This window comes from Diadema setosum, chromosome 1, assembly GCF_964275005.1.
Source record: "Diadema setosum chromosome 1, eeDiaSeto1, whole genome shotgun sequence".
NCBI lineage: Eukaryota > Metazoa > Echinodermata > Echinoidea > Diadematoida > Diadematidae > Diadema > Diadema setosum.
The window spans coordinates 30374041-30446129 of record NC_092685.1 but is presented as its reverse complement, the minus strand read 5'-3'; the positions used below and the strand labels follow the sequence as shown (position 1 = coordinate 30446129).

Genomic DNA, 72089 nt, shown 5'->3' with positions numbered 1-72089 from the left:
GAAAACGAAGGCAACGTTACCTAGCAACACCTACGAGCTTTACTCTTGATGACAGCTCAACTTCGGCAATCTTCGTATCAATTCCAACGGTGATCGGCAATATCATCAAGAGCGCCCTCTACACTACCGGGACTATGCGCCTTTAAGATTCTTGAAAAAATGCTCACTGCCTTTTGCTTTGGCAGCCTTCAAAGCAGCCAGGGTGATTTCGGGTCGAATTTCCAGCTGGCACACCAAGACCTTTGCTGACGACATCTGGGATATGGCTTGCTCTACTTCTGTTTCAGTCACCAAGAAGTTGGCTCCACTTACAATTACTATCGAGTTCTGTCCTGATAAAATAATATTATCAACATATATATTCATATTATATACATATATATATATATATATATATATATATATATAACAACAACAATAATAATAATAATAATAATAATAACAATAACAATAATAATACATATTATATATACATTATATATATATATATATATATATATATATAGAGAGAGAGAGAGAGAGAGAGAGAGAGAGAGAGAGAGAGAAAGAGAGAGAGGTGGGAGTTTTGTGTGATAAACCATCATTGACTTTTCACAAAAGTTTTAAATAACAATGCAAATGTTTATTGTTTTGCTTTGATTAGTATAAGATTTATTCTTCTGGTAACACTAATATACTTGCTGTGTAAATGAACATACATGTACATCATTTCAAAAACATACTGCAGTGTTCTCCAGGCATAATTCATGGTAGGTTAACTATTGGCAATGTATGGTATTGTTAACAATAGAACAAAATTGAATGTTTTCTGAGTTGGAATGTTCAGTGCTAAAGAAGAAGTATCATAGAATAAGCTTCATGTTGAACTCTACAGATTCAAATGTTTGTTGCTCCATCAATTTCCCAATATTTAGTCTGTAGAAGAAGAAAAAGAAGAAGTCTGAAAACAAAATATCCTTGATTACCTCCCTCCTTGTTCCTCTTTTTAACATTCATTGTATAATAATCTCCAAAGCTTCCTCAATCTTTTCTACAATATTTTGCTGGTCCTATCATCATGACAGTTTTCAAAGTGATCACTACCTTGTGGCATAGGGAATGGCAAGAAATTGGTTTAATACCAATTTTCATATCACTTTAAATCCTCCTATCATGCATCAGTGGGTAAGAGCACAAGTCTAGCGATCTAGAGATCTTGGGTTTGAATCTTGTTGGATTCCCATTTTCTTTGCTCATTTTTCATTTACATTATCTTTCTAGTTAGTTTCCCTTTGTTTGCATTCATTAAACTTTCAAAAAGCTGCATCACTTCGGTGATCCCATACATTCATCTCAAAGTTGACTTCTATTCTTGGGGGTTCATTTCAGGGTCTCGTAAGCTTCAGACCACGAGAAGATTAATAATCAAAGGACAAGTCCACCTTCATAGACATCTGATTTGAGTGGATGCAGCAATACTAGTAGAACACATCAGTAAGGGTTTGAGGAAAATTGGATAACCCGTTCAAAAGTTATGAATTTTTAAAGTTTCTGCTCAGTCACTGCTGGATGAGAAGACTACTAGAGCTTGTGATGTCATATGTGTACAACAGTATATAGAAAACATATAGGAAATTCAACATATTTTCCTTTCTCTCGCATAATAATAGATCCCTTGACTTGCCTCTTTCAGAAGGCAAGGGGAATAATATTACCCTTAACATACATCAGTGACAAGTCAAGGAAATATGCACTTTTCTCAAAAAATAAAAATTTGTAAAATTCTCTTTATACTTTCCTTATATCGTTGTACGCATGTGACAGCATACACTGTAGTAGTCTTCCCATCTAGCAGTGACTGCGCAGACACTTTGAAAATTCATAACTTGTGAATGGATTGTCTGATTTTCCCCAAACTGTCACTGATTTGTTCTAATAATATTGCTGCATTCACTCATTCCACATGTATATGAAGGTGGACTTGTCCTTTAAGGGATTTCTTGGATGAACACCACACTACATGGCTTTCCATAGCTCAGCGAGTAGGAGCACCAGTCCAGCAATCCTGATGTCTCATGTTCGAATCCTCATGAAATCCCATTTTCTTTGCTCATCTACTTCATGTTAGATTGTATAATTGCATCAATTAAGCAATGTCTAGTTTTAATACAAAATGTCCTTGGTTGTATTCCTCCCTGTACATCTCTTAAACACCAAATATTCACACATCTACACTTTATATATTATCAGGGGTCGCACTTAACTTTTTTTTTTAACTAGCCAGGCGGACTACTTAGAATCAATTTTGACACTAAAGCAATATTTTGGCTAGCCAGACGGACTAGTAACTTCAGAATTTTTTTATTTTTAGCTAGTCCAACGTGATTTTGGGTGGCCAATGGCCAGCGGACCATCGCCAATTTCGAACCCTGATTATTCACACACACATATATGTGAAGGGTGAATACCACGGAATTTGACATGGCACAGCCACATACTAATATTTTCACTCCATATCTTTAAATAAACATGCAATGATATCATCACCAATAACTAATCAATGACACACTGAAAATTAGAAATTTGCCAAGGAGTCAAAACTGTCCCCTAATCTCAATATATTCTAGAAACTGGCAAAAGGTTAGTGTCCATACATTACTTTCATTCATTCTGGTCAAATGAGAAAACACATAGCTAAGTTGGTACCAGAGAGCATATTACGTGGTAGGGCTTTCAGGGGACACAAGTATAAGACCAAGAACCCAATGCACTTTGAGGCAATATACATTTGCTAGCAATATAAAGATATTTTTTCCCTAAATACATCCAACATGTTAAACTTCCAAGCTGTGGACCACAACTGTATATTTGTAGGCATGATGGAAAATTCCAGGCCAATTAAAGGTTAGCCTGATGAGAAAGAGTAAAATTTCAAAAAGGACAACATTGACTCAGTAATGCCCAGTCTCAAACCCTCTATCTGACAGATCATTAACCTATTCAGCCAGGAATAATATGTTCTACACTGTATAGCACAAATTGTTTTTTTTTTCAGTTTTTTTTTTTTCACTACCGATGGAAAATTGTGAGGTGATGACATCATCACATCACTCATTTGTATATTCATATCATCTGTTAAAGAACTGCTTTGCAAAAATTAGCATAACATCATAACATCATAAATTCATAAATTCCCTCATCCTAACTGATTTCATCAAATTTTCACTATGCTTATGAACTTTTTTTTTTTTTGTTTTCACACATTGAATATCTATTGATCCAGAGTTCCCCTTTAAATAGCTTTGTTGTTATTGATTTTTTTTCAAACAATATAAATTGTGATGGATAAAATGCAGGACAGGATACATACATGTATGTATGTATGTAATCTTTCATCCCCCTGTTACTATAGTACAAGGATCAACTGTCAATTTAGATGAACCCCACCAACTTGATGAGATTGACAATTCCAAAATTGGGAACTCACTTCCATGTGCCACAAATGTCAGAAAGTATTTTTTTCTACACATTTCTAAGTAAAAGTAATTACAGATGATCATAGGAATGATTTCAGCACAAAAAAAAAAAAAAAGAATTGATGGGACCTGCCATCATTTGAATCCATCCAATGATACAGTTTAATTTAAGTGACAGAGATTGGCAATTCTAAAATAAGGAACTCACTTGCAAATGCGACAAATATCACAGAAATTTTTTTATTCATTGAATCATCCATAATTACAACTTGTGTACATGTGAAAATACTAACAATCATATGAATGGTTACAATTAAAAACAAACAAAAAAAAGATAGATGCTCCCCCTCCCCCCACTAAAACCTATCTAATGATCGAGTTTAATGTAAGTGACTGAGATTGACAATTCCAAAATTAGGAACTCCTGCAACAAATGTCACAGAAGCTTTTTATCTTTATGTTTTATTTGGATCATCCTATTATCAATTGAGAATAATAAGGACGTTAAGGTGCCTCAAATATGATGGCTTTAGTGGCAAACTTAACGGCCTTATCATTCTCAAGTAATGATATGTAACTACTTCCGGTAATGATTATAAGAAAGATTAAAGTTCAAAATATGTAATGAAAAAAGCAACAATGAAAAGAAAGTAAAAGAGAATTGATGAGCAGCGCTTATACCAAAAGATGATAAAACGAAAAACAACTGCCTCAAATAATACATCTCAGAAAGGGTTCCAAATAAATACAGGCCTGAAATCACCCTAAAATTTCAGTATTGAACAACCTGATCACAAAAACAAGAATCCCATCCAGCCCAAGAGACCCATGAAGGGAGTAGTATATATCCCTGTAAAAAAAAAAGTACAAACCTGAGCCAAGTAATCATACATTGCACATATAAAATTTAAGCAACTTACACTCCCATTCAGACACTCAGCCACAAAACACATACAGTACACACATACAAATGTACTAATAGTGCACACCACAGTAATGGGAGAATGAAACCTGCCCCATCGGATCTCAGACCAGATGAAACAACTACCCAATCAGCCAGCACATGCATACCAACCAAAAATAAATAACACCGAAAAGAATTTGTTGGATGTACTTATCAAGTGTCATGATTTTGGATTCATTAATAAGCAGTGGTGTTGTGTTGTGTTCTGTTAAGCACATGTAGATCACTGGAGGCGTCATAAAACTTTATTGACTGACAGGATTTGAGACAAAAACTTACCATTGTCTGCTACAGTTATGGGCGCTACTCCAGTGGCTGAATCAGGTGCAACTTTCAAATAATCTGAAACAAAATTTTCAGAAAATTAGAAAAAAAAGTAGACATTTAACATGATTCTACATTGTGTCATATTCATCAGCTGCTTTTCATTTCTTCCTCAGAGACTGTGTTAATTGTCAGCCTTGACAGTCTGAGCAATGTAATAGTTTAGAACTGTAAACCAAATGCAGCATTAGTAGAACTGGATCTCAGCCATGTACACACTCTGGTATTAAACTGTTCGAATGCCTGTTGTGGAATGCCTATTCTCCAGCTGTGACAATGTAAATCCTGACTGTGGTGCCACCATTGTGGCTGCCTTCTTGACCACCAGTAACGACATAGTGCATGCTTGACCACGGTGCCACCATTGTGGCTGCCTTCTTGACCACCAGTAATGACATAAGAGGTGTAGTGCATGCTTGACCATGGTGCCACCACTGTGGCTGCCTTCTTGACCACCAGTAACAACATAGTGCATGCTTGACCATGGTGCCACCATTGTGGCTGCCTTCTTGACCACCAGTAATGACATAGTGCATGCTTGACCATGGTGCCACCATTGTGGCTGCCTCCTTGACCACCAGTAACGACATAGTGCATGCTTGACCATGGTGCCACCATTGTGGCTGCCTTTTTGACCACCAGTTACGACATAGTGCATGCTTGACCATGGTGCCACCATTGTGGCTGCCTACTTGACCACCAGGAACGACATAATGCATGCTTGACCATAGTGCCACCATTGTGGTGTGGCTGCCTTCTTGACCACCAGTAACGACATAGTGCATACTTGACCATGGTACCACCATTGTCAATGCCTTCTTGACCACCAGTAACGGAATAGTGCATGCTTGACCATAGTGCCACCATTGTGGTGTGGCTGCCTTCTTGACCACCAGCAATGACATACTGTACGAGCTGAAATTTTCGCGTACAGATATTTTCGCGAATTGCTACTTAGAGGAATTTTCGCGCGCTGTTAATTTCGCGGTTGCGAGGGTCTAACTGAATTTAGTTATTTGCGCGTTGTTATTTTCGCGTGTTGTTATTTTCGCGGTTCAAAGGCGATTCGCGAAATTCGCAAAAATAAAACCACTGCGAAAATTTCAGCTCGTACAGTAGTGCATACTTGACCATGGTGCCACCATTGTCACTGCCTTCTTGACCACCAGTAATGGAATAGTGCATGCTTCCACCTCTGGACAAACCACCAAAATGGAGATGGTCTAGTTGAGTCCCTCAACTGCTGCTGCCTGCTGTCCTTCCTCAAGTTTTTACAGTGATTTGACTATATTGATGCCACCATAATAACTGGCAGACTGCATTTCTAGGTGAGCTTTTATTGGTTCCACAGGAAACCAGTAGAAACCAACAGAAACCAATAGGACCAAAAGAACACCCTGTTGGCTCCAATTTGCATGGGTTCCCTGAAACTAACAAAAACCAACAAACCAACAGGACCAATATGACCAATTAGACACCCTGCTGGTTTGAAGTCTTTGGGTATCTATTGGATTTCTGATAGTGTTTATAGGTAAGAAATTAACTGCATACATACTTCTGGATGGAGTTTCTACTTTGTCTAACATGAAACCAAAAAGAACCAACAAAGCCAATAGAAACCAGTACGAGCTTCTTGTGGGAGTCTTTAAGATTTTTGACCTGGGAAGGACAGGGTTTTACAGCTGCTCAAGTGTTATGAGGAGCCAATGTTGAAGGATATCATATGATCTGACGGAAGCAGCATAATAAACAAATCAGAAGTAAAGTCTTGAAAGCCACCAGAGGATGTGCCTTGAGTAAAAAGATTTCAATGTTTGCCATGATAACTCTGCACAACATGATTCAGGACTGAGACAAAACTGTTTGCAGCTTTGGCGTCCATCTTCATAGTCAGGATAATATTGTCAAGTGCATCATCAAGTGCTTCCATTAGTCTTTTTACAAGGTCTCACTGGCTTGGTTTATATCCAACAATATCACATGACTAAAATGAGACTGATCAAGATACTCTTGTTAAACACTTAGGCCTGCAGGTGGAGATAGCCACTGGACCCTTGCGGTGTTGGTTTGGATTTCTTAATATAACCTTTGTTTCTGATGCAAATTCTCTACCAAGGTGGTAGTGGCCAATTTGTAATTGAACCAGTCCTATGATTATAGCCTAGTATGCAAATTTCACGCAAACAAACTTTTTTTTTTCTTCAAAATGGTGGCTTCTTCCAGTGCTCTAACTGCAAATTACACAGAAGATATTTTTCTCAAGTTTTAGTTGCCATTTTCTCTGAACCCTTGATTACTGAACCTGATGGAGAGAACCGCGCACTATCCATTCAGAATGTGCCACAGCAAAGGATCAGGCGCCATGCCACAGATTGCCCATCTTACCCCACAACTGACAAACCTGACATTACTTCACCTTCTTGACAACACAGCACCTATCTACTTCATGCTAATCTGCTTGGCACAGTCACCCACTCTCTTGTCAGGTCTTTGCAGAGCCACAAGACGTCACCACTGAAGTGTGCACCATTTTCTCTGTTGACATTGCTTCTGATGTACAGTGCCTCAAGTCTGTCACATGGACCCATCAGGTTTGTACCACCACAGCTACTGATGACAACATGAGTACCCTTATCAACACCACCGAGTCTGGTCACCCCGATTCTCACCATGCCTTCCCTGCAGCCCTTCACTGTTGATGGTGTAGCCCTCTACAAAGACCACAGAGTTATATCCCCAATCACCAACCTCCGCATGTGGTGTAGTCTATGGAATCGCCTTAAACCTTCAAATCCCAACATGCCATCAACCATATCTCTCATCATCATCCTACCTATTCCAGTGCCTCTGTGTGGATTTTCTTTGCTGCAAGGTTGTGGTTTATCTTTATTTCAACTAGCCTATCACTGAGAGGCCACTAATGGCACTGAGGAACTCATCAATTGCCCAAGATGGTGGTGTTTCTCAACAATTTGCCTCGAGACCTCTATAAGTTTTTAGTTTTCTCTGCACATCAAAAATACATTTAATCCTGTTCCTTGCAAAAGTCTTGGATTAGTGAGAGGATTCTAATAACTCTTCTGCTGCATTTCCTTTCTTCCTCAGAAACTGCATACATTGTCAGCTCTGTCAGCCATTAATTGAGGATTATCAGCTGGAAGCAATATACTCTTGAACTTGATCACTGATCTGCATTAACTCAACACCCTAGAAAGGGGTGTCTATGCAGTGATATCTGTAAGTGTTTATTGATACTCTTTTTATTAACTCATTCCTGCTGTAGTTCTCTGAGATCCTTCAAGGCCCCAAAACAAGATTATTTTTTTTTTCACAACGACAAAGAATCAACAGGTTGGCAATCTGCCTGTGCATATCCAGTCAAGCAGTAAATGTACATCTTCTTTTTACGGTCAACTGCATGTGGCATCGAGCAATGGGAAATATAGATCGGATGTGAGATTATGAATAGAGTATGTGCTGATGGGCTCGTAAACTCTTTTCTTACACACCATAAAGACACCCCGAATGGGGTCAGCGAAAGTCAAAATCTTGTGAGCTCAGCCTCATTTGCTACGGACATCTTAATACTAATTCTATAGCAAATCAAGTGCACTTCTATGTTAGAAAAGGTAAATTAGACTAAAATACACATAGTTTTCATACAGAAAAAGAACAGATATCGATAGCAAAAACTCTCATCTTTTAATTAAAGTCATTTTGTCAGAACAAAATAAGTCATTTAAGGGTCATTCTTAGCTAAGTGTATATATTTGGCCTTACAAATTATTGAAAGTATATTTTTGGCCTACAAATTATTGAAAGAAAAAATGTCTCAGAAATGGAAAATCTTTCATAAAGTGAGAAAATCAGAATGAATGTTGACTTCATTTAATACTGGCGCAATCTTTATGGGGTGTTTCCTCATTTAAAATAACTTTCAATTTTTAGTGTTGCAGTAAAAAATATATGCAAAATGTGACGTGACGGAGATGACGTGACAGAGATGACATCTAATATGGCATAAACAAATTTAAGGATAGATATTTAATCCAACTGAACAAAAAAAAAATAGCAGTGGTTAAACGTCTTCCAATATGATTAACACTAGATACATTTTTAATACCACTTCATTGTTATTTTGTAATAAAGAAAAAAATTCCCTCAACGTCATCTCCATCACTTTTCGTGACGGAGATGACATGACGGAGATGACGGGTCCAACAATTAATGGCCTCATATCATCTTCCTAATCCATTCACCTGCGGTAAGAACTGTGTGTACTGGTAGAAAGTATGAACTTCTCTCCCATTATGCCACCAAAATTATAAGTTAATTTGATTTGGTATGTAATCTTGCGTGTTCAGAGATGACGCTGAATAAAGGTACAACCTGGCTTTTGTCACAAATTTCAAAAAAAATTGTAACTTTCTTGATTAAAATAGTGGAAAAACCAGGTGAGTTCTTCAACTTCAGCATGTAACTGTCATGTAGCACTAAAATCGATACTTGGGTACCCGACATTTTTCGTTAATGGTGCCCTAAATGTTTGTGATGGAGATGACGCAAAATGGCGGGACACACAATTTAGAATTATTAATTTCATTTTTTCTAAAATCGTTTGATATTAGTATATCTTATGCTAATATTTTAAAAGTACGCTCTGAAATGCAATAAACAAGCATTTAAAAACGTTTCAACATGCTTCCATCTTGAAATGCAACACAAGGATATTTATTTGTAGTACCATCGGGACATGGGGTTTTCAGTGGTACGGATACGGGAAAATTAAAATAATAGGTCAGGATAAACAATTCATCCCCTTTTTGTATGTTATCTTAATTATATGAATGTAAGTCATTGTAAACAGAACAGAAAGTAATGAAATGACCTTTTATTTTTGTACATATTACCTTTAATCTAGTGGGACACAGAAATATACACTTAGCGAAGAATTACCCATAAACATGAGTTAAGACCCCGAATGCAGACACTCCGATCTGTCTACATTTTGGGAACCTTGTATAACCAGGTTCCCATAAGAACAGGTTCACTATTCATGTGTATAATGCCATTTCAAGGAAAAAATGCACCTAGGCAAATATTCAGACATGCATGCATCACACTGTACTTGAGTTCACACACAATATGGCAAGTTTTAGCAATACACGCGTGAACCAACACAGAATCTAAGATGCAGATCAAGCCTTTCCTGTTACACTTACCTGTGATTACTGCATTATCCTTGAAGTTTTGTAATGTATCTCTGCCAAACGAGTCATCTCCAACCTCAGACACGGCATAAGAAAAAGCACGAAATTCTTTTTAAATTCAAATTCAGGTTAAACATCAAAATGATTTGCACATCACTCAAAGTGGTACTTTGTATATATCATCATCATTGATTTAAAGGGATGGTACAGTATTGGTGGAGATGAGAATTGGGCTTTTAACTTTTTGCAAAATACCAAGAAAGCACTTATGATATAGTACAGAGCATACCATTTTAAGAGGAATTCAAAGTTTATTTGATGAAAATCGGGTTTGGAATGACTGAAACATCCAAAAACAAAGTAAAACAAAGCGATCGTAATAAGTGTGGGTCCCACATTTTATTAGAATCGCTCTTTTTTAGATATCTCAGCCATTTCAAAACCAATTTTCATCAAATAAACATTAAATTCCTCATAGTATTCCATGCTCTTTCATATTTCATAAGAGGTTTCTCATTATCTCACCAAAAAATGTTAGAAACCTGAAATTAGGTCTCAAACAAAACTATACGATCCCTTTAAGAAACATAACAGTGGATTATCATGAAATACAAACCCTATCAATAACTAAAAAAAAAAAGATAGGCAGATAGATGAGAATGGTGCTTGATTGTAAACAAATGTAATGTACTGGCAAATCTCTCAACCTCATAGTTATTGCACTTTCAACAAATAGAGCTCTATAAAACAGAATGCTTTTAGTTATGTTCAGACAACAAGCCCTATAACCTCGAGGTTAGGAAACCTCGAGGTTTAGCTCTTGCCCCCTAACTTCGACGTGTGTCCACACGACCAATCTTAACCTCGAGGTTACGAAACCTCGAGGTGTACATTCCTTCCCCTTTGAGTGCGTTGATTTTTGTGTCCACACGGTGCTTAACTATAAGTGGGGACCCCCTGCGGCTCGTGGTTAGAGCGCTAACTATAAGATTTCTCGTGGCTCTTAACATCGAGCTAACCTCGAGGTTAGCTAACTACAAGTGCGTCTTCACGGTCCCTAACTACAAGCTCAAACCTTGAGGTTTCCTAACCTCGAGGTTAAGGCTTGTCGTCTGAACGTATCTTATAAAATCAGGATCAAACCTAATTGATATTCAGTTCAGCAAAATGTTTTCTGGGAGTGATTATTAGTACTCAAGAGCATTTTCTGGTATTTTTTTCATCTCACCAGGAGGTTTTCTATCCAAAACCAGATGGTACATTGATTTTCATCCTGTGGTCATCTTCCGGTCACTGCTTAGAGATACAAAGTTCACACATTTATGGTGCTTTTCATTCTTCAGTCGACACAATGCCATTTGAGACCAATTATTGTAAAGTAAGAAATATTAATGGCATGAAATTCTTGCAAATTGGAGCTAACAACGTTTTTTGCAGCATAAAATTTGTGTGAATTGCCACTGGCGTCCAATGCATTATGGTGTAGACATGAACTTTTGCGTGCATTTTAATTCCACAAATCTTGGCTCTCGCAAATTTCACAAAATCAAAATGCATGCACAAATTTCTGGTTTTACAGTATATAAGCTAAGAGCAAACACTTCGATCCAAAACCAATTGTATGACATGACAACACTAACGGCAAACTAGTTCCAAAGACACAGAAATACTAACCATGTACGGTTTTGTTCAAAATCTTTGTAACTTAATTTACAAGTAATTCTTTGAAAGGGTCATTAATACACACTGGGCACATAACCTCCAAATATCTGAATTTTGGTAGAAAATCACAAATCAATATAAGGTAAACTTGATAGTTTCAATCATTTACTATAAAGCATTTTAACAAAATTCTGAAAATGGTACCATTTAACAGTTTGAAATACTTACTGTATATTTTCAAATGTTCTCAAAAGCAAGTGAATTCATCATCATGATTGAAATAAAACTGGTGCTCAAAACATCTTTTCCAAAGTGAATTACCTCTGGTAAGCGTAAACATTTTAATAGATAGTACCCTGTACACATATACTCTGTACAATGACACAAGAGATGTCTACATAGGGAGAAAAAAATAAATGCAACCTTTCTCATATTTACTCAGTTCAAAGTCACAACACTCGTGAGTCATACAGCCCATGAGTCGAAGGCCCATAAGCTCAACACTAGGCAAATAAGGCCCACGAGTTTGACGCTCCACAAACTAGGCCCACGAGTCCAATACTCATTACATCACAGGGCTTAAAGTATGCAATGTTGGTCTTGGGGCCTTTTTGTCTAGTGTTGGACTTGTGGGCCTTGTTTGCCTATTGTTAGACTCATGGGCTTTATTTGCCTAGTGTCAAGCTCATGGGAAGTCTGACTCATGGGCTCTACAACTCATGGACCTTTCTTCCCTGTTGAGTTTGAGATGACTCCATCTTGTCTAATCAGGCTCTCACTACAAGCCAAAGACCCTGGTTTTAACATTTTGGCCCGAATTCACGAAGGTGGTACAAATGAAACCATGGTTTAAACCATGGACAAAAACCATGATGCGCCAAGTGTCGCACAGAATATTTCGTTACGAAATTGGTCATTTCGTCGACAAAATGACCGTTTCGTTAACGAAATTATCATTTCGTGGACGAAATGTTCATTTGGTTACAAAACATTGTCATTTCGTTACAAAATAATCATTTCACCGATGAAATTACTGATTTCGTAACGAAATATTCCATGCCACAGTTGGCGCTCCATGGTTTTTGTCCATGGTTTAAACCATGGTTTTATTTGTACCACCTTCGTGAATTCGGGCCATTATGTGCAAACCCATACCTGACTGCACACAGGGCTATTTAAAAACAGAGAGATTAGGGAAAGGCAGATCTCTGCATACCAAGCATTTTTTGAGTGGGGAAGGTAACATACTTGCCAACTCTAATGCTTTGGGCGGTAGACTACCGCTTTTTAGAGGTTTTGACCTGCTACCGATTTTCTCTTCTGATCTACTGATTTTGTAGCAAACCTACCATAAAATGAAATGGAAGTCATATTTTCCCTTCATTGTGCGTTGATTCCCTAAAATAAGCTAGTAAATAGAATAATAATAATAATTTTAAGGAACTCGTTCCTCAAAAACGCCATACTGGTATTCAGCCTTCTAATATGCACACATGTATGCACACTGCAGTGGGGCACTAGTCTCTATCATATCTACGTGCGTGCAGGACTTACTGTACACGTGTACGTGTAGCTAGAACCACACGTAATAGTAATGTTTTGGTAGCTCACGTTCTGCAAGAGTGAATGCTACGAATGGAAACCCTCCCAAACACTGCAGAAGAGAGCAAAATCTGCCACGTACGGGAATCTCACAGCCAGGTCATCTGCTGATTAATTTAGATTTGGTGAGGACAACATTATGTCTTATTCATCAAACTAGCTCCACAATAGAAAGTACACTGTAAGAGGATAAATTATTTGCCAATATGTTTGATTACTTTTTCACATATGCTTAGCCTACCAAAATTTATTTACTAATATGTCTGATTTTATTTTTATATGCATAGTCTACAAAATAGTTCATAGATTTACAATGTAAATCTATGAACTAACATGGATTATATGTTTTTTTATCAATACCAAGAACCCTTTAAAAAGGTTAAAAAAACATGCACCAAATCTCCTATTTTGATATTGAAAAACAAAAAAAGTCCACACTGTGGGAAGGGGGGACACCCCCCTCCCACACCCTTCCCCCCCCCCCCCCCTCGCGCGCAAGTGTGCTCGGGCTTGGTCGCTTCGCTCCCTCGCAAAATCTACCTCTTCAGGATTTCAAAATGTTGGCAAGTATGAGGTCACCCCAGCGAAACCAGCAAAAATTCTTCAGTCCCACCAATTCTCAGTAGCGGCAATACCCAGGTGCTGTACGGCAAGCAGCGTTGTCAGATGCATTATGGGATAGCTCGGGGGACAAAGTTGCATTAGTTTTAGCTTCAAATGCATTCAGGTCATGTTCCATCTTAATCCAGGGCTATTTTTGTTGAAGATTTCTTTGCTTTCCATCATGTGACCATCACACGGAAGCCTCACAGTAGCAAATCATGACTCTAGTGAACGCAAATCAGTAAAATTTAGAAGTTTTTTAAAGTCTTTTTAGTTTTAGTCTGAAAGAAGAAAAATAGCAGCAACAAAAGAAAAGCAGATGAAACACACAAGACAACAGGAAGCGACAATGCTCTAAAGGAATCCCACAGTGCATTTGTGATAGGGCTCTGCAGCATGTTCTGAAGTTTTCTGCACATTGGCGATACCGAGAATTGCTTTCTACTCCAGCATGACCACAGCAATATTAACACATTAAACGATTATAATTTCATTGCACCTTAAAAGCAGAGTTCCCACCACAGGGCTTACTGATATTTGGTTGTTTACTGCATTATTCCAAATTTGAAACCTTTAGAATATTATTGCACGTCACAGCAAATTTACAGATCCAAAATCTAATTAGCAACTACATCATTAACAGGGTACCACGAATAATAACACTGCAGCCAACAGCGTGGGTGGCCATGAAGGCTTGTTGACACAAATCACAAATATCACACACACACATCAACAACAACAAAAAACTAAACTGAAGCAATCATTATTAAAGGACAAGTTCACCTTCATGGACATGTGGATTGAGTAAATACAGCAATATTAGTAGAACACATCAGCGAGAGTTTGAAGAAAATCGAATAATCTGTTCAAAATTATGAATTTTTGAAGTTTCTGCTCAGTCACTGCTGGATGAGAAGAGTACTACAGCTTGTGATGTCACATGTGTACAATGATGATATAAAAAGAAAATTCACCATATTTTCACTTTTCTCGCATAATAAAACACTTGACTTCCCTCTTTCAGAAGGCAGGTGGAATGATACTACCCTTAACGTACGTCAGTGACAAGTCGAGGAAATGCAAAATAAAGAAAATTCAACATATTTTTACTCTTCTCACATAATAAAAGAACACTGACCTCCCTCTTTCAGAAGGCAGGTGGTATAATATTACTCTTAACATACATCAGTGACAAGTCAAGGAAATGTAAACTTTTTTTCCAAAAGTAAAATTTTTGAAATTATCTTTATATTTTCTTTATATTGTTCTATGCATGTGACATCATACACTGTAGTAGTCTTCTCATCCAGCAGTGACTGCGCAGATACCTTACAAATTTACAATATTTGAACGGATTGTCCATTTCTCCCCAAACTTGCACTGATGTGTTCTCATAATATTGCTGCATTCACTCAATCCACATGTATATGAAGGTGGACCTGCCCTTTAAATGCCTTTCATTTTAATACAATCATGCATGCAAACACCACTCTTCCATTGTAAGTAGGATATTAGCTCTGAAGCCTCTTTCACACAGGAGTATATGAGCAAAAACTTATTGGAATTTAGTTTTTGACAGTAATGATCCACCTGTCATTTTATGACTTTTTTTTCTCTCTGCTGCACAGGATACTGACAGATGCTCCATATTTCCAAAAATATAGGTACTGGCCTGATTTTATCGTCAGCTTCAGTGCATCTAAAAATGCCACTGAAAGTTAAAATACACTTGCAATGATTTTTTTTTTTAACTTATCACTATCTATGTCATATCCTCAACTTTATTGCTTTTTCATCTTCACCTTCTTTCCTTCTCTTCTTTTTCAGCGCTCCTATCTGATTTTTTAAAAATTCTTCTGACTCCTTTTTAAACAGTGTAAGCATCAAAAAAAAAAAAGGAAAAGGAAAAGGAAACGAGAAAGAAGAGTGGGTGAGAAATACAATGAGAGGAACAGAAGATGCAGGAAAAAAGTGAAAACAGAAGAAAAGGAAGTAGCAAACACAGGAGACCCAAGTAAATATGAAGAACAAATTGATGATGATAATACAAAAATGATGAAGAAAATGAGGGCAGCAAATAAAACATAAAAAAGTCGCACAAACATGCACAGAGAATGAAAGAAATATCAATGACTGATCTAGTACTCTCCAGACTTCAGACAATTCACTTTCAATGAACTGCAGTTGGAGCTACTGCACAGTTGGAACAACAATGGGCATTCTCAAAGGAAAACTTGCAGAATATTGGCAAAAGATTCCCATAAATTTCACAACCTGATTCCATTATTTCTACGGTCCAGAAAAATACTGTAGGAATACACATTTTTTTTTCTCAGACTTATAGTCCCTATAGACACAGGTAGGAGATGTATGGTTTGCATTAGAAAATTAAATATGTCCTTCAAAAAAATATGCTTTCTATACCCTGTCTACGTGAAATCTACTTTTATATGTAACAATATATTCCATCATGCACTTAGTTCTGCAGTCTTTATCAGCAGTGGAATGAATGATATTAATTCATTGGCAGTTTCTCTTTGAACATCTACCTGCATTACTGAGCAAAGGGAGCAATCTACTGAATGTGACATTCAATTAACAAAGACTGATAATAACTGACAGATTACAAGAGACCAAGCAGGTCTAGTACTGACCTCTGATGAATTGCAAGTTCATCTTCAACACCTACTTGCAGAGTGTTACCTAAGAAAAACATGTTGGGGCCTCCATAGGGGCAATGGGTCCATTTGTATCTAACTAGTGACAATAGTTGCCAAGTTTCAAGAAAATCTGACCATGATGCATTTTCAAAAAGATGATCAAAACGTTAAGCCCCAAATTTCATCCTGGCCCTAGGGGAAGGCATTGCTTGGATCTGAAATAAAACCCCAAAAATGAAAACAAAAAAATGAAATAAAATAAAAAATTTAAAGTGCACTCACCAATGTATTTACTCACACACAGCACTTGATAATTTCTGGTTCTAATGACAGGTATGTCTTTAAAAAAAAAAAAAAAAAAAAAAAAAAAATCTAATTCTGGTATTTTGGTGCGACCAACCTGGGGCCCCCAGGTGCTCATGGTGCCTGTTTGAATTATCACCTGCCCAGTTTGGTGAAAACTTGATTATCATTTTTACAAGATGATGAAAGTGTAAGAAATTGGACCCTAATATGGTACTGGCACCAAGGGGGCCACCTCTGGATCTGCCACAGACAAACTTGAAAATACACTCACTAAAATTTGGGTGCTCTGGTGGAGGACATGGCACCCATTTGTTCAATGTTCTATCACCCTGGTGATAACACCTGTCAAGTTTACTGACAAATTTGACAATCTGCTTTCAAGAAAATCAAAATGTGAAAAGTGGCCTCTTCTTTGTCCCCCCTCCACTTCACCCCATGAGGGGCATAATTCAACATGAACAACCTTGAAACTGCGCAAACAAACATATTTACTTATAGCATTTTAGCTCTATCATTTGTGGTTTTGTAGAATATATATATATATAGAATAGCAATGGATGCCGGCCAAGTTTGGTTAAAATTCAACTGTGCATTATTAAGAAGATGACAATTTGACAAGATGGCCTTTAAACTGCTACCCCCACCCCTTTATATATAATACACACACAGGACCTTGAGGGGGACACCCCTGGATTTGACATGAACAAACTTGAAAGTGAAACTACATTAAACAATATTAAATGGGTTAGTCAAATACCGGTTAGTGATTGGCTAAACACAGTCACGTCATGGAGGCACATTCGTTATGTTCACCCATGGGCGAACATTTTTGTAATGTTCTCCCATGGGAAAACATTTTCATGTAACAAATGACAGAAGGCCTAGGACCACGCGTGCGCGCACAGAGAATTTGGCTCTGCAACATGAGAGCGAGCGATCGATATCGAGTGCATTGTGCTGGTGGTTGACGTTGACGTATTTGACGTATTTGACGAACCCATATAATATAACAGATGATGACTTTTGTTGTCAGGAACATGTACCAAACGTTCCACCCTCATGGTTTGAAATGCTATTTCGGGAGGCTATAAGTCCTCGACTTCGGTATATTCCCTCCCCCGCCAGTCATCATCTATAATGTACTTGATATTTTTAACATAAAATTACCTCTGTCACATTTGGTTCCAGTGAAGATTTGTAAAGATCCCTCAATTTTCAGGGATTTGGGGCTCGCTGGGGGCCCCAGGGGAGCTTTGTGCCAATTTGAACAAATTGTGATCCTACCACCCCAAGGGATGCTACCTGCCAAGTTTAGTGAAAATGTGTTGTGGGGTGCTCTAAAGAAGAAAAATGGTACAAATTGAAGGGGGGTGGGGCAAAAAAGAAATTGCACAAGATGCCAGGTGTCAGAACCAGGCATGCTGGACAGCCAGCACATGGAGTGTGTCGATCCTGCTCCGACGAGCCCCGATTGGAGGAGGAGGAGGAGAAGAGGGAAGGCATCCCAGGGTTTGGACTCACCTTGCCAACCATTGCCGTCCGGGCTCCTAGGCGTGCAGCCATCACACACTGATTTGCCCCTTTGCCTCCAAACCCAGTACTGAATCTATGGCCATGGATGGTCTCTCCTGCCCTCGGAAACCGTGATACATAGCTGTACAATGGATAGAGACAGAAAGAAATATATTCAAAGTAACAAGGAAAAGTAGAAATTACGCGGTGCATAAAATATGTCCCCGCCGGAAGTAGCATTTAGTAGCAAAATGTACAATATCGGTAAAAAATCAAGGTCAAAGGTCAAAGAAGTCAAAGGTCAAAATTCTGTGTAGAAGTTTTGAAGCCCTCTCCTAGTGCCATCACAAAAAGCACACAGAATCAAAAAGCGGGTTAGAAATGGCAAAGGAGTAGCATTTTGTAGCCAATGTACAATATAGGTCAAAAATCAAGGTCAAAGAAGTCAAGGGTCAAAATTCTGTGTAGAAGTTTTGAAGCCCTCACCTAGTGCCATCACATAAAGCAAACGGAAGTGAAATTGGGTTAGAAATGGCAAAGGAGTAGCATTTTGTAGCAAAATGTACACTGCAGGTCAAAAATCAAGGTCAAAGGTCAAAGAAGTCAAAGGTCAAAATTCTGTGTAGAAGTTTTGAAGCCCTCACCTAGTGCCATCACATAAAGCAAAACGGAATCGAAATCGGGTTAGAAATGGCGAAGGAGTAGCATATTGTAGCAAAATGTACAATATAGACCTGTCAAAAATCAAGGTCAAAGGTCAAAGAAGTCAAAGGTCAAAATTCTGTGTAAAAGTTTTGAAGCCCTCACCTAGTGCCGTCACACAAAGCAAACGGAATCGAAATCGGGTTAGAAATGGCGAAGGAGTAGCATTTTGTAGCCAATGTAGCGTAGGTAAAAAATCAAGGTCAAAGGTCAAAGAAGTCAAAGGTCAAAATTCTGTGTACAAGTTTTGAAGCCCTCACCTAGTGCCATCACATAAAGCAAACGGAATCGAAATCTGGTTAGAAATGGCGAAGGAGTAGCATTTTGAAGCAAAATGTACAATATAGGTCAAAGGTCAAGGTCAAAGGTCACAACTGAAATTCTGTGTAGAAGTTTCAAAGCTCCCATGTAGTGCTATCATATAAAGCAAACAGAATCAAAATTGGCTCATAAATGACAGAGAAGTAGCAAATTGAACATTTTGATCACAAACAGACGCACAGACGGACGGACGGACAGACGGACGGACACACGGACACACACACGTACGGAGCCCATTTCATAGTCCCCTGCTCGAACTCGTTCGGCGGGACAAAAAATAGAATGATGGAGATACATAAATAGATAGAAAGATATATAAATAGATATATGAGAGATACAGAGAAAGATATACAAATAGATATAATATGAGAGACAGAGAGAGATAAGTCTATACAAATTTCAGTCTTTTTGAGACATGTTTTGACAAACAATGGGGTTTATAATACATGTAACACTAGGAACCACTCAGTGGTGCAATTTAACCCTCAGATGTTTTGCACACTACCAGTAGCTTTCCGGAAAATGGATATATTTGCATTTGTTAATTTCTCCCTATACATCTTGGTCTATTTCAATAATTTCCACAAGGAATGGTTGGGCAATTCACTTGCTCTTGGTGGGGTGGATATGATACAAATTTTCCCAAGATACCAATGCCAAAACACAATGTCAGAAAACATGCTGGAAAAACATACTTGTTACATGAAGATCACTATCCTTTTTCTTTCTCTGCCTCACCAGAGGCAAAAGTCCTTTAATTTCCTGTCCAACAACTCCTATTTTCTGCTTGGACGCTTAATTTGAAATGAAAAATAGTGTAGAAGCATTGGATCTGGGATGTGTGTAAAGTATAAACACAAAAACATTCCGTGTTTAAAGTATAAACACAAAAACATTCCATTGAGAATGTCTGCATAGCATGCAACCCTCATGCATGCAAACAGTTTTTGTGCAAAGATGTCACTGACCTGGTGATAGCAGATAGCAGATTGTGGGTGTGAGAACAGTACATGTACATGTGTATACTTTTGTGTGTGATCATACTGAAAAAAAAAGCTGGTTACAAATGCAACTTGTATGACTTGTTGTTGTTGTGTTTTTAAAGAAAAAAGAGACAGGAAAAAATGGGGCCCTATTGAAAAAAAAAACCCATAATTTGTCCCAGACAATACTGGCATAAATCAAGCATAATAAATCTTAAAGGTATCAGACATGAATATTAGATGAACCATATAATGCCTCCACAATGGAGCTCATATTGGAAGTCTCCACAAGGGAGCTCATTAAGTCTCCACGAGGGAGCTCGTAAAGTCTCCACGAGGGAGCTCATATGCATATTGGAAGTCTCCGCAAGGGAGTTCATATGAAATAACTCCACAAAGGAGCTTATGCAAAGTTTAATTATTACAATAATATTATGACTTGGTAGTCACACTTTGTTTTGCAAACTATTTGCAAGGGTACATACAGACCTATGTACATATATCCAGTGGAATTATGCACTCATAATTGAGGTGAATTATATGTTGCAAATACTCTCAGCTAATAATCTGGACCAAACTATTCTTGCGCACTATTACCTAAGGGGGGTGGGGGGGGGGGGGGGTGGAGGGGAGCTCCAGGAGGCATGTGTCCAAGAATTCTATCACACTGGCCATGATACTTGCTACTTTTGTATCTAAAAAAAAAAAAAAAAAAAAAAAATGACCAAGCGTTTTTAATAGGAAGATCAAAGTGTAAATTTCCAGATCACTTTATGTCATTACAGCTAAACTCATACTTGCCAATATTTTCATTTGAGAAATTAAAAGTGGAAGAATCCAGGCTTCCTGCACAAGCAGCGCTAGCTTTACATCTCTCAAAAGCGGAAGTCTACCGCCAAAAGCGGTAGAGTTGGTAAGTAGGTAAACCTATTTGGCCTACTCCACATTCCTGATCCAAGCGAGCATGGTATGACACTATCATGCATTAATCATCACACGATAACTCGTTAAGTATGTATGACTATGAGGCATGTATGATCTCTAGAAAGTCCCATAGATTAAAAAATAACCTCACACCAGCTGATGATTCCCTACACCCCCCCCCCCCCCCCTTTTCCAAGAATCTGCCCCTCATAACTCAGGAGAGTATCTGCAAAATCTGCTAATTTTAATAATGGAGTATTGACGTGATCAGGGACGCCTCCTAATTTTCATAATGGATAGTGAATTGATCAGGGACCAGGGTCCCGTTGCATAAAACTTTTATAGCAACCTTAAAAAATTCAGGTTGGGATTTGCCCAACCTGAATTTTTTAAGGTTGCCAACATAAGAATGTAAAATCCGTTGCATAAAAACTCTGGTTGGGAGCTTCCAACCAGAATTTTGTGATTTCAACCGGAAAAAAATCCGGTTGGAGTTTTATGCAACGGGCCCCTGACTCCCTTTTCACTGTACAAGTGACTTATCCATGTTGCTGAACATGCACTTCATCAGTCACTTCAGCCAAAACAACCCCATAAAACAGGCAAGCAAAAACATACTTAACAGGTGGATCATCCTTATCCCTTTTCTACCTTCGCTTCTGTACCAGAGGCAAAAGTGCAACCACTATTATTGATGTCCAACTACCCTTATATGCTGTTTGAATGCTAACTGCAAGGGAAAGAATATCCAATGTAAAAGCACTGGATCTAGAATGTATCTTTTTTTTTGAATTAAAGGAGAAGTTCACCTTAAAGGGATCGTATACACGTGTAGTTGTGGTTGAGATCTAACTTTGGATTTCTAACATTTTTTAGTGAGATAATGAAAAACCTCTTGTGAAATATGAAAGAGAATGCACCCGTAGCAACATCAGCTCATGTATAATATTTGGGGGAAAAAAATACATCTTGAATCAACTTCTATGCAAGAAAACTGCACAGAAAAGATACTTTGTGTAGCAGTGGTAGAGAAAAATGCATCGCATATTGGGATGCGATACCAGGAAAATTACTAGTATTCCCTACTCATATAATTGGGTGAATCAATCTTTGAGTCTAGAAACTCTGTCCCTGAAGAATTATGGGGAGTGGGGGGGGGGGGGGGGAACTATGGTATATAACTTGATGATGGGTGCAACCGTGCATGCAATGGAAATTTGTAAGAAGGGATTCAAGCCCAATATGATGCATGCAGCAGAAACCTGCTAACATGTGGCTATGCACACAGCTGCATGTGCTCCAATCAAACCAAGGTGCCATGACTCCAGATAAAGGGAACATGTGGATGCCGATGGAAAATGGCTCAGACATGGGCAATGGTGTACACTAAATTACTATGAAGTTACCCAGTGTGACCTTTATCACATGTAGGATCAACAACAACAAGTCCTATAAAAGGTCCCATTATATCATACACAGTGCTGTCGCGAAGTGAGAGGCGATCACTTCGCACAACGTTTGTTTGGATCAAACTGAGGTCCTGCATGAAGCTAGCTCGACCAGTAACTGCGGCTACCCCCATCACGCTCCCACAGTATAACTGTGCACAAGGAGCGCCCCGGGGTTAGCTCGACCTGATGCTGTGCGACACTTGTGTACAGCAACAGGGCTGTGTATAGCATGAAGCAAGCCCAGACTCCCAGCCAGGGCCCATACGGTATATGACTCTTCTTGGTATATTCAATGCCATGAGGTAATGTTGAGTACCATATGATGCCAAATGAACAAAGGTGGGTTTGTATCTGGCTGTCGGGGAAATGTTCCGCGGAGACTGCGTCTGGCTTCACGGATCCCCTCCTTAGGAGAGCGATAACATCAAAAAAATAAGACTCCTCCGGACAGACGGATCTTTCTGTCTAGTGACTACATGGCATTATTTTGGGAATATGAAACAAAAAGAGGGCAAGGTTTACCAACTAGACGTCTACAGCTAACCATTACTAATGGCATTAGAATACGCATTGTGTACAGCGTGTTTACTCTACTAGTATTCTTGATCTAGATTAGGTACATTCATAGACAATACCACTTAAACACTTTATTCTACTCAATCTAGTACGTACCAGGTAATATTTGTATGGTAAATTTACACCTGCAGATGTTGGTGGAACTGGGGTGGGAAGTGGAGTGGGATTTTAAAGAAATGCAAACAAAGCTAAAATTATAAAGCCATGAAATAAAGCCATGTGCTGTGCTGGAGTGCTCTGTATGTTGAAATTGCACACCAGGATGGAAGAACGCACGATTACGAGAGAGACACACCCCCTCGCCTCGGCCTCAATTGAAATGGCTAGATTTGTCTTACTCTTAAAACCACAACAAAATAAACATGATAGTACGAGAAAACTTATTCTCTAGTTACCTAATAAGGTCTGTGTTACAAGATCCTACGACAAGGACATCTACTTGACCTTGGCAGTTCTGGGGATCCATGCTTATTTGGATCAAATCCCTGCGGACAATCCACCACCGAACATGTGTATTGTACGGGGTCTGTGCGCAGCAAAAGTCTCCCAGCGGCTGGCCAAGAGCTACCAACGGAAAACGTTCCCGAGGTTTTCAACTGACAGCTCGCATTGAAGCCGCGATAGACGGCCGTACGCACACGGAGAACCACGCACACATGGGGCCCAGCAGAGAGAGTTTATAACAACCTCTCCACCAAAAATAACAACTGTCGATGTACAGGTCTATTGTTATTGTTGCAGTCGTTGTTGTTAACAGACATCAACCACGCTCGTGGTTCCATGATCAGTCTTTAGTAGGCAGTGTGGTGTGTACAGGTCAAAATGAATATTTTTTTTTTGTCATTAAAGCTGCATTATTGCAGTCGTTGGTTCACGTCACACAGTGACCACGTCTACTAAAATGGTACCATCACTTTTACTATTCAGTACCGGCGGAAGGGGGGGGGGGGAGTTTCTGTGAAGGCTTTGTTGTTGTTGTTGTTATTGTCGTTGTTGTTGTCGTTGTTGTTGTTGTTGTTGTTAGCTGATGAAACCCGGAAGTGGCAGAAGTGGCAGAGAGTGGGAGATCTCCCGTGGAATCAACTCTTACTTTTTGGGATCGTATGTTGAAAAAGTAATGTAGCACGAGAGAGCATCTGGAACCCTAGAGCTTGACCCCGGCCGCAAGGAACTTATTGCTTCGCGCTCGTGATGTGCATCAACTTGGAGTCTCCCGTTTTAGACGGGAGAATCTCCAGATCAGAATTTACGTGCTTGGGGTTGGAGTCTCTGAAGTGGCACCAGAAATACTGGGCCCCCATTTTTAAAAACATGTGGCGACGGCTATGGTCGGTCCTACTATTACAAAGTATGCATTTTCTTCTTGTTTCCTAGACAAATTCGAATATCTAATAAAAGTATGTCTAAGAAAAATAGGGTCAAAGGTCCAAAGCTTGTTGCAAAGTTGCATCTTTATAGATACGTGCTCATTGGTCTGAAAGGTGAAACGTTTCTGCAACACAAGGTGCAAATTTGAACCTATTTTTCTAAGAGCGTGTAACGTACCCACCTCCTCCCCCCCCCCATATACCAAACTATGATGGATATATGCCGTTGGGAGTAGTTTATCTTCAATTAACATAAAAATCAGCTTTGATCGACACGCCTTCTCGCTAAGGGATGATAGACGTTTCGAAGCCCCCCCCCCCCCCATCGCATTGTTACGGACCTGAATAATATTTGTTTATATAAACGGACATAAAAAGGCCTCTATTACAGTCGTTTATTTGTTAATAGTTAATTTCTTCAATACCTTCACTTTTTCGACGCCTGACGTAGTCCATGGGCAGGGCGTGCTCCACGTTTTCGAAAGTGTGTGGGGGCACTTCCGGGTTTCATCAGCTGCAAGCAAAAAAAAAAAAACAACAACAACAACAACAACAACAAAAACACACACACACACACAAATAAAACAAAAAGAACAACAAAAAAGAGGTCTTCAGCGCATAGAACAACTCAAATGCTTTATTCTATTTTCTTCTAGTGCCACTTCCGTGGTAAGGCTCCCCGCCCCCCCCCCGTTCCGCCGGTCCTGTAGTCTGTCTGTTTCCCAACGTAGGCCTATGTCTGAGACTTGACACGAGCAGCGGTTTCGTGTGTGTGCGTGTGTGTGTGTGTTTTTTTTTTCCTTGGAACGACCTCTGCGATAAAAAAAAAACACCTTTATCTTGTACTATCTGCTGAATTTAAAGCAGTTTGTTCATTGTTCATACTGTATAGGCATAAAATATTATACATAATCCCTATTATCTTCCAACCTTCCATAATACTATAACATCAGTGTTATTCCACTTACAAGCCTTTTTCTTTTTCATTCCCAATCAAAATCCTGGAATGCATGAGAATGTTTGAGACTATAACGCTTTACTCGGACAGCAGCAGTTTTTGTGTGATTTTTGTTACTGCAGGGTGAATGACCTCGAACCGCGCTTTCGTGTCGCTACTATAGGAATAGTTAAAACCCCTTAGGCCCTACATTTGAGAAGTAGGCCTATACAAGTAGAGGTTATCAAGACATATCCCTCTTGCATCGTAGTACATGTAATATTATTCGCAAGAGACCTAGTTTGCAAATATGCATGGATATTCATTGAGTTTTCGTATGTCATTAATTAGTTCTTGGGTTGAAAGGCATGAAGGGAAAGATGTTATTGTATTAGGCCTTTCTTGTACGGCAGAATAATTTTAAATTCATTTTGTGCAACTTCACCTACCGATATACAGAGGTAAGCCTATGATACACTTTGCGTTGATCCTTTTTGGGTGGAAACAGGTTAAGAATGAAAACAAGTGAATATTATGCCATGGGACACCATCGTTTTTTACGATTGAAATAGATATTCCAAGAAAGATTAAAGGATATAGAGAATCTCTGAACACTCTACAACACGTACTGCACGTCTAACTCTAAAATTTGAAATGATAAATCAACCTTTTAAAATAATGTTTGTCACTCTTCCAATCTTTCAAGTTACCGGTAACACTCAAAATGTTGGATTTTCTGAAATGGTAAATTTAATATTTGAGTACCAGGTACAATGTATATGAACACTCATTGTAACATTTTGAGTGTTAAATTTAACATTTTAACCAAAGGTCGGAGGAGTGACAACATTATCGCTAATTTATGCCATTTCATACTTTGGAGTAACTAACTTATCCCATGTCCCTATATTGTTATTATTTACTATGTAATTTGGAATTGATGTCCCTTTCAATGTCGATGTCCATAATAAAATTATGTATGTTCTTTTATCTGTGACACGACATTTGCTCCTGCAACTGTATGCTCGGGACTTATTTTCTATGAGGACTTACCAGGGTTAGGGTTAGGGTTGTGATAGGGTTTTTATAGGTTTAGTTTGATGTGAGGATTATAGGATTAGGGTTAGGTTTATGTTTGTGAGTAGAATTTATGTTTGGCTTAGCGTGCAGATTTCATTGGAGTAATTGTCGCAGGAGCAAATGTCATGGAACCTCCTTTATCTGTCTTCGTTTGTCCATATTGTCTCTATCTCTGTCTTTTACCTCGGTTTTGTATCTTCTTTTACTAATAATACCGCATAATTTATTATGGCATATCATAATTGAATCACACTAGGCACAATGCCTTAGAGTATAGAGAGATGCACCCAGGTATACCTCAAGATCGCATCGTTCTTAGTACTTAGGTATATTCATATTTCCTGGAAATAAATGTCATTGAACTGATCTGAACTCTATACCTGAATAAGAATGTCTCCAAAGTAAAAATGGAAAGAGGCGAGATTATGATGTGATCTCTCTTGGTATTTTGTGAAAACAACTTCTTTATGGCTATATTTTGCCAATAAAGGATATGGAGATTGTGTATCAGCAGTTAAGTTTGATGTTGCTGCGGTAAGCGACCATTATATTGTATAGCAACCGGCAAGCCGCAAAGTGATTTCTTAGTAAAGATTAGTCCAAGCGTATCAGCCACTTCTGTAGCACAGCACTGCATGCTATCACGAGCATAACTAATAGTTGGAAGAGTGGCGTGTAGAGTCGTGGTAGCTCCCCGTTTACCGAGAGGATGCGTTGAGGGCGTGCCGGCTTTCAGATTTTGTCTTGTCAACGATAACAGGCATGATAGCAGGCTCTAATATAATAAAACCAGCAACAGCATAATATAATGATAATAATCATAACAATGATCATAATAATTGCCCAAGACGAGGAGAAGGAGAAGGCTTGAATGGACCATTAGAAAAAAAAATAGTCAGAATCAATGATATTATACGAAGAGTTTAATCGCAAAAGGGGTTAGGCGCCACTTAAAAACATTTTGTGTGTGTGTGTGTGTGTGTGTAAGTATTTTCAAATCCATCATCAGACAGAGCAAAATGAAGCCTTTCCAGTGATACCTCATTTGTTACGTATAACAACAACAAAGAATAATCCCATATTTTCTAATAATTTTCGTTGTTTTTTAACAGTTTTAATATTTTCCTTCACTATTTTTTTTGTCTCTCTCTCTCTCTTCAACAAGAGAGCTTATTTTTGTTTGTCTGTCAGTCTGTTTGTTTGTCTGTATGTATAAGTCTGTATGTGTGTGCATTTTTTTTTAATATCTCTAAGCAACTTGCTTCCTTGATGTTACTTAGTTGTTGGTGTTTTTTTTTTTTTTGTCCACGAGGAGACTGCAAAATACTAGCCTGGGTTTTCAGCACGTCTCCGCCATTTCCTGCAACTTTAATTGTAATTCAATTTCATCTGCTTATGTGATGCGTAGTATTGTTAATTTCACATAATTTTCTTTGTTACTTGTACCTGTTAATTGTATTGATATTGTGTTATTTTGTGTATGTAAATGTTTTGCATTGTTGGAAATGAAATAAATGAAATGACTGAAACAAGGCAAATGTCTCACGAATGGAGTTAACTCATATTGCGATAAAACTCTTTATGATTATAACAAAAGTCATAATGCGTTCTTGTGCCATTTAGTTGTTGGGTTGAAAGCCATGAAAGATAGGAGGATGTGAATCATGCTTTTCTGTTACGGTTTTGGGATGGTTCAGGAATTACAAGTACCTGTATAGAAAACAATCCGTTGCATGATTTTATTTTACTTTATTTGATTTGATTTTATCTTGTTTGATTTGATTTGATTTGATTTGATTTGATTTCTGCATTTTTCACAAAGTATATACAACGTTCAGGTAATATCTTTCTTTCATACAACGTAACAGACAACTTTTCAATCTTAATCTTATTATATCCAACACAAAATGAATATAAATATAATCATTACCAAAAAAAAAATGTACCAATAATAAAATATTGTATAAGTGAGTCATAATCATACAAAAAACAATTGGAAAATCATTAATTATTCAAACGAATTAATACAAACAAAATGAAGGAGACCGTAATCTTAAGCTGAAGCTTGAATTATGACGGCCTCTGAAAAAGCATACGTAATGTTTATGTATGCATATAATATGGACACGAGTCACGTAATGTAACATTGGGGTGAAAAAAAAAATAGTGTATCTTGCCAAATATGAAATGTGTTTGCACTGTGTGTGTGTGTGTTATTAGACAAGGGACTCTTCAGAAAGTTTAAGATCTCAGTTCAAAACTAATTTATGAATAAATTTCAAATCAAAATGATATAACACAATGGATCAGAAAATAAAGACAATCCAATAGAAAAAAAAAACCTAGAATATTGTAAGACTTAGTTAACTGTCATGGAATAACAACGAGAATCGGCACTCACCCTGTACATGTATAACAATAGTAAATGTCGTTTCATAATTTCCCTGAGTGAGAATTGACTAGAAGATATCTTAATACAATTAGCAGATGATTTGATAGGAAGACTATTCCACAAATCAGGCCCATAATGTCGTATAGATTTATTTGCTACTAACAATTTTGGATATGTAAGATGAAAATTTCTTGCATTGCGTGTTGGATATAAATGAATACTGTTATTAAAAGTAAAAAAAAAATAAAAATGAAGGAAGTTTTTATTAATATGTTTAAACATAAAAACTGCGACTTGAAGAGCAGTAATATCAGCCACTTTTAACGTGTTCAACTTATGAAACAATGGATCCGTATTTATTAGCTAAATAGGATGATCCTGTGCAAATGTGGACTGCTCTTTTTTGTAATAATAAAATAGGATTAGCCTAAACATATTTCAGTAAAATATATATGGTATTACCATGGTATTGTATAACAAAAACAGAGTGCTTAATTAAAGGTAAAATAAATTTCAGTTTAGAGATAATTCAGACATTTCTAGATATTGAACTTAAGATAAAGCGTATATGAGCATCAATAACTAGTCCGTGAAATTTGGAATGTTGTCTCTGTTGAATAAATGATCATAATAGTGGCAATTTCTGTATAATGTACTTGTATCTACAAAATGTGCAGCTGTATACGTGTATACTGTACGACGTATTGTATGTTGATGTATGAAGCTTGTATGATTGTATTTGCTTAATGTATTTTTCGTTGTGTTGTGTACCAATGGAAAACAAGTTTCTATTTTTATGAAAAGACAATGAATACTCATGGCATATCGTAATTATCATAATGATTATCATACTTCCACATGAGAGAAATTAGAAATGTGGCGTTTTCACAGGGTAGTTTTTTTGCCCCTCCTGTTTATAAATACTGTAGGCCTATTCTAACGATGTCCTCTTTGATAATGACTCTAATGTCTTTTTTTTTTCTTTCTTTCACGAAAATTCATAAAGCGAGCATCATCAACAGAGGGCGGCAAAGCGTTGTCACTGCGGTTGGTTACTGGAAGATATTGCTGGGTACATGTATTCTTGAATAATATACCAACCGTGACTACTGTTTGGTGTGGGGGAGGGGGTGGGCGATTCCCTGCATGCAGTGTCGCTTTAAAGAATAACTTCCGACAAGTTTGAGCGGGGATTAAATTTATACAATCAACATTATAAACTAATTCTTTCACTATACATAGAATTACACCAGATAAAGATAGTGAGCTATGCTCTTTTAGTTTGCCAAACTGAAATCGAAGGAAATTGCCATAAAATTTGTTGCAAACTCAGCTTTCTGTGCCAATGAGTCAATAATGTGCTCAAATTTCATTTACATGCCTATGGGTGAGAAATTCCTGTGGCGTGCAGAGGGTTAAATCTCAGCACCGGCGAGGACATCATCACCTCATCTTTATTTCCTTTTTTTTTATCCCTCCTTTTTTTTTTCTTTGTTGTTGCTGTTCTTGCTGGATTGAGTGCGTCAGCTCCTAAGCTAGCCACAGCCTAACTGGTTGCAGTTATTTCGAGTTACTAGATAGATAAGATGCCGAGCTGGTTCACATGTTGTCAGGTAAACGGGCAGATCAGCAAAATTACAGCATCGTCAGAATTACGTACACACACACATACACACACACACAGTGCCGACATTCATGATAACATTGTCAATGATTGTATTGGGAGAGCATATAAGTCAATATGTGCTATATGCATGTAAAGCGGTATTTTTATTTCCACAGGACTACAGTAAAATAAAGCGTCTAAATTATTCTCAATCATTACTCTCAAAGAGATTCGTCTGACTCAAAATCTGTCCGACTGAGTTTTGAAAGAGAACTTCGTTCGTGTCCACCGATACTTTAAGTCGACGTGTTGACTTCCCACTGTGGCACACAATGTAGGAGCCTACTTCTATATGAAATGGTATTTTGAGTCCATTTGGGGTCGAGGAATTCAGATAAGTAAACCTTGGGAGACAAGATAAAGTATTTTGAAATAATAAAATGCACAATTTTGTGGTGTTACATAAATTCACAAGGGTGTCACTTCAAAACATAATTTATTTTTTTAAAGTAATTATCTCCTGTTCTTCTTGCTGATTTTAATCTTCAACAAGACGAATAAGAACTTTCAGATAAAGAACTTGATTTTTGAAAACAAAACACACTGGGCGGGTATTATACCATTAAAATCAACACCAGTTATGTCAAATCAACACCATGCAGTGTCATTGTTGAATTAACACCAGTGCAGTGTAAAGAATATCACCAGCTACAGTGTCAAATTAACACCACGAAGTGCCAGGTGAACACTTTTCAACACCATCACAACATACTCTCTACTTGCACCTGTCAGTGTGGTCCTGTATTGACACTGGTTTGTGTTAGATTAACTCCCGTGGTGTTAAATCCAACACCGATCTTTTGACAGAGTGATATTTAGTTTACAAGTAAAAAGTTCGTGACGAAGTTTTGAACTCGACGTCGTAACTCAGGCGTTTATCATGATCATATCGGGATGCCAATCAAAAAGAGTCATTTAAAGGGATGATGGTAAAGTATTGGTAGAGGTGAGGATTTGGGCTCTTAACTTTTTGTGAGATTTCAAAAAACCACTTGTATAATACTTCAGAGCATACCATTTTAAGAGGAATTCAAAGTTTATTTGATGAAAATCGGTTTTGGAATGGTTGAGACATCCAAAAACAAAGTAAAACAAAGCGATCGTAATAAAAAGGTGGGTCCCACCTTTAATTAGAATTGCTCTGTTTTGGGTATCTCAGCCATTTCAAAACAAATTTTCATCAAAGTGATAAACGTTGAATTCTTCTTCGAATTACATTCTCTTTCATATTTCATAAGAGGTGTCTCATTCTCACCCAATAATGTTAGAAACCTGAGGTTAGGTCTCAAGCAAAACTATACGATCCCTTTAAGGGGCATCACAATACATGTATATACATAACTATGTGGATTTAGTAAAATGTAGAATATTGACAGAACCAAGGGTAAGGACCACTTAAGTTTGAGGAAAATCGGACAACCCGTATAAACGTTAATAATTCTCAAATCCAGATTTGATTAAAACCATCATCGCTGGATAACAAGGAATGCAGCCACCTGTTTTGCCACATAAGGAATAGATAAGAGAACATGATAACAGAACATCTCACATAATTTAATTTTCCCAAACATTCCTTAAAAGCATTTGACTCAACTCCTACAGAACACAGGGAGAATGTTATTACTCCAACATAAATCAAATATGTCAGTATAAAGTCGAGGGATTGTGAAAATCCGAGTAAAATGAAGCTATTTAGAATTCTCTTTATCATTTCCATAAATACACTTCAACAACTGTTACATCACAAATATGTTTTAGCCTTCTTATTCAGCGTTGGTAGCGTAATAGATCTAACCAATTTAACCTTTTTGAATGGATTGTCCCTTTTCCTCAAAATTCAGTTATTGTGTTCTACAAAATAATCTGCATTCACTGAATCCGCGTGATATTGTGACGTCACACATTCCCCTTCTGACAGGTGTTTATGTATCTATCATAATATCTTTACAATTACGATGCACTGAACATATTCTGTCAGCGTAACAATCTGAACTATTCAGAGTATACACATACAAGAAAATACACGGCTGAGTTATTCATTAAGATTCGTTTATTGGTTTAGATCAGGGGTGTTATTTTCATCGATTCCAAAACTTTCAAATTCCTGTGTGATAACAATTCTCCGTTCACAGACGACAATTTTACTCTTACAGACTTTATACATCAATGCATTTGCTTACTTGCATTATGTGCATAGGTGATCCTTGTCCATGTTTAGCTAGAAAATCGTTAGGTTGGATCTTTAATGTTGTCTTTTTGTGTGTCAAAAGATGATGTATATTTTTGATAGTGACATGGACATGATGAAACTCACGGATCATAATCAAAATGATCGGTGTGCTTTGACAAGACATCATGACTAAATTTAACTTCCTTACCCACACTATTAAGAATACTGAGCAGACGATATCATATCATTTTACGCAGTACACTACTGAGTTAAAGAATATCACATGATCAACCTCGAATTGTTTATAATTTGTAAATCACTTAACAAGCTTATTATGTTTTGTTTCTTTTAACAATACTATATCGCTATTTAATTCTCCATAAGTACTCGGAAAAGGACTACAATCTCTTTGAATGTCAATAACATTTCTGTATAGCTGTATTTTATGATATCCACGCTGAATATTAAATAATTGTATCTATATATACATGTACTCGTATATTTAGTTCTTAGTTATCCATCATATATCTTCATTAATAGTAGTTCCTTTTTTTTTTTACGAGTCACCTCTTTTGAAATCCATATTGGTAATATTTACAAATATTGGCATTGTTTTGGGTGACCTCAAGTTCAGATATTGACACAGTCATTCAGAATTTGACATGACGAGGCTGAATAGACGCACAATGACATGACAAACGTCAGTCAACAATTTCATTCACTCATATATGCTTCGAAAAATTTGATTTTCTTTTTCTTTTTCAAAACAACCAATGACAGCAAAGTTTGTCCAAGGCGTCATCAGCTGCGCCTTCGAAATGTTTAGATGATAGAAACAAGATGTATATATAATTTTTCTTTTCTTCTACTGGCACCATCAAATTATGTTAAAACCCATGAAGCGGCAATCATATCCCCCATCATTTAAACAAAACAACAGTTGTGGTAAATCCCAATGCTCCCACAACATTGACACAATCTACATGTATATAGTGTTCATGATCAGATTGAGACCTTCATCATAAATCAGACTTATACGTGATACGTGATCTTATTTACAATATGTAAATTACACAATTATCTACACTATTAATTCTGAAATCATGCGATATTAATTCTTCTCTTTTTATTCTTTGAGTTTTTGATTGAAGTCGGGTATACAGCCATCTTCTTGATTACAGACGCTTGGCGTAACAAATGAAAGTGCACGAGGATGGATGCTTACACCAAAAAGGAAATTAGATAAATAAATAAATTGATAAATAAAAAAAATAAAAAGATAAGATTCAACGACTATCAAGTATGGTGTCACAATTATTTGTTTACTGGACAACAGGTGTATAATGAGAAATTCAAGAAATTTTGTCAACCAACGAAAGAGTGATAATAATAACAATAATAACAATAATAATAATAATAATAATAATAATAATAATAATAGGACAGACATGCAACGGCAACTTTACCCACTGGTGTTGTTTTGAGTGAATAAGATGTATGCAATCGCTATGTGGTCCACTTTTCCTTTAATATTAATAAGAACAAAGATGAGTTATCTTACCGAATTGAATCAATGCATATTGCACGAGCACCCCTGTTGTGTTTTCGACCAAGCACCGAAATTTTTAATAGTAGGCCTACCAACCATAGAAATAAATACATCAAAAAATTAATAGGTAATAATGATAATAATGTTTGTAAAAGCAATAACAACAAGAATTATATTCATCATTATCATCATAATAATGACAAAGGTGAATGACGAGAATAATTATAGTAATAACACGTAAAATAAAACAATAACAAAGTGAATGATAATCACTGAAATAGAATATGGACAAGAATTGCAATAGGTCAAATAAAAGATTTCTTGATTTATTTCAAAACATTTCCTCCTTATTTTTCCTTCACCGATTTATCATAGAAATTTTATTAAGTGTCACTGAGTGATGTAAGAAGTGTCGGCTTTCCTTTGAACCTACACATGTACAAAATTAACGGCACATTCCTCGAGAAAATACACACACAAAAAATGAGTGGTCCGGTGCTACCCCCCCCCCCCCCCCCCGCAAACAAAATGCATGACTGGTGATTAAATTGAACAAAACTTAGCACGGTGAAGGAGGAAATCAATGCTGATTATTATGCAACCATCATTTCGTCGTCTACATCACTGGCTTGGAGCCGGAGTAGAGTGGGGCTTTCTTGGCCACCACGGAGTGCAGGCGGGGTTGGTTGTAGATGTAGGGGTTGACGTATGCGTTCTGAGGAGGATAGAAGAAAGCGCAATGCGTGGGAGATCAATAAAATCATGTCATTCGAGTGGAAGTTGCACTCTCATTATCGGCAGAACGCGTTCTGCGTCTTCTACATGCATCATACATTAAAATGTTTCAAAGCATTAGAAAATGAGTGACTTCCGGCAAAATTTTATATCCCACTCAATTTAACTCTCAGACAGTATAGTGTGAAAATAGAATTTCCGAGAAAATTTTTATGCGAAGTTGTGTTCTAGATAGTGACTGTGTGTAACTTTCAAAGGTTGAAAATAATTACAATCATGCTTGACTGTTTCTCGTCCATTTGAACATCATTATACACTATTACAGCTCAGTCTACAAAGTCAGACAATCTTCGAAATTGAGCCACCAGTATGTGGGTGCACGTCACGAGCTAAACACCCACGAGTCATATAACAGCCCACGAGTCATACTGTCCACGAGTCATAATACAGCCCATACACGAGTCATACTGCCCACGAATCACACAACCCACGATTTACACAGCTCACAAGCTATACAACCCACGAGCTAGGCACTAAGTGAACAAGGCTCTCGAACTCGACATCAATTGAAATAAGTATCGAGCTGTAGACACTAGGCAAATAAGGCTCATGCGCTCGACAAAAATCAAATTATAGGAGCACGACCTAGACACTATATACGCAAAAAAGAGCCGGAAATTACATCATGGAGACTTATGTGCGTAGTGTCGAGCTTGTCGACCTTTGTTTTTTTACCTAATGTCGAAGTTGTTGGTCTTATGTAGAGTCCATGGGCCTCGTGGGCTGTAGGGGCTATTACTCGTGAGTGTATGACTTATGGACCTTTTCAACTGTCAAGCTCGTGGGCCGTATGACTCGTGGGTGACGAAGTCACTAGATGGGATGACCCCATTAAAATGAAATGAACAGGGCATTTTTACAATGACAACGCTCCGATCCTTACCATCATATTTGGAGATTTCTTGGCTACGTTATTGAGCATGTTGCCTTCCAGAAATGGATTAGCGCTCTATACAGTGAGCAAATCAAACAGACGGACACATGAGACATTTGAGAAAGGTGTTGAATGTAAAAAAACAAAGCTCATTCAATATTGTTATTACGAATATGAAAGACTTTGTTATAATACAGAAACCTAATACATGCATGCCAATAATTAATTTGTTGGTCGTCCATCGCTCACGCCTCCTTATTCATTGATTCTGAGGAAGGGGTAACATGTTCATCGGTGGAGAAGGGATTCCATTTTTTACATTGTGTCAATTTCCGCAATGAGAGTAATTCACTTCCAAGATTTCCCTATAGATAATGATAGTGAAAATGAATAACACTTATATAGCGCTTAATACTGATGTTTCTAAGCGCATTAATCCTAAAAAAAAAAAAATGAGGTCAAATTCAGCATTATGTACAAATGATACAGCAGCAAAAAAAAAAAAAAAAAAAAAATTAGGATTGAGTAAACAGATAAGTTTTCAACAATGATTTAAACTTATCAACAATCTCAGCATTACGAATATAGGGAGGGAATTAATAGAGGTTGATAACATTCCGAAAGAGATTTACTTTTTAAAACATCTACAAATAAAAAAAGAAGACAAAATAACTACCCCTATGATGATAATATATTGGTGTGTTTTTTTTGTTGTTGTTGAAATAGTTACTTCTGATAAATTTTGATGTTTGCAAGAAAGAAAATCTGCAAAACCCGCTATATTTTTGTTTGATGACGCTACGGGTTAAGAACGTTAGACAATGTTTTCAACTGTTGGAAAATGGAGTCATGATATACTTCTGGTCAACAATTTTATGTGTTACAGTCTGCAGAAAGCACAGAGAAGAAATATGTACTGGAATGCCTTCATGCATGTGATTAGCGCTCTGAAGAAATGAAAAGTTCATATTTTTTTTCTAGAGAGAGTACTATTAGATTAAACCCGAACAACAATAACCACAAATTCTGTTTTTACATAATTATGTATAGCAATATTATGACAAGAAGATAACTTTGAGTGGTGTATCGGTGGAGTACGCAGAAAAAGTGAAGCATGCAGAAAACGGGAAAATCTAAAAGGTGTTCCTATCGCTTAAAGTGCAATAAAAAGAAAGAGTAGCATTTATTAAAATGATTTACTTACCCTCTTGTAGACAGGGGTTTTCTTGGCCGAGTGGTCAGCCCGCTTGTTTCCGGTGGAATACTTATTCTATTTGTACAGAGAGTGGAGAGAATTTAAAACTTGGGATAATCATCACCTCTCTATTAGTCATAACATGTCTATAATCAATAATAATGCTCTTGAAGACAGCTATCATGTTGGATTTTCTTTTCAGAACAACAATGCTAATAGGAGTAAGAAGTTTATCCCGCTTCGCCTAAGCTGCCGTTTGATTTACTCTTTTGCTGAAACGTGGAGTGGAACTGAAAAAGAGAAAGACACGAATACATGATAAAAGTGAACAAGTAAGCATTTTTTGCAACTTCATCGACATAGGATAATATGTAGCACGGGATACCCAATGACATCATACTATGATATTCTTTTTTTCCCCTATATTGTATGAAAATTGGTTCATGAAAAATTCGTAGGTGCCTATAAGCTAGTACAAGCTATAGTTCAAAACAAAGATAGTCAATCATTGGTCAGCGTGAGAGATATCTTCCTATGAAACTTGTCGGTGCCATATCAACCAAACTATTAGTAAAGATACTCTAAAAAAAAAGAATGATAATCGAACTTGACGTCAATATCAATGGCGAAAAAGTATTAGAAAATTGTTATGGAATTGTAGAGGAGAATTTGTCAATTAGTCATTAATCTGAAATTGTATGCATAAATGCATGGCCGGCGCAGCCGTGGGGGCCGTGGGGGCCGTGGGGGCTCGGGCCCCCACACTTTTTGTGCACCATACAAAGGAATACATAAGGTGTCATCACTTTGGGCCCCCACACTTTTTTTAATCCGGAAGTACGTGTTAAAGTGGCACTAAAATAGAAATAGAGAGATCTTTAAGTATGGCGGCGGTAAGGTTATGTTTTTTCTCTGAAGACCTTATTTTTTGCTTGTCAGGTGAAAACACCCGGAAATGAAGGGGAGAGAATGAGCTGAGGACTTTTTTTTTAAATTTTTTTTTTTAGCTTGTCAGCTGAAGAAACCCGGAAGTGGACGGGGAGAAGAGATGAGCCGACATGTTATTCTTTTTTTTTTTTTTGCTTGCTTGTTAGCTCATGAAACCCGGAAGAAGGCCCCCACACTTTTGAAAACACTGCGCCGGCCCTGAAATGATCAGACAAGCAGTGACAAATCCGTGTCTCACCTCTTCCTTCAAAATATTTGCATAACAAATCTATCGTAGATTTTTTTTTTTTTGACAGTATCAATTGTAATACCACCCTGTACATGTATAAGTTCATTGAGGTGTTCGTTACAAATATAACTTCAAAGATGTGAAAGTATTATAAGGATATTATTTCTTTCCAAATTCATGTTGAAATGGAAAATGACAAAATTGAATTCTGAATGCACTAAGAAACTTGCGAGATTATTACAGTTGTCACTTTATGTAGGATGCACAATTATCTAACTTTGACCAATGTCAATTTCCTGTAGGGAAAATACATACAAACTTCTGAATTCTATACAATAATTCTTTTTTTCTTTTGCCTGACTTAATGAAACTTTCACTCAAGCAATTCTGTTCTTGCATTATTTGATTCAAATTATCAGAGATAACTTGAAAACGCAGGTTTAATACTGACCCTGGTCTGGGAGAAGATTTGCCTGTTCTTCAGAGATCTAGTGGACTGTTGATATCTGTTCACGAATTCTGCATCATTGGGCATGTTAGGCAGACAGCACTTAGGAGCTGTGAATTGTGACAAAAAGTTCTGAGAAATTAGCAATGCACATCAATGATACTAACAACAATATCACATTCATATGAGTGGAGTACGAAAGTGATGAACACAAAACTTTAAAGAACCCACAAATTCATTTCTCTATCAATCTGTGTTTTGCCTTGTTTTGTAAAACTCGCTCTAGAATGTGGGATAATATGACCTCCTTCCCTCTCTTCCACACTTATTGCAGTTCGAGAATATTGAAAATGATGAACTTTATCATGCATAAAATGTAATTTTATTTCAGTGACATACAAATATGGGGGACATTAAATTTTGACTTCTTGCAGCTCGAGAATATTGAAAATGATGAACTTTATCATGCATAAAATGTAATTTTATTTCAGTGACATACGAATATGAGGGACATTAAATTTTGAAACAAAAAAAAAAGTCCTGATAAAATTGTCAAAGGACATTAAAGATAACCCTTCCCTCCCATGCGGTAAATAATCTAACCTATCATACATTCTTTGACACAGGTCTGTATAAGACCAATTGATTAAGCATAACGATATGTGCCCGACATCAACAACTGTATTTACTCAAATCACGAAATCATTGATTAAAAAAAAAAGAAGTCTGTGAAATTGATCAAAGGGAACTTGGTGACCGACATCGTCTTGGCAAAATATAGTAGCTAAAGTGGGGCTGATATGAATATACAAAAGACTTTCTAAAATATAAAAAATAAAAGGAATAGAGGGTTAAAAAAGAGTCTCTAGAGGAACTTTGCTCTCTTCCCCTAGTGGAGCACAGGGATCATGGCGCATAAATAATACCCTCTTCACCACTCCATAGCATCAACTTACCCTCGGAGCAGTCTCTCCGTTCTCCTGCGTCCCAGCCCTTCTCGCATGCACACACCTGGTGGCGGTGGATCTTGGAGTAGACACGCATTTTATCTTTGAAGAGATGGATAGACTCATGAATCATTCATCGAAGAAGAAACGGATGTATAAGACATCGATCACTTTTCTGCTACAGTTTAATTTTGCATTTATTGATATTCATAAATCATTTGAGACCACGGTATAGAGGACACACGGGTATCATACTGACGCTCCAAAGGTCAATATTTAGTGGGGGTGGGACGTACACGGTGGTAATGAATCATTTTATCTCCACAATACTTAATTCCATGGGAAGCCAAGTGGGACATTAAGAACTAGAAAATACAAAGTGGTGTGATTTTTTTTTTCCTGACAGATATGTCAATCCATTTACAAACGATCATTTACAAACGATCAAATTATTCTTCTTCTTTTATCGCATGAAGCAACACCTTCCAAAATCTTTTGCCAAGGAAGCAAATACAATGAATTCTTTCTGCAAGGCGTGAAAATGGTAAGTTATCATGAATGTAACAAATTTCTACCCACAATTAAACAAGATAATATTCATTTGTGTGGCAGGACAAGGAGATTCTTTTTTTTTTCATTTAAAGAAAGAAAATTGCATAATGAAGAAACTTACAGGAAATGAACGGTAATCATGCGGACGTTTTCTCGTCATTGTATTCGATTGTTTATTTGTTTCACGAATTAAAGAGAACTGACCAAGAAGAAGGAGTTAACACTGAATTTCATTTCATCACATTATTTTCCATATAAAAAAATACATTAGTTCAAAGTAACAATAGCCGTTTGTGCAAGTAGGTGAAAAGGCATATTAGATGATGTAATAAAGTAAAAACAAATAAGTACAGTACATGAAATAGAAGTCCGTATTCGACTGTCAGATGCTCAGTAACAGGTTTCATGCTGATCGTGCATCTTGTCATTATTATTTTTTAAAAGTCTGAAAGCAAATCAAAATCGCATTTCTCCAACGCTTTCCTGAAAAAAAAACAACAACTGGACAATTGTGGTGTAAAATTATAGTGGTTTGGCCCTGAATATGCAGCTTGAGGTGATACAGTTTTGTAGTCTGAAAACTCACAGCAAGAAAAAAAAAATTAAACAGAACTCCATGGTCTTACTGGTGAGATCCTCCAGCTGCGGGCAAGGGTTGGGAGGATTGTCGTACTGACTTGACACCTCCGGTATCGGGTTCTGCCTGTTGGGGATGTCACCCTCGGCTCCAAGATGCTGGACGCCCTCACCAGCACCACCTTAACAGGGTAAAGAGCAGAAACATCTCTAGTAATCATGTTAGATGCATATTATATACAGGTACATATTTTAAACAGGATAACAATAATATGAGCAGATGAATAAAGTCATTTGAAAGTAAGCTGATGAATCTGAATATCTCGGACATATTCACATGTACATGAATATAATGATGCATGCATATATTTTAAGATAAAAGCAGCTGAAAAGCATCATAATCCATGTGATAGTTTTATTAATATCTTCAAAAATATTTCTTGTTCTATAATGACTGTAGTATCGTTGAAAAGATTTTATCTTTCTCTAATATTGATGATGCACTAATAATGAAAAAATGAAAATGGAGTTTATCCTCTTTGCATTCACACTTTTTTATGTGTGTGTGTGTTGTGTACTCGAGTATGTGCGTGTGCGTAAGAGTGTGTGTGTGTGTGTGTATGTGTGTGTGTGTGTGTGTGTGTGTGTGTGTGTGTATGTGTGTGTACATGCGTGTGTATCTCCCTATTGTGGACAATATATTAATGAAAGTAAAAGACACCAACCAGCGATGAATGTCAGCGGGGGAATCACAACTTTCGAGTTGGTGGCGGTATTTTCCAGGTCACGTGGTGACGGGCCGACGGGAAAATCGTAGTAGTTGCCTCCCATGAGCAGGTCCTTCAAGGCGAGCTTGTCCTTCAGGGACAAACCAACGAATTCACTCCCGACAAGAGCCCCGAGGAGCAGCAGGTTCAAGATGACGTAGAGCATCCCTGTGGGGAAGAGAACGCCCACAAACAGAATAAGTGATGAGAGAGATTTGCTTTAAAAACAAAACAAAACAAAAACCACACACGAAAACACAATACAAACAAATTAAAACAACAACAACAGTTAAGATAAAAGAAAAAAAACAAAGAAAAGCAAAAATAAAGCAAACAGGTGAAAGACGAGGCTGAAGTCAGGGAGATACAGAACAAAGGATTAAACAGGATGTGACGCACAAACATGTTTTATGTCGTTTAGTTTACCAATTGCACATTAATCTGTCACGTGCATGGACCGTGGCGCCGCGATAGATGGCTTATATTAATCGCTCTCACTTTGAAACCACTGACTAGCTGCAAGCAGATGATGATAATTATTGCACATTTTCTGATGGAGGACAAAAGGACATGAAAATTGTACAAACTCGTGAAAATTTAAACGAAAAAGAAGAATGTCTGAGAGAATGCAAATGCAATGCGTAAAATGCTCTCCGGCAGACTAGTCAAGAAATCGAAGTTAATTAAGGTCCACCACAGAACATACGTATTATTATCAACCAAGCAGAAAAGGATGAAAACAAAAGAGGTATATGAAAACCACACTTTGCGATACCAGAGGAAGTTACAATTATCTATTCCTGATGCAAACCTTAATGTTATTTGATGCCAACTGATATTAATGAAATTTCATACAAACGTTGAGAGGTCGCCTCCCGTGATGTATATAACGTAGATTCAATTTTCATCATACAATGTATTATGTTTCTGTAATTCCGATCGAAACAAAGTGTGGCGTAAGCAAAGCAGTCTTCCAAAAAATGCCATGTATTTGTAAGCTTTCATCTTCAGAGCATGGGTAATTACTAATCATCATGTACGCTGTGTAGTTGGGTATTTCCAGATTCCAATGAAATGAGATTGTCGTAATTATCATCACATTTACAAACTGAGAGCCTCAAACGAAATGAAAAAGAAAACGGCAACCAGGAGCGACAGGATTAATGGATGACAATGAATTCCTATACAAACTAATCTTGTCCCGTGTATATGAATGGAACAGCAAAGCAGAAAACCATCAAACATAATCAAGCTTTGTCATGGCATGTTATGGCCTTCATCGGGATCTACAAAGAGAACACACATTACAATAATAAATGTCTGGGTGGTATAATGAGCCATGACGTAATAAGTGCAATATCATACACAGATATATTCACCAAATCATATTCATTCTATCATGGAATATGATTTTGTGATTTTTTTTTCATAATATGAGTATGATTCGTTGTATGTAAAGAACAGCAGTCATGACGATTCCGCATTATACATTTTAACATTTTGTTGACAGATCATGAGTCTGTACATGGTATTACATGATTATCCGCACATTGCTGTGATGCAAGACGTCCCAGATTTAACCAAACTATTTTTGCTCCAGGTAATTTCACACAATGTCATCATTGCTACCATACCTATGACACCTGATTAGAAAGTAGACATAATTCAGAAGTTGTTTCAGTTACTTTATTCTTTTGATAACATCCAAATATATATAATATGCTGACCCAGATAACACTAAATCGGCTAAATGTATGACTGTACCCATTATACTACATGTGGAAAATGATGGTGAAGTATGATTATTATACTTCGCAAGTATGATACAGGAATTGAATCTTTTTTTCTTTTTTTTTTTTGGTATGATACACAACACGTTTCTGTTGATGAGATAATGTTAGATTCCAACACTGTGATGAAGTACACTATTTGTGTAAAGTTATTATTTCAGAACATTTATATCATTATTGTATTATATTGCACTTACTACATCAGGGCACATTATGACATGGAGACAATGACTCGGCGAAAGCTTCATTAAAGGAAAAAGTAGAGAGCAACGTCGACCTCAAACTTGATTTTTCCCCCTACATATTTATGTTTCACAATGAGATACCGCTTATACGTTTCGGTCGGGATCGATTGCTCACATATTATGTATATTTCTTAATGTACATTTCTGAAAAGTTGTCCCATTGCAAAGCTAGGTAAAACTTTGGTAAAAGACATCTGCGGCACCTGGCGGCATGTCATCTTAACTTGTCTCTGACAAGAATATACTTAGCAAATATATAACTCAATGACTAGATGTGACTCAAACGAACTTTAGATAGATTACAATTTTATACAATTATTCGTGACAATGTCAGACTGTAACGTCAGGTTTTACACATGACTATTTGAAAGTTCTCGTAATTAGAACACGTACGATAACCACTTCACCACAGCGATAAAAGTACTGCACTTTATAAACTGACATAATACTGCGCTGTTTGACTGCCATCATTAAACACACTAAATCGTTGAAATTATACCATCTGTCACAGCAGTGACCCATCTTGTGATACAGGGGCCGCGGAAGGTTTGTAGTGTGTGTGTGTGTGTGTGTGTGTGTGTGTGTGTGCACGTGCACCCCTTCCGCGGCCCCTGTGATACATGTCATTATCATGCCTAGAGCAACATTAATGAGGACAGCATGTTGTTTGTTGTTTCACACTAACAGCAGTGATATAAATACATCCAAGAAACGGCTTCTTTACATGATTATCGCAAGACCAAATTTTGCCCAAGGTGAATCCTTAATACATGATAGCTTTTGAAAGTGAAAATAATAAATTTAATGATTTGTGAAGATTCTGAGGTCGAATTGGCTTACGAGATTACGTAGTGGTAGCATTTATGCAAATTACCGTGTGATGGAGCATACAGTTTTAATCGAGTCCTGTCAATGGCGAATGAATTTGACCGCCATATTGTGCAATTCAGCATCATACGTGTATATTGCGCTTTGTGCTATATTATGTAGGGCATGTGTCGCGCTCCACGCCAACCACTTTCCGACAGATGGACGAATGGCGGTGACTTGGGAAAATCGATTTCAACAACGGCAAAAAACAAAAAACAAAACAAAAACAAATAATAAATAGCAGAGGACTCAATTTGTCATGTCACAGAAATATGTGGAGAGGCTGGTATCAGGATCTTGAAATTCAATGGATTTCATCGACAGACAACCAAAATAATGTCCAAATAACAGAGTAACAGCTTCCATTTTAATGCAAGTGTACATTTTTTTTTTTCACGTCAAGGAGACAGAAATTAACACACGTAGCACATAAATAGGAATATGGAAATATACTTACTGCTTGAAGATGCCTGCCCGCGGTGAGAACAGTGATTTTTTGATGATTTGAAGGTAAAATATGCGAGACGGTGTGATAATTTTTGCTCAAAAGCAGGTACTGCAATGCTGTTGGATGGCGCACACGTAGGATGTTTTCAGAAGCCCCGAGACGTAGGAATTGCGCACGACACTATTATAACCATTCCTCCTTCTCCCCGGACGCACGCATCCCGAGCATCATCAACATTATCCACGGTGACGACGTGACGTCATCTTATTACAGATGCGCTTCTCGGTCCACGTATAAGACATGCATGAACGCATTGGAGGCGAGTCCACCACGCACACACTCCATCTATATATTATTAGTCCACAGCTATTACGCTCATCACAGATAGCAAAAAAACACTGACTTCGTGTATGACACATTTCGCTAATACGATGCTCTAGAGATTAATTAGTGTATAGAAAACCACCTGCTACAAAATCTGCTTTATTTTGACACTCTATAAATGAATGTGCATTAGAGCACACTCTATCTTGGTGAGACATTAGTATAGCCTAAGGGATTATGTAAGCAGAGCCTTGTACAAGATAACTTGGAAAACACAGGATGTTTTGTTCATCTCAAGTAATTTCTTTTCCTTGACATTCAGAGTAATATGTAGCTGTTTGCAACCTGGTCGTTGCTATGTTTTGTGTGCGATTGTGTGTGTAGATGTTTTTCGTTCAGATTGAGTGTAACCCTGAAAGAGGAGCATGTGACGTGTTGAAAATTACGTGCAAACATCAAACTTTGTTGGACGTTAATAATGAATTTTTACCGGTCCCCTCTTTCATCTTATATTGTGTAGTAGAACCAACATGTAAACTTAAATCCTCTCTCTCTCTCTCTCTCTCTCTCTCTCTCTCTCTCTATATATATATATATATATATATATATATATATATATATATATATATACACACATATAATATATATGTATGTATGTAATATGTATATATATTACATTATACTATATATTTATATGTATATACATAGTATATACGTGTACATTATATTCAATTCAATTTTCAATTCAATTCAATCATAGTTTATTTCCAATCATCGAAAATCAAAAAAACATAGTACAAAGTATGCATGTGATGAAATATTGTTCAAACGTTTGCAAAAGATTCATGTAATATATATACGAGACAAATTATAGAACAACATATAACATGTACAATATTTAGGAAAACACTGTATAAATACTTCGTGGGAGAGCGGAAAATAAATTCGATTATGGAAAATAGTGATCCACTAAAAAGCATAGCTTGTCGGACGTGGATCGCTAGACAAATAATGAGTAAATTATATACTATTCTATAACAATATACATGTAATTATTTTGAGATACACCGGTTGGGGAAAAAATATAGAATACCAATGCTAGTGCCCGGACACTGCTCACTGAACCACGTGTACCGGGAAAATATGACAAGGACAACACGTTCGTACACACATTCGATTACCCACACGTATACACTGTAAGACGCGAGACAGTACCGAGAGGAGGACGGTAACAATACAAGTCTACGAAGAACAAAAGACAGGAAAGGAAGAGGAGAGAAGAAAGAAGAGAAGTCTGCACACAGAATACGCCAAGTGCTGCGACATCAGGACAGGTGAAGGCTCAAGCATGAATCAAAACAATTTAAATTATCTAAGATTATAAGTAGAAAGTAAATATTTTCTGAGTTTGTATTTAAATGTAACAAATTTGGGATAATCTTTTAAACTATTATCTAAATTATTCCAAAGTCTGGGTCCGGTATATATGTATATATATATATATATATATATATATATATATATATATATATATATATTTATATATGTATTTATATCATTCCCTGCCCAGAGGTGTGTGTGTGTGGAATTGTGCACATTTGACTCATTAACATAGGAAGGGTTAACGCCTTTCAGAGTATCAGACATAAAAATATCAAAACATTCGAAGTGACATAATTTTATGATACTGTCCGTCTCGAACTAGTGCTAATTGTTTTTGCGTGGTAATGTTTCCATGATACGTCTTTTATACATCATTTAACACAATCATGACTGAATAGATCAATTTCATAACTGTTAGAAGACTAATGGCATTCTCTTGCAATGCTGAAGAACTGACGTAAATGTCAGCCATATACAATTTGAAGGGTGCCTTTCAGAGTGATATGCATAATATTCGTTTATACCGACTGCGTATTGTCTTCCTATTGCCATGTTCTCATGAGATTAGTTTATTATTCAGCAGTTAGTCTGCCTTTAATAAAACATAAAAATACAAAACAGCAGTATATTTCATCACTACCCAGAGCCACGGTGTAATGCTAAAAATATCATACCTGTATTTCAATAATTAACTTGTCTGATTGGATAGAGAGCGATGAAAACACGAATACTGAAGAATTGTCCAGGAGAAATGAGCGATGGCAAAGTGGATATTATACACATCACAAACACGCACGTGCGGACTGGAAAAGGTAGAACTTATATTGCATTTGAGAGATGATTTGAGAAATGATTAAATAATAACACTAGTTAATAATATGAAGAGCAACATCAGCTCTGGTATTGATGATATTGATATCAAGGTGGTAAAATATGTTATTTCATTGATTTGTGTTCCACTATGTATTATTTTTAATGAATGTTTGCGTACTGGTATACTTTCCCTGAAAAAATGAAAACTGCACTAGTCACATCAATACATAAAAAAGGAAAATTAACTGATGTGAATGATTATCGTCCAATATCAGTATTGCCTATATTTTCGAAAATATTAGAAAAATGTATTAATAATAAGTTAATGGAATTTTTGAATAAACATAATTATACATTAGAAATCAATATGGTTTTAGACAGCGATATTCAACAGAAACGGCAATACTATAACTGATCAATAAAATAAATCAGGCTATAGATGATAAAGAATATACGTTAACTGTATTCATTGATTTAATCAAAGCATTTGAGGTCAGGTTAAAAAGTCATCTCTTGAAGTAATGTATTTTATGTTTGAATTTCTTGTATGTATGTTATTTTGTAATGCGCAGTAGAGTGTATTATTATAGTAGCTGCGCAATATAAATGCCCTTTATTATTATTATTATTATTATTATTATCATTATTATTATTATTATTATTATTATCATTATGTTATAGACCATTTTATTTTGTTACAAAAATTATGTTCAAGGTGTAAGGGACACTCCATTAAAATCATTTACAAGTTATCTCTCAAATCGTAAACAATCAACAAATATCAATGGTGTCCCATCTAAACTTAAAGAAATAAAATGTGGAGTACCACAAGGGTCTATTCTTGGGTCTCTTCTTTTCTTATTGTATATAAATGATTTGCCGCATTCAGCATATTATGATATGATGTAGATTATATATTATTTGCAGATGACACAAGTGTATTTTGTAAAGGCACAGATCCGCAGTCATTATTTTATGATATGAATGTTCAACTTGATTGTATAAGTAATTGGTTGTCGGTAAACAAATTGATTTTGAATGTTAATAAGACCAATTTTATATTATTTGGAACAAGAACTAAAATTGACCGTAAGTTTCAAATTGATGTACATGTATAGAGATGAGGAAATTAAACGAGTATATGATGTAAAATTTTTAGGTGTTTTCATAGATGATAAATTGTCCTAGAGTCCTCATTTGAATCATAGATGTTCAACTATATCGAAAAGTATTGGTGTCCTGTATAAATTACAATAATTTCTTCCACAGAAAATTTTAAAGACGTTGTATTATTCGTTTGTTTCAGCTCACATAAAATATTGCAGTATTGTTTGGAATTTTCCTACAAAGAAAAATATTGATCGTATTCATAAATTACAGAAACGTAGTATTCGTATGATAACCCACTCTTAATATTTAGCTCCCAGCAGTAAGCCCTTACTTCTTAAGATGAAAATTTTACCTGTTCAAGAATTTATTTCTTTGGAAAGTATGATTTTGTGTTTAAAGTTTCTAATAATGTTCTTTTTGAAGTATTTCACAACCAGTTCACTCTGAATTGCTCCATTCACAATTACAATACCAGGAATGCCCAAAATATTCACACACCATTAAACCGGATTTCAAAAACTCAATCCTCCATATTTTACCATGGCCCTACTCTTTGGAATACTCTTCCTCCAACAGACTTTACGTCAATTTAAAAGGCTTTATAAAAATATATTTTTGATGAAATGTATCTGAAACTATAAGTATGCATTGTTTCCACCTCTGCCTCTTTTCATCTCTTTTCATTGTATCTTCCACCTTTGTCTTATCAATTGAATTTGTCTGATAATTGCTCATTTGAAATGTATTAATAATTGTTTGTAGGGGATCATTTCCAACAAGCCTCTTGTGTGCTTTCTATGATCCCTCCATTCAAAATGTATAAATGTACCGAGGCAATTGTGTTATGATATTTTTAAATGTTATGTTTTGATATGGAAATAAATGAATCAATCAATCAATGAAGATAACTACCTTTGCGATATCAATCTCATCATTAATTGCTTGAGAAGAAAAAAAAATAACTGTGGAGAAAAGTTTATCCACCATCTTTAGGGCCTATAGGTCGAGATTTATGCTTTATGAATTTTCAAACCGGAGACATTGTAAAAAAAAAAAAAAAAAAAATTCTTCATTAAAGTCGTGTCAGAACAACGCCAAGTGCGGCGCATGCGTTCTTAATTACTTAGTGTCACTCCAATATTTCTATCTTATTTTTTTTTTCTTTGCATTCATGAAGAAACTGGCGTGAACCACAACAAGGTAATGTCGGGAGAGGTTGTAAACCATACGAGATTACAGGGACTGTGGGTTTTGACATAAATATCAACTTACACGACTGAAATTGTATAATTGGGCAAATCACGAGTCGGTCACTCATTGTCATTTTTAAATTTCCAAAACACTGTATCATAAAAGATGTGATTGATTTCAACTTGCGATTATTGTTAATATCCGTCTCAAGATCAAACCAAATATGTGATAAATTTATATGAATTGTATTATTTTGGTAACACCGACACCATTATTTGATACAATCTTTATACCAATCTTTGTATTATAGTACAGTACAGTGACTTTGAAATAATGCACATATCTCCTCTAACTTTCATACGTACAACTTTATATCCTTTTCATGTTTTTGATACCAAGAATAACTAATTAACTGCAATTCCATGCAAAGCAATAACTTAAAACTTGTAAATTGATTTAGAACCAATGACAACTATTGCATAAGATGGTTTGAAATCAATGGGAAAGTTGTCATCGATTTTGGGACCTACAATTCAAATCGATCGCAACTCTTTATCTGGTGTATATAGTGCATGCCACAGAGACTAACCATATTTTGAGAATGTATGGATGGCACCTACATTTTTTTTTTTTTTTTTTGAAAGAGACAAATAATACAATGATTTTCTCTTTTGACTTTGACGTGATTCAAACCTGAATTGCAGAACTAAATGTCAGGTTTATCACAAGTATACTCTGTATGACTTTGAAATCACACAGTAATTTTTGTTTTGTTTTGTTTTGTTTTGTTTTTTACTGTACAGGTGGAGACACTTTATTACAGATAGTGGCAAGAAATACATGTACGTTGTATTGGCAAACAGAAATGACAGACATCAACACCTCTACTTGCATTGTACATCTAAGCTTCATGTATTACACTCAGCACAAATCTAAAAAAAAAAAAAATGTACAGACTACAGAGAACACAAATTTCATTGTGTTTATTTTGCATTTAATTTGCACTCGTCTCAAAATAAGATATCCATGACGATTGAGCAAAGTTTAACTTCCAAGTAACATCATTTCTTTATGTCACTGATAAGATTAAATTTGTTGCAGAAAAGAAAAAAAAATAGATGTCACAGATGATGTTCACCCATTCCATCACAAACAATTGCACTTTCATCCGAAAAATAATTTTCAGGATAGGAAACCGAAGAAAACCAACATATATATATCGCCCATTATGTGTAGGTATACCACATGTAGTCTTTTCTTGAATATACACAAGTTATTATACACAAATTCATAATACATTCTTTTACATCTCAATGATATATCGTGACACACTTATTCTTCGCTGAATTCCCGCAATTTCAAACTGTCAACAGCCGACTAATTTTGAACTTCCTTTTGGTTACTTTAATTTTATAAACATTGATTTGTCCAGAACTGAATTGAAAGTTTCCTTTAAGAAGTTATTTTACCTTTAATGCTTCTCCATTTTTTTTTTTTTTTTTTTTTTTTTTTTTTTTTTTGTTGTGGGGGGGCTATGCTGCAATACTGTACTAAGTTTCAATGTCAATATTTATGTAGTCTTCCAAAATGCTTTTCAATAAACCCAACTTCCATCTGTTAGCTAGGTTTCCTGAAAACACTCCTAACAATCCATAATAGTCAAAATAAGTCGTGAAAGGATTAAAAAAAAACAACGTGTAGCATAAATTGAATTCATTTTATATCATCAATCTTGTATGTACAGAAGTTTATATAATACATATACATATATATAATTTGTATGAGCTTTGTCAAAATCTTATCAAACTTAGTTAAAACACTGGCATAGCTTTGGTAGCAAAAATTTTTGTTTGTTCTCCATGTTTTGTTACCTGTACATAAAATAAAATTCATTCTCTGTTGGAGGAGCCAGCAACATGGCAATGATGGTACAAAAACTTGCCGAAAACTCATGTGTGGATGCTTGTAAGTATATGTATGAACAAATACTTGTAAAAATCATTGTCTAAATTATTGGTATGTATGAATACAATGCAGTACTAAATTAACTTGAAGTCTCCCTTTCTAATCCTTAGAAAAGTGTGTATCTTTCATCAATACAACTGTATTTTGCTTCACGCAGAATAAATGTACAAAATTACAGGGATAAATATGTAGTCTCTGTTACTTCTAAGAGAAAATTATATTACTCTGTAAATAATATCACATGAAAGGGCAATACAGCTGTATTTGTTCCCATATTTGATAATGGCCTATGGAAAATCCAATATCGTTCAAGCATCTTTCTGCTAAAGGAAATTCAAACAGCTACAATGTATGTGTAAATCCTGAAATATTCATAGACACACATCACCTTGGTAACATAGGCTGTTCTCTTCTTTCACAAGTGTCTGAATAAAAATGACTATACAGCACAATACAAGCAAACCTGTTTATATGTCAGCAAGAAGAAGAACTGCTGTAACATGAGTCCATCACAGTAAGAAGTCATTGATAGATTAAATCATCAAGTCTCACACCACATCTGTGTGGCTTGGTGCTGTTATCTTTTAATCAATTTTTCTTTTCATAATCAGTGAACCATATTGTAGATCAAGAGAAAAAAAGAACATCCTTTCTTTTAGCTTCTGATATTCATATGTAATTGCTTGCTTAGTTGCAGAATCTAACCAAAAAAAAAAAAAAGAAAAAAAAAAGCTCCTTTATTGCTAAATCCATATCTGATTCTAAAGTTGACAACGTAATTTAGAAGATTGAAGGTTCTGTTTTGCTCTCAAATTGGCAACTGTTTGGAAATTCCTTTCTGATTCTGTGCAGGATTCATAAATTCAACCCGCTGCAGCTACTCTTCCTTTAATACAGGTGTATAAGCTATGCAGAGAAATGTTCAAGTGCCATCTTGACGATAACAAGACCATAACTTCTGTAGAAAAAATCCTCCAGAACCTGATGAATAGTACCAGTACTGCTGTGCATTCATTCTCTACCGCACACATGACACACATAGGCCAGGTACCCCCACCACCTCAGATTACATGTATAAAAACTGCTCGCACATTCAGGTGCTACAAATTAGGAAGCATTTCATCTTCATGATCACATCAAAGGTTTACAGGTTGATGCGTTCTCCTTGGACCAGTCGTCCCTTGAGAGCCCATATATCCTGTAAAGATATAGCAAAACAGTCATGGCAAGAGCAAAACACAGCTTATCATTCAAAATACATACCAAATAGAGTATGAACAGGTATTTCATCTAATACCAAGAGGACATGGAACTCCATAGACTTTGTATGGCATTAACACTCTTTTTGTTCAACACTAACTACATTGTAAATTCTAAGGAATACAGCAGCTGCAAATGCCATCAATCACCTGTGACTCATTAAACTGGATAAATGAAGCAAGAAATCTTTGCAGCCAGTCATATTACTTTGACCATGATATTGACACTTGGTAAACTGCAGATCCACTGCTAATGACAGACCACATTTCATTTATGATGTTGTGAAAAGATGATCATCAAACAACAAAACTCACTGGAACAGGAAAAAAAATCAATTCATTGATGATAACAACTTGATAAAGAAATCATATCACAATTCACAGAGGCAATGAAGTTATTGGATGCATGCTATTAAGATAGAACTATGTCTGTTTTTATTGTTCAATATTCCATGTTTTAACAAATGAACATAAATATATCAAGAAATTGAACGCATGAATTATTGAATACAACAAATAAGAGAATAATTCATGAGAAATGTTCATTCACCTCGTTCATGAAACCAAAAACACAATTCAAACTCCTGTGGATAAACTTTTTTGTTCTACCAAAATTGATGGGGGAAAAGGGGATGCAGACACAAGCCATGGAACACGTTTATTGACAATATCAGGTGTTGTAAACGAGCAGAAAGGTTGTTACGTAAGTCCTTGTAAAGATGACCATACAGATGTTCAGATTCAAAAAGTCCGTCAGTGCAAAGGATTCACATTCACTCATCTCATCTGCGTGTCTTTGTTGAAAAACATAGAAGAGATTCGATAGTTGCATGAACAAATTCTCCCTGATGTGTTCGCACTAAGTGAAATGCACGTAAATGAAAACATTGATGATACTGAACTCAAAATAGATGGTTATGATCTAATACACAAAGACAGAGACAGAAATGGAGGAGGAGTTGCTGCATATATTAAGTCGAGCATTAATAACAAATTACGTTTAGATTTAGCAGATGAAAGGTTGGAGATATTACCAATTGAAATGAAGTTTACATACATGAAAAATATTCTTGTTGGTATGGTACAGACCGCCAAACTCTGGTGTAGAAATTTTTCAGAATTTTGAAGCACTTTTTCAAAGAATTGACGATATCCACATGGACGTGGTTATTATTGGTGATATAAACTGTGATATGTTAGATCGAACTTTATGGCAGTCGAAACGTTTTTGTCAGATATTGGATAATTTTGATTTGAAGCAAGTCATTACTGAACCAACTAGGGTAACAAATGTGACTTCAACATTAGTGGATCTCATTATTACAAATAATCCTGATAAAATAAGACAGAGTGGAGATATTCATGTAGCTCTAAGTGATCGTTATTTAATCCATTGTACGTGGGGATCGGAACACAGATCAAATATACAAAAGAAAACAACCAAGAAAACGAAAGAAGACAGAGATTGGAGTGAGTATAGAATATTAAGAAATAAGGTCACTACAGAAATAAGAAAGGCTAAATCTGAGTATATCACTAAGACTGTTGAAACAAATGATAGAAATTCTCATGAGGTATGGAAATCATTGAAGCATGTTATACCATCGAAGAAGAAAGATCAAGATCCAGTATATTTACAAGGTAAAGATGGTGCATTGATGAGTTCAGAAGAGGTTGCAGATCGATTTAATGTTTATTTCAGGGAAGTTGGTCAAATCATACAGAGGAGCGTCACGCACGATAGCAATTTTAGCTACAGGAAGTATGTACCAGTCAATCAACCAAACTTTAGTTTTCAGCCAATCTCTGAATCAGATGTCGAAAAAGCCTTGCGGGCTTTACCGAACAAAAAATCCAGTGAAGGGGGTACGTTACCTCTGAGTCTGTTAAAAGCCGTTTCTCAATATATTATTGCACCATTAGCCTTTATATTCAATTTGTCCTTTAAAACTGGTAAAATTCCGACTTTACTGAAACGTTAAAAAATCATCCCTATTCATAAAGAGGGAAAGAAGACAGATGTCAATAATTATCGACCAATCTCCATTCTGCCGATCACTGTGAAGATGCTTGAAAAGATTGCTTACAATCAGGTTTACTCCCATTTGCATTCAGTAGACGCCATTAACAAAATCAGTCAGGTTTTCGCCCACTTCATTCAACAATGACCACGCTACTGAAAGTTACAGAAGACTGGCTCTCCTCTATGGATGATGGTAGAATGACAGGAATGGTCAGTATAGACTTAAGAAAAGCCTTTGATACATTGGAACACGCTATACTTGTAGACAAGCTGCGAATGATTGGCATGGCGCCCCATGCCTGTGAATGGTTTAAGGATTACCTCAGCAATCGCACACAATATACTGAGGTGAATGGTTTTCAATCAAAATCACTTAGCGTAACATGTGGAGTCCCCCAAGGGTCCAATCTTGGCCCACTTTTGTTCACAATCTATATCAATGATTTGCCTAACTGCTTACAACGTTCATCGGTTGCATTATATGCTGACGACACGTGTATTTATGTGTCTGGTAAAAATGTAAAACAGATGGAAGAAAATTTAAACCATGATATGGCCTGTATTGCAGATTGGCTATAAACATGTAACTGATTAGCCCTAATTTGGAAAAATGTGAAACTATGCTAATAGGATCTAAGAAAAAGGTTAAACATGTGAATTTGAATGTGATTGTAAACAATGTTAGAATAACTCAAGTTCCTCATTGTAAATATCTTGGTGTGTATATTGATCAGTCACTAGACTGGAGCCATCATATCGAACATTTATGTAAATGCACTATCAGAGATTTGTATTTGTTAAAGAGAATAAGACACTTTATATCAGTTGAAACGGCTATTACATTCTATAAATCCATCATTCAAAGTACAATTGTAACTTTGATTATTGTGATGTTATATGGTCAAATATCAATCAGAGCTATACTCAGCGTATTCAAATTCTTCAGAACCGTTCTCTAAGAGCAGTGTTGCAGGTGAATTTGAGATATCCATCTAATTTGTTATACTCACAAATTAATGTTGACACACTTGAGATGAGAAGAAATAAACATATGTTGTGCACAAGGTATAAAGTCGCTTATAATTTAACCCCTTCTTAAAGTGAAATGTTAGAGTTGAAAATTTTTGATTATGATTTAAGGAATACAACGCTGATATTCAAGTTACCATATATCAAAACCTGCTTTAGGCAAAGGAGTTTTAGTTATCAAGGTCCAAAATTATGGAATACATTGCCAACATGCGTAAAAGAGCAAACAATTTTTAGTGGTTATAGACAGAGTTTAAATTTGTATCTGACACCACAGTACCCATTGTGCCCACCAATGTACCCATTCCCCATTTTTTTTTTTCAAGTAAACCGAGCATGTATTCATCTTTTTTTCTGTAAATATTTTTTTCTTTCTTTTTTTTATACTTTTGTTCTGATTTGTTTCATCTAATTGTATTTTGTATATATGTTTCATGTACATGTGTATATGTTTTGAAAAAAAAGAAGTATGTCATTTTTACCTCATGATGCACAGACATGAGGAAGAACAGCCGTCTGGCTGAATCATGTGCCGTGTTGAAATAAATGAATGAATGAATGAAATGAATGAATACTAGCACACACATGGTAGGTGGCAAACACATACAAACATAAACACATACAAACATATTTTGAAAGGCAAAAACAATAGCATATGCATGTACAGCCAAACCTATCTATAGCAGTCACCCAAGGGAGATGAAAAAAGTGGCAATTGTAGACAGGCGGCCACTATAGACAGGGTTGTTAACATGGCTTTTCTCTTGGGGAGAATTGCGTTTAGTGGTCGCATACGGCAGCTGGCCGCTCTAGATGGTGGTTGCTATAGACAGGTTTTATTGTATCACATTGATAATCATAAAATGTTAAAACTGAAATCTGTAGTTTGGATATTCAAAACTGAGTTCGGGAGTGTTACAAGATACCATTCTGCGAGAGGCACTAACCTGAAAAGACAGCTGTACTTGATCCCCAAGCTTCCTCTTGGCAATGTCATTCACCTCCTCAGCGATGATCTCCTGTGTGGTTCCCATCACATCGATGTAGTGGCAATCAGACGATGCATAGTGGCATGAGATGGCCTGTAAAGATGGAGTAGCAGCTGCTGAGCATTACCTTCTGACTTCTCTCATGAGAATCAATGTAATGCAAACTGTTCTGTGTTTACTGAGGGCTAAAAGGCACATACTGTAGGTCAGTATTTCTCTGAATCAATTTCATTCTTTTAAAGATATTTATCATTACAACTATTCTCTTTAATTTCACTCAGAATGAAACATACACTAAATTATCTTCTTAAAATAACTTGAGTTCACGAATAAATTCAACATCAAACTTTTATATATGTAGACTGATATATCCAAACTGCAATGTGGCATACTACCACATACACATCAAGTGTATGAAGATTGTACTACGGTACAATGAAATGGGTATGTGGTTATGCTGACAAATCAACAATGATAAGGTTCTCTTGGTAGTTGGGCTTACACTGATAAGGCTACTCTTAGTAGATAAGTCAGCATCGTGATTTCAATCATAATACACTGTACACATGCAAAACCAGTGCTACCAAAAAGAAAAAAAAAACAACAACACAAACAAATGTAGACAAAACAAAGACAAAAAACAAAACGAACATTGAATGAATGAAAAGTTGTTTGTTTCTTTGATTGCACAAACCATTACACTCAAAAGCAAACGGGCAAGAAAAAAAAAAAGAAGAGAAAAATCACCTTCCTGAATCCAGTGGTCTTGTTGGCACCTGAGCCGTGGAGGAGAAGCGGGTGGAAGAAGACGGTATCTCCCTTCTCCATCTCCAGGTGGACTCGTGGCATGGACTCATCATAGTGAAGCACACCATGGTATGCCTTGTTCACACCTCCCTGATGGGACAAATGGAGGGCAGCATTTGCTCATGTTTGCCAATGTGATTTCAATGTCTATTATTACGTACTCTCTAAGAGACTGCCCTTGATTTCTATGATTTCATTGATATGGCGCAGGCACATTACCACCTGTTTCCGGATGACCTTTACTGGTATCACATAAGTGTCCTCAACTGTTTCATTCTTTACATCTAATGTAAGAATATAAACATCCTGACTTTCTGATCGAGTCATTGTTGCTGCTAATGGCATGAAGTTGGAAATGGAAGTGAGGCACAGAGTATTTGTTCTGAATTTGTGGTGTCACTGCCTAGAACTGGCTCTAGCTGAGTTGACAGTGCTGCAGCCCATAAAGCAGTAAGTGACATGGGTTCAAATCCCAGGCTGTTTCCTTCTCTTTCACTTGGTCCTCATGATAACACAGATTAAAGGGTCGGTATAGGTTTGGCTGAGATAGGGGATTCAGACTTTTAACTTTCTGTGAGATAATTAGAAACCACTCATGAAATATTAATAAGCACACAATTCTAAGAGGTATTCAAAGTTGATTTAATGAAAACTGGTTTTGAAATGACTGAGATATCCCAAAACAGAGTAAAGTAAAGAAGTCCTAATAAAAGGAGTGTCCAACTTTTTATTAGGATCTCTTTGTTTCTGAATATCTCAGCCATTTCAAAAACAATTTTCATCAAACAAGTTTCAAATTCCTCTTAAAATTGTATGCTCTTTCATATTTCAAAAGAGGTTTCTCATTATCTCATGAAAAAGTTGGAAACCTGAAGGCAAATCTCAACCGAAGTTACACTAAAACAAGAATAAAACCTCTACAATTAAACTCTCTTAAGAAATAATAAAATAAAACACCCTTAAAGTTGTTATATTGTTCACACTTGAGCTTGGCAGAATCTATGACAGTGTTTATTGTTTTCTGTTTGTTTGTTTTTCTTTCTTTTGAAGAAGATATTGAACACACACACAACCTACACAAATATTCATCAGTGGAGGTGCTGGTTAAACCTTGACTTTTAAAGGGGAAACAAAATATGCTGTTGGAGACTTTTCAATAGTTTAATAATCTTTTGTACAATAAGAACTCGAGGTACATACACCACACTTTGTTTTCCCTTTTGCAATATTGACAATATCTTCGTATTTGGTTTTTAATGAACATGCATTGAATTTCAGCTCAAATAATCAACAGTTTTGCATTTTCTATTTCATTACATTTATGTCTATTGCAACCATTGTCTAACTTAAAGCTTGCAGGTTATATAAAATATACACATACAATTACATATTGCAACCACGAATGAAATGCTGTAACATATTGCATACTGTTATCACATAAAAAAGGCAATCATCTCAATCTATAAAGTAGTGGAGATACAATGTATAAGCACAAATGTTTCTATGTAATCACAAAAATGCAATCACTCAGTAAACTGCAAATTACTGATTTCCTTGCATTCCAAGACTGAGAAAAGAAAAGAATCAAAAAAAAAAAAAAAAATCATGCCAAACCAGTAACTACATCCATCACAATACTTAAAGAATAACTAGCAATGAATGTCATTATGGTCCAGTAATGTGAGTACAGCCCTTCTCACCTTCCACTTGGGGTACCCATGCTCCAAAAGGTGACCCTTGTGTGATCCCGGAATGACTACCAAGCAGCCATTGGCAATGTGCACCTTCTCCATGGCAGTCCAGGAGCACACGATACGCTCAGCGGGACGGAATGGGAAGTAGTGGAGGTCCTGGTGCATTGGGTGCCGAGAAGTCTTGGTTCCTGGAAGCAGGGTTTAATACACCGTATTTCAAACACACATTCTAATGCATGCAAGGGAGTTGATGACAGCGTCATACAAAAATCCAAAACATAATTCTCATATTGTATGATCAAAATCTGTCTCCAACCATTTGGAATTTGTTTGCAGTATTAAAGTGAAAAGGCTCTACCAAGAAACTTGTCTGGGTGACACAATTTGCCATGTTCCTGACTTGTTAGTATTTTGGGATCAAAGATGTAAAGTTGTCAAATAATTTCCATCATAGTACACAACTTCAATTCCTGACGCACCCTCCCCATTCAGTAGTAGGTATGTATGTTAAATCATGACCGATCGTACCCTAGCAATCATATTTTCCAACAAGCACGATACACTCTCGCGCAGAAGATCTGTGGATATTGCTGTGGCCCAATTTGTTCATGATCAATAATCAATTATTTAAAAGATTGCATAACAGCCATGATTGGGTAAACTCTGAGATTGCAGTACTTATAGCGAAGCCTTTTCATTAATATTTCACGTTTCTGTCATTACCCAACTGAAATCATGCTATCACAGTGGTACTTCACATATTTTTTTTTTTTAAATGAGTATGTACATTTAAGAGCAACAATTGACAGTTATGCAGGCATCTGAGAACTATGGTTTCACTTTAAAAGATAGCATGAGACCTATCATAATGTCATCAACTTTTCTAAAGCACATGGAAATGAATTTTATTCTATTTTTTATTTCTTCATATAAAAAAAAAAAGACTGCATGTACATACCACGCATTTTTTTTCATTCCTTTTCTGAGCATTACCCATAGAATAAATTAAGGTGTTGAAACTCGGCAGACACCACCAGAACAGAGAAATAATGTGGAAAAGAGTTTCTGATAAAATATGTTGTTAAGAATGACTACTTGGGATAAGTGACAATGATGGCATTTGAAGATGCTTCTTTCTGATACATAATATAACATTCTGTGAAGACACAGAGAGAATACATTCATATCAAGACATCTCTATTAACATGCAAGGGAAACACCAGAATGCAGAATTGGCAATGGTGGGGGGGGGGGGGGGGGGACATGGTGCTGAGTTCAATTATATAGATGGTCCATTCCCATGATTGAAAATCTACATAATACATGTATTGCAAAGGAACAAAACTTTGCTATTCCCTGCATAATAGCTATTTACTTGGATCTGAGCAAATCACCTTCATGCAGTGTGTGTGATTGGTAATAAAGCTTAGATCCTTTACCATCCCATACACTGCTATTGGAATTCAAAGTTAACCCGTTGAGGACGAGTCCTGAGCATACTTGGGCAAGTGTCTGTGGGAAATATGTGTTGTAGCAAAATCAAACTGTCCTCAATGGGTTAATCTTGGATATTTCTGTGGAAGTTCATATCACCTGGGTCAGGTGGCTTGTTGATTAGCATTGTGTGCATTGCCATGATGTTTGGACCAACAAAGCACTCAGCATATCGAAGGATCTGCAAAGATGAATAAGGCACACAAAAAGTGGTAAAAGAGATACAGCAATACAGTATTTGCAGTAAGCCTGGACATCGAGATTTGGGGCCACACTCTGGGTATCTTCTGGTTGTCAAAAAAGCATTTTGGCTTTCTTCTGCTGGAGCCGACTGTATTTGCAGCAAGCCTGGACATTGATCTTTGGCCATGTCCCCAATAACTAGGTAACCAGGCAGTACAGGCCAGTGTAAGCAAGAACGTTTAACACAAGATTAAGGATGATAAGAAGCCCCAAGAGAATATAATGGAGCATGTTTGATCAGTCCCTATCTGCATCATATTGTTATTCCTGCATTGATACTTTTTCTAGATCATAGCATTGCAACTGCAGATATTTTTTTTAATTTTTTTTTTATAGAAGTTGCAAGGGATGTAGTTCACAGAATACATTGTACATGAGCTAATTTAGTACACTACAATGGTCTAATGTTATACTACAATGGACTAATGTTATATTGTAGTCAATACAATATTCTCCCCCGATTCTGAATTAATAGAACAATTAGCTTTAATTCAGATTCTATTCCTTTCCAATCCCACATGCTAATTCATCTCTTGCAGACAGGAAAGGACCTTAAGCTGTTGGTCCTGCAGTAGACTTTGCATAAGCATTTAAATGTTTCCATATATTGGCCAAGTTAAAGTAACTCCACACAAACATAAAAGCAGTGTAAACACGTGACTTGTGATACTAATGGCACATTTGTTTGGCTAGCCATATATTCTCATGTACACTTACAGGTACAATGTATGCATTATGATATGTGTGCGGGATACAACAAGCAACATAATACTCCTGAGCAAAGGTGGCTGCATTAAAAGAGAAAAAGCCTCTCATGAAATCACACCAAATATTCACATGACAGCAATTGACTCGAACCACTTAGAAAGAAACCAAAGTCCTGAATGACAATATCAAGGTTACCTCTGGGAGGGTGCAATATGAGAACAAAGTTTCATTCTCACGGAAGTCTTGAATCTTGTTGACAGCTCTTTCCCCACTTGAGGTTCGAAGGGCGATGTCCTTCATTACAATCATTCCCGAAGATTTCTTGCCCGACTTGCAAATTTGGTCAAACTCCTCCCTACCAATCAGAATAGAAATCACCACATACAATAAACTCACACATTGTACTTTTAATAACTACTGACTTGTTTCTGTGGCAGTGGTGTTTGGAGGTGTTGATACTTTCCACATCTCAAACATAATAAAAAAACACACATTAAGGAGGATGAATGCTGATTAAGGGCACTTTAAAAGCAAAAGGCCAACCTTCTGCTTTATACATAGTGCGATTTCCCTCAGGGTCGATTGTTTTCATTCTACTTCATTCTTATTTTCTTTCTTCAGTACATGTAGGGTTGGGGGTACTACCTATCATCACCCTAAGGATCTGTAGCTTGTTTATTCTAAAAATATAACACAAATTCGCCTAATTCTTACCTCAAATATGCCATAAATACTGCAGTTTTGAATGTCGTGACCGTCTCATTGATTATGAATCTCCGTTTTAAAATAGCGCAATTTTAGTGTGTGCGTTCCGTTTTCTTCGCGCAGCTAAAAAGGGTACCTTGCGATCGGCACCCCCTCCCCTCCATAGGTATACACGTGAATTTCACAGCATAGGTAATACACGTGAATTTCACTGCATACAGGTAATACACGTGAATTACATAGCCATGCGTCGTTACTGAGCGGATGTGTAATTTTTAGCTTGGTTTGTTTGAGTTTGATTTTCGTTTCTTCGTTTTTATTGTCTTTATAGCTAATGACACTTAATCCCGCGCATATTTTTTCGTTCTATACGCAAACAGCGATGATACACTGGGTGCCGATGGGAAGGTGCCCTGCCGATAGGTGGTGCCCTAACCATACTATTAAACACTACACGTATATGCCAAAGCCCCATTTCATGAATGTTGCTTTACAACTTGTTTTCCATGACAAACTTGTATAGCTCTTTAAATCGTACACCATTTGTCACTGCTCTTGCAATAAAAATCTTCACAGAATGGCTGCCGCTTGGCTTCCTCTGGTGATAGTAATCACTGTAATGTTTGACCATAATTTTGCAATGTAGGACACAAGTTTTTGGTGCATGTCTAAATCATTTGCAGTGGTAAATGCAATAAAATTACAACTTTCACAAATGTATATCTACAAAGTGCTATTTCTTAGAAAGATTTTGGCTCTGCTATGAATAATTTCCTGTACACAAGACTGAATTACTTGATCTGCTTGATAACTGAAAAGAAGGAACAAACCATAAATGTTTCAACCTGTCACCAACTGCACACCAGGCACTAAGTGTACATGTTCTACCAACTGAGCTGAAGGAAGTTTATGGAAGTTACATGACAAAAACAAAACCTCAAGACACCACTAGCTCTCCCTCTCTCTTTCTTTCTATCCAGTTTCTAGTGTTCCAGTGTCTGACTAAAACTAATATCTTTAAGTAGCAAAAGTGAAGAAAATATCAATTTGGAGGGGTGTATAACTATAAATGTGACCTAACATCACATAGTCATCAAAAGCTACTAGTCGACAAGATTACGTAGTAATACTCAAACAGGAGATCAGAAACTTGACCTCCAGCATAATTTCTCTTTCTTTCTTTTTTTTTTTATAAATTGGAAGAAATTTGAAGAAATGTTTTCATCTATGTACTGACTCATTCTTTGCTTGACCCAAGACAAAGAAAGAAGATATAGAAACTTAATATTAATAATAAAAGAAGATTTGAATCTGAGCACCTAAATAATGGTGTTGTTACATTATTCTGAAACTGAGTATACCTTCTGGTACCACATTCTATTCTCGAAATGAACATTTCACAGTGTCAATGCCACTGTTGACTGTTTACAGGGTTAACTGAAAATCAACCAAGTGTGACTTATTGCAGGTTTCATGATTTGAATTGAACAGGTTTTAATACCAAAAATCATGTCTTGCAGCCACAGGCTGAATTGTACATGTTTACAATCATAATCATAAAAACAGATTATTTCAGTACTCTGAACAAACAATGATCATAAAGACATGATAACAACACAAAGGAATGTTCTATTGTTTCAGCCGTTTTGCGTGTCTCACCTGTATTTTTCAATCTTGTCGTGAGGAACTAGGTCTTTGATGACCAGATAGCCATTGGTCTTGTAAAATTCCTCTTGCACTGGGGTGAGAAAGAAGTTCTTTACGACATAATCAATGGTGTCTGCACTGGGCCGAGTCAAATCCACTCCGAGTGGCAGGGCGTCACTCGATGATGTCTGGTTAGGAGACTAGGTGTGGCATTGTTGTGTCAAGGTGGATAAGACTAGTTGATTATGTATTATACTCAGATATTGTCATGAATATAACTGACCTAACTTACTGTATAGATACAGAAGGTTCTACAAAGATTATGCAGACAGCATTTCTAGTCTACCCACATACACGGTTTTCATGGTAAAGGGCATCAATTTGCTATAATTGCTCACTTCCATCAAAGAAAAGTTACTTTAGTGATGTTGTTGGCAACAAGTCTTCCTTTCTTAAGATCTCCATGACTGATCTATTGCTTTTGTGTAAATTACCAAATGGTATCTTAAAACAAAAAATTGGATACCCCTATGAATATTTTTGGGTTAAATTCTCTGAGCACACCTCTGTGTTCTTTAACCAGCATTCACTGATTATGATATTTTCATTGTGAAAGAGTTTGGCAATTGTGAGAGGCACTTTATCCCATCTAGGCATATCATCATACCTTGTTGAAAATGTTTGCACAGCATATTCAGCACGTACACTTTGTGGATCTGTGGTTAATTTTGAGCGCCTTGTCATTTGTTTATGGCATGCAACTTTGGAACTTCTTATTGTATTTACAGTCTTAACAAATTTTGGGTTTATCGTCATGCTACATGTGTAAAAGCAAATTTCAGACTATAAACCCACTTTATCTGTATGTACACACCTGTACACTTTGCAAATACTGTCTGTATCCTTAGTCTGGGCCCTAGTGATAGTACTACTGCCACTTGGACTGGGCTTTGTGCAGGCTGATAATTACTATCAGGGTTTATGAACTAGGAACCACCCCACCCCTTTGGCACTTCAAGTTCAACAACAACAATGAATGATAAATAGTTACATGTAATAATGATAATAATAATAATAATAATAATAATAATAATAATAATAATAATAATAATAATAATAGAAGTCTAAAGTATTAATACAAAAAAGACCCATGACTTCCTGAGGGTCCCGTTCGGACAGTCTTCCCATCAAAGCATGGGTGGGGCTACATATGTAGGTTACAATACTCGAGTAGCTAGACCCACCCTTTTGGCTCACCACCCCCCCCCCCCAACATACACACACACACACACACACACACATTCCCACACAAAAAGTTCTGTGGCCCCTAGATCTACATAGCTGCGTGCAGGAATTGCGGCGCAAGAACTTTATTGAATGCTGAGTAAAGTTTTTATTTTCTGGTTTGTTTTTTTTTTTGTTTTTTTTTTTGCGGCAGGGTGACTATTTCTGGCAGGAGCACTTTCATTCATCAACTAAACAGCTATTGCTCATGAATATCATGTGTGCCTTTTTTTATTATTATTATTATAGTCCCACTATAGAATACATTCAAGCAGGAGTTACTCGCAAGTGTTATGGGAAGTGACACCTGATTGGGCTTTTTCATCAATGAATGAAATGACCCTTGCCTCAAATAGGCACCCTGTTCAAAGCCTGCTGCACTAGGGTATTTTACTGAATAATTTTGGCACGTCAAGGCAAATATTCAGGTACAGCACAGAGTCTTCTACTATATGCACACCGTTTCTCTTAATATTATAACGACTATCAATCGTTTAGCTTCCATAAACAAGCAATTGCAATTGTAACCATTAGCCATTGTTCATAGTGTCCACAACTTCAATAACAATATTCCATTCACTGGTTCAAGAAAAACATACCATAGACAGGTCTAACGTTAGCTCTGCCATCGTTGGTCCATGGACCATACCACCATAAAATACAGATCTAACGTTAGGCCTAGATTCTATTGGAATTATTTGGATGCTCCAGCCTCCATTTACATAGATCATGTCGTTGTGCACACATACGTTAGTGACTCGTATCAATATCGGGGTTCAAACATAAAGGATACAACACGATGAGCAGTATCCAAGTGACGTGCACAAACCACCAGACGTTCGTGGGCCCTGCCCCCGCTGGACATCCGACTCGTTGGGCCTGTAGTAACGGGCTTCCCCGGCGTAGCCATGACGCAGTCACCTGGGCCGTCGCCGGCAGGTAGAGCTAGAAAGTTCTTGGCTTTTAAATGAATCAGAGTCTCCTAAAACTTGTCTCACATATTCTGCTTCCGCTTCTGCTGGTAGGCCTACTCACGGCAAACCCAAACGTGTTCTTTCAAAGTGCCATACACCATCGGTCGCGGCCTGAAGATCAAGCAGAACAGCCACTAGCTTGGCTCTTGGACCTCTTTGCTTGGCTCCTATAAAATAAGAGACATTTAGGCCTACTGCACTGTTGTACCGGTGAATGGATTGCATTTGGTGTACGTACGTACAAACCGAACCGCACGCACGCACGGCCACGGGTAGTGCCTTTCTGGACGTAGAGGGCCCTCTCTATTTTTTTTTTTTTTTTTTCCGTGAGCCTTCCTCCTCCCTTTATCATAACTCGAAACTCTTGAGTACAACTTGTACTAGGCAAGTTTATATTTCTGGTATTCTGGTACAGCTTTCGGTGTTAATCGGCTGACAAGCAAAAACAACAGCAACAACAAAAAGCTTAACCACATATTTTGCTGCCACTTCCGAGGTAAGGGGGGGGGGGGCAAGTGGTTAGACCCTTATGTTATTATTATTATATTCGACCAGGTAAAGAATATAGGATACATATCACAAACATTACAAACATGAAACAAAAACCAGAATGAACATTACAAAGGGTACACTGTACTGTACACGTTACACAAAATGAAAAGGAAATGAATGGAGACTACATGGGGGTCAGGTAAAACAGGTAAAAAAAAAGTAAATACATTTACTATTGACCATAGGCATGTGAACCCACACATGTTGCCCCTATAAGAAACATATAACAATCATTAAAAAATCATCACTCAACCCCCGATCCCCACCCCTTAACACCATAACCCATATCAAACTTCCAAACATATTAAAACACAATACAATTCCAATATAATCATCCAACCATTAACTTCATTTTATAATATTCATACATTAATTTCAAAAACTGAAAAAATACAACTTCAACATAAATGTAGGAGATTCCTGGATTTCCGCCCAACCCCAACCCTAAACCTTTAACCTCTTAAACATAGTGATCATTGTCGTCAGCATAAAAATGAAAATGAAAATGAAAATGAAAAATGAAAAATGAAAATGAAAAAACGGATCTTCACATAGCTGCGGGGTGATGATTTTGTTTAAGGATAGGTTAGATGTTGATATTATTGATAAGTATGTTTCGGAAAATGGAAGATGGATATTATTACGGGTGAAGATAGAAAGCAATGAATATTTACTCTGTAATATTTATGCGCCAACAGGCGACAAACACACAGATCAGAGACTTTATTTTGAGCAATTACATGAACGTTTGACGTCATTTGATGATATTAGTTCTTTGGCTGTTATAATGGGGGGGGGGGGGGGGGGAGATTTTAATACACTTTTGAATAGATGTATGGATAGGGATGGAGGTAACCCGGCAGCGTGTAATGTTATTCAAGAGGTGATTTTCAAAATACAACATGATTTTGATTTAGTAGATATTTGGAGATTAAGAAACCCCCTTGTTAGAAGGTATACATGGAGACAGTCCCACCCTTTAATACAGAGCAGATTAGATATTTGGATGATTTCAGATGTTCTTCAAAGTTATGTTAAGGAAACTGATATTAATCCTGGGGTTGGCACTGATCACTCTGCAATTATTTTAAAGATTGAGAATAAAACAAGGAAATATTTTAATGTCACAAATTGGAAGTTTAATAATAGTCTCTGTGATGATGAGCAATTCTGTACTGAGATGTCCCGAAGTATAGATGTTTGGATTAATGAATCATTAGAGTTTGAAGATTTGAGAGTACGATGGGATTTTGTGAAGTACAAAATTCGTTGTTTTTCTCGCAAATATAGTATTGAAAAAGCAAAGAAGATGAGGGAGGAGAGACAGGTGTTAGAGAGACGATTATATAATTTACAGAAGTTGATAGAAGAGCAAGGAGATTAATTTCTTCAAGAATATGAAAAAGTCAAATGTGATTATGAGGCGCATTTGGATCACATTACACATGGTATTATAGTGAGGTCTAGAGCAAATTGGGTTGAATATGGAGAAAAAAATAGTAGTTATTTTCTTAATCTGGAAAAGGTAAATAAGATGTATACATGTATTAACGTGTTGAAGAAAGGAGAAGATTTTTTGGATGATAGTGATGCTATTAGTAAATATATTAGATGTTATTATTCTGAGTTGTATAAGGAGCCCGAAAGGAACACTTTCTCAGACTGTCCTTTTTTAAAGTTTGATGATAGTCCATCACTGTCATCAGCAGAACGAGATATATGTGATGCAGATCTGACTTTGGGAGAATTTACTGCGGCTCTGAAAAGGATGGCTAAAAATAAATCCCCCGGAAATGATGGTTTGACGGTAGAATTTTGTATCAAATTTTGGGATAAACTTGGGGATTTTTTCGTAGGAATTATGAATTACAGTTTTATGTCTGGTAAATTATGTTCGTCGCAACGACAAGGAATGATAACGTTGATAGCTAGGAAAGGCAAAGATAAATTATCTATTGAGAATTACCGTCCGATTACTTTATTAAACGTTGATTACAAGATATGTTCGAAGGTGTTAGCGATGAGGTTAAAGAAGGTGTTACCTAATTCATTCGGACCAGGTAGCCTTCATCAAAGATAGGTATATAGGTGAAGCGGTTCGCACCGTTTCAGAGACACTCTTTTATTCTAGATTGAAAAATATTTGTGGTTTTATTGTTAGCCTTGATTTTAAAAAAGCTTTTGATTCCCTCAATCATCAATATTTATTTGAAGTGTTAAAATTCTTTAAATTTGGAGAGCAATTTTGTAGATCTGTGCGTGTGTTTTATAATGATATAGAAAGTTGTGTTTTGAATAATAATAGGTCAACTGGGTATTTTAGGATTGGGAGGGGCGTCCGCCAAGGTGATCCTTTGTCACCTTATATGTTCATTTTAGCCATAGAGACACTTGCACTTCATATTAGATCTAGCCCAGAAATTATGGGAATTAAGTTAAGTGTACAAGAGGAAATAAAATTGTCTATGTATGCTGATGATATCACAGTTTTTTTAACAAATGATCAATGTTTTCTTAATCTGGCAAAGATTTTATATGATTTTGCTATCTGTTCGTCTTTATCAATTAATTATGATAAGACAAAAGTGATGCGAATTGGTCCATCTGTGTTTACTTCTGCACCTAAGACGGACGTGCAACAATTTAGGAATGTAGAATTTGTATCTGCTCTCACTGTTTTAGGAATAGATATTTCGTATTCTTTTCACGACCGAAAGGCACAATTACAACGAATTTTGATGAATATTAAATCTCAACTGCACAGGTGGAGATTTAGAGATTTATCCCTCTACGGGAAAATTCAGATTGTTAAGACTTATGCTTTATCTCAGTTGCTATATATCGCTAGTATAGTTTCAGTGCCAGATTCTTTTATACATGACGTGAACAAAGTTATTTATGAATTCATTTGGAGAGGCCCAGATAGAATAAGGCGCGATGTTTTAGTAAAAGATTATGAGGAGGGAGGTTTGAAAATGTGCTGTTTAAAGTCAATGATGCAAGCTCAAAAAATAAAATGGGTGCAGAGGTTATTTGGGTCATGTTCAAAAGGATGGAAATCCATTTGTTTGAATTTGTTAGCATCTGTAGGAGGAGAATTTTTGTTCTTCTGCAACTTCGATGTTTCAAAGTTAAAGATTAATGTTTCACGGTGGTTTTTAGAGGTATTAGAAACGTGGTCCCTCCTTCAGAACAGAGAATTAAGCATACCCAATCAAATAATCTGGAATAATAAATACATTTTGTTTCACGGGAAGTCTATGTTTAATACACATATAGTAGAGAAAGGTTTTTTGAAGGTAACTGATATGTTAGATGAATACGGCCGACCTCTGCGTTGGAAGGATTGTAAGGGTAAAGGTTTACAGTTTACTCAGTATTTCACTCTTCTTGATTGCTTCAAGAAGATGCCAAGTGAATGGAAGCTTTTTTTTCTTCGTCAAAATTATCACCCCTTTATTAAACCCCTGAGTATTATTCCTTTAATTTGGGTTAAGGGTAGATGGTTGGAATTACATAACGTAACAACAAAACATTTATGTAATATATATCTGCATTTGAATAACCCTGGAAAATCTAGTGTTTTTGATCGTTTTGACGTTATGTATGACATTGGATTTGAAGATGTTCAATCTCTTTTCAAATTACCTGCCCGTTTGACAATTGATACAAAATTAAGAATAACTCAATATAAGATATTGAATAATTTGATCCCCGTTAATTCGTGGCTTGTTCGAATAGGAAGAAAAGACGACTCAAGATGTTCCTTTTGTAAAAGTGAACCGGAGACAATAGAACATTTGTTTTTTGATTGTCGAAAGGTGTCAGTATTCTGGGAATCATTGTTCAAAGAGGAAAAAAGGAAAATTGATTCCTTGCAATTGTTTTCATGTCAAAAGGTGTTATATGGTGTTATACATCCGAGGAACGATTTTGTTTTTTCATACAATTTCATACTATTATTGGGTAAACAATTTATTTTAAGTTGTAAATATCAAAGTTTATGTCCTCAAAGGCAACATTTTGTGCAATATGTAAAAAAATATAGTTTGATTGAAGAAGAAATAGCCAAAAGCAAAAATAAATTTGATTTGCATGGAGCAAAGTGGAGGAAAATAGAACAAATAATATCTTTATAGAAAGTCAAATGCCCTTCCCACTCTCTTCTTCATTTCCCTTGCTCTGATGGTCCTTTCTTCCTCACCGCGGTGTATTCTCCTTTTTCTAATTCCCTCCCTCTCTCTCTCTCTCTCTCTCTCTCTATCTGTCTCTCTCTCTCTTGTCATGGCATTCACGGTATTTTATGTTCATGAAACAATTGTTCTGTCCTGCATTATCACCTCAAAGATTTGCTGCGTCGAATACCCCCCCCCCCCCCCCATGCCGGGAGAAAGGACAGGAGACTTCGCATCTGCAGCCCAGGGCTGGGTGTATAATAATGTTATCGTACAAAGGAAGTTACGGAGAGTGCATAAATGAGCTAGGTGAATAGTACCTTTGTTTTGTCTTTTGTTTTGTTTTGTTTTGTTTTGTTTTTTTAAGATTGTAGTGTGTGTTCTTACGCCTTTGGTTTTGTTTTGTCTGGTCTTTGGTAATATTTGGTATTTCCATTGAAGCCTATTTTTTTTCTTTTTATTTTTTTCCCCTCGTTTTTCTGTGTATACGATTCTAGAACTATTGGTGTTAACGTGTATTAGAGACTATAGTCCAAAAAAGGATCAGACGCCTGGTAGTTTTACTATCATTGAATGCTATCAAACTTTTGTTTTTTGATTTCAAAAATATATTTGTCATA

General features: G+C 36.6%; 3 protein-coding genes across 3 annotated transcripts in view; all 3 read right to left on the bottom strand.

The window, feature by feature from the left end:
* LOC140229602 (ribokinase-like) overlaps nucleotides 1–23772 on the bottom strand; it is a 34668-nt gene extending 10896 nt beyond the window's left edge. The window contains exons 1-5 of the mRNA XM_072309850.1: nucleotides 23651–23772; nucleotides 18308–18440; nucleotides 9966–10029; nucleotides 4699–4761; nucleotides 168–332 (exon numbers count right to left, since the gene is read on the bottom strand). Coding sequence (XP_072165951.1) covers nucleotides 168–332; nucleotides 4699–4761; nucleotides 9966–10029; nucleotides 18308–18440; nucleotides 23651–23721 — 496 coding nt within the window. The 5' untranslated portion in view covers nucleotides 23722–23772. The remainder of the gene's footprint in view (nucleotides 1–167; nucleotides 333–4698; nucleotides 4762–9965; nucleotides 10030–18307; nucleotides 18441–23650) is intronic.
* An 11188-nt stretch (nucleotides 23773–34960) lies between these two features.
* Nucleotides 34961–45216, bottom strand: LOC140229592 (uncharacterized). Its single transcript, XM_072309839.1, has 8 exons — nucleotides 45110–45216; nucleotides 41706–41915; nucleotides 41031–41162; nucleotides 39862–39954; nucleotides 38909–39015; nucleotides 37290–37355; nucleotides 36095–36160; nucleotides 34961–35131 (listed from the first exon to the last, which is right to left on the bottom strand). Exons 2-8 carry the CDS (start codon nucleotides 41911–41913, stop codon nucleotides 35033–35035), a joined length of 771 nt encoding a protein of 256 aa, XP_072165940.1. The 5' UTR covers nucleotides 41914–41915; nucleotides 45110–45216; the 3' UTR covers nucleotides 34961–35032.
* A 7369-nt stretch (nucleotides 45217–52585) lies between these two features.
* On the bottom strand, nucleotides 52586–66883 carry LOC140229583 (phytanoyl-CoA dioxygenase, peroxisomal-like). The gene is made up of 8 exons (XM_072309830.1): nucleotides 66562–66883; nucleotides 64497–64684; nucleotides 62328–62487; nucleotides 61281–61362; nucleotides 59694–59875; nucleotides 57934–58083; nucleotides 57145–57279; nucleotides 52586–53084 (listed from the first exon to the last, which is right to left on the bottom strand). The coding sequence occupies exons 1-8, from the start codon at nucleotides 66676–66678 to the stop codon at nucleotides 53031–53033; spliced, it is 1068 nt and encodes a 355-aa protein (XP_072165931.1). The 5' UTR covers nucleotides 66679–66883; the 3' UTR covers nucleotides 52586–53030.
* Between the last annotated feature and the right edge of the window lie 5206 nt (nucleotides 66884–72089).

What these genes read in the sequence shown, in the direction of transcription:
- LOC140229583 (XM_072309830.1), bottom strand. Translation starts at nt 66,678, where the DNA reads ATGGCTACGCCGGGGAAGCCCGTTACTACAGGCCCAACGAGTCGGATG. An exon ending in CAACAAGCCACCTGACCCAG is followed by an intron (nt 59,876 to 61,280) that starts GTGATATGAACT and finishes CCCTGCTTCCAG; the next exon opens with GAACCAAGACTTCTCGGCAC. An exon ending in AAGTACAGCTGTCTTTTCAG is followed by an intron (nt 53,085 to 57,144) that starts GTTAGTGCCTCT and finishes ATATCTTTACAG; the next exon opens with GATATATGGGCTCTCAAGGG.
- LOC140229592 (XM_072309839.1), bottom strand. Translation starts at nt 41,913, where the DNA reads ATGCTCTACGTCATCTTGAACCTGCTGCTCCTCGGGGCTCTTGTCGGG. An exon ending in GCAGCTGGAGGATCTCACCA is followed by an intron (nt 39,955 to 41,030) that starts GTAAGACCATGG and finishes ATCTCTTCAAAG; the next exon opens with ATAAAATGCGTGTCTACTCC. An exon ending in AGAAATCTCCAAATATGATG is followed by an intron (nt 35,132 to 36,094) that starts GTAAGGATCGGA and finishes TATCCTCCTCAG; the next exon opens with AACGCATACGTCAACCCCTA.